General features: G+C 43.7%; 1 protein-coding gene across 2 annotated transcripts; it reads right to left on the reverse strand.

The window, feature by feature from the left end:
* Window positions 1-52,154: 52,154 nt before the first annotated feature.
* Window positions 52,155-58,871, reverse strand: KLF6 (KLF transcription factor 6). 2 transcript variants are annotated; one of them, XM_019627183.1, is made up of 4 exons: window positions 58,546-58,871; window positions 55,251-55,824; window positions 53,713-53,836; window positions 52,155-53,302 (listed from the first exon to the last, which is right to left on the reverse strand). In XM_019627183.1, the coding sequence occupies exons 1-4, from the start codon at window positions 58,645-58,647 to the stop codon at window positions 53,251-53,253; spliced, it is 852 nt and encodes a 283-aa protein (XP_019482728.1). In that variant the 5' UTR covers window positions 58,648-58,871; the 3' UTR covers window positions 52,155-53,250. The 2 variants fall into 2 exon arrangements, with proteins under 2 accessions (XP_019482728.1, XP_019482729.1); XM_019627184.1 differs by lacking the exon at window positions 58,546-58,871 and adding an exon at window positions 56,799-56,875.
* Between the last annotated feature and the right edge of the window lie 4,000 nt (window positions 58,872-62,871).

Genomic DNA, 62,871 nt, shown 5'->3' on the forward strand with positions numbered 1-62,871 from the left:
AAGGGCAGATGTTGGGTTTCAGGTTGGGGCTGAGCTAGAAAGGGGACGTGGGAACATCCAAAATCTGGGATATGGGGGTCATGCTGAGAGAACGACAGACATCACTGGGAAACCGACAGGATACATGGTGAGATGGGGCAGCCTTCCAGCTGGGAGGGAGCCAGTGCAATGTGGCCCATCTAGGACGGCTGGCTCCAGCCACGTACATTGTTGTTGTAGATGGTTCACATGCTGGGGATAGGAGCTCTGGTCTTCCGAGAAAGAAGAAATATTGTCTGTGAGCCTCAGGCAGGGCAAAAATAAACAAACTAAACTGAAGATGAGATCACTTCATGAGAGACTGTCCTTGACGTCCTAAAAAGCACCTGCACTTTTCCTGGTGGACGAAATCATCAGCACATCCCGCTGTCATTTCTGCTGCTTCCATCCATCACACCACCTTCGTGTTACATAGAACGGTCAGTTGCAGAAATCCCCAATGTGGACATTCTGTACCCCAGAAATTCTCCCTCCCTCAGTGTTCAGTGTGCCACTGTCACACGGCTGAGCACGGTCTGAATCTGCACCTACTGGCTCACACTTCCTATCTGGCTAATGGGCTTGGTATGTCTGTGTAGCAGTACTCATTGAATGACTGAAATTAGAGGTCTCTACTTATTGTGATTCACGGAAAGGGACAATGTCTTGATGGTTTAACTGAATATACAGCCACAGTGGTTTGGAAGGTGTATGTATGGACTGAGTGTTTGTGTCCCCCCAAAATTAATGTCAAAACCAGCAATGTGGCCTTTGGGAGGGAACTGGGATTAGATGCGGTCATGGGGTGGAGCCCTCAGGATGGGGTCAGTGCTCTCACAGGAGTCACCAGAGCTTGCTTCCCTATGCTGGTGTCCGCCATGTGTGGACACAGCAAGAAGACGGCCATCTCCAACCTGGAAGAGAGCTCTTGTCAGCACCCCACCATGAAGACACCCAGGTCCTGCGCTTCCAGCCTCCATTACCTGAGAAAGAAGGGCCTACCATGCCAGCCTGCCTGACTATGGTGTTCGTTACAGAAGCCCAAGCTGTCTAACATAATGCCCTAGAACCCTACAGGTCAATCACACTGAAGGCATCAGTTCCATGGCAACAGTGTGCATATCATCGGAGCTGTCAGGCTCGGCTCCAATAGGAAGAGCAGATTACAATCTTTAAATAACAAGTAACTCTAGAGGTTGCGGCTTGACATATGAGCTGTTATGCTAGGAACACATGACTAGACAGATGAACACCAGGAGAATTTCCCCTTATTCAGGTGATAACTCACTTGATCAAAATCACACTGCAGAACCTTACATAGAGATGGGAAGATAGAAAATAAAATGAGCAAATTGGAAAGCACCGATTTTCAACAGTCTATGTCCACCCTTGACTCTTGGAGGGCTTAAAATTTGCTATATGTGGACTTGTTTATGTGGAAAGTAATCACAGTGGCACTAAATTTGGACTACTTGACTAGTTAATAAAAGCAGACATTATATAATGTTTCTAATATGTTAACAGCGTATTTTGCAAAGCATTTGTACATTACTTTAATAAAATATTTGATTAAATGTAGATTTGTTTTAAAATCACACATTTTTAATAAAAACAGGAACAGTAACTAGCCTTGATACTTAAATAAGGTGCATATTTATAATTTCATCAAGTAAGGACTTTGTGCCAGGGTACAGGGAGGGGACTAAGCCTGTGACCTGTGCTTGTGTGAATAACTAAATGTTTGCTATGCCTGGGGATTCACTGGTAATTTACTTTCAGACAAATTAAGAGAGAATTTGACAGTCCCAATTAACCTGATCATCAAGAATCCCCATGCGCCATAAATCTCATGTAAGAGTTGCCTAAATGCGGGCAGCCACTTTAGGCAGAATCTTGAAAAGGTGTTCAGAAACCCAAATTGGTAAAATCAGTGGCAACGCTTCCCACTAGAAACATGTACCATTTTCAAATTTCCATACAGAGTACCTGTACAAGAAACGGTCTATTATTAAAGTATTTTATCAGTATCAGTAAATACAGTAGGTATTTACTGAGCTCCTAGAGCACGTGTTGGGAGAGGTTCTTCACACATGTTAGTTTTCTGGTTTCATCCTCACACACTTTCCCTAAAGTGAGACCTTAGTATTCCCACACCCACTATGGAACCTGACACCCCAAGTGCTCAAGAGATTGTCCAGGATGAGTAGTGAGGCCAGGACTCCCTCTGTCGCCTAGAATCACAGGCTGGCTTCTTCCCTCTGCCTGATCAAAGGGTCCTAAGCAAAAATTCACTGATTTACTTATTCATTCGTTTAACCTCTGTTTTGTACACCAAAGTTATTTTAACATAGTTCCAAATAGATTTAACAGGGTCAACTTTTTTAACAATACCGAGTCAAACTACATTCACAGGTGCTGAAGGAATTCATGTTCAAAATCGGAATGTATTCCAAGCTCTTGGTGTTCTCCCCAAACTCCTTAGATTTAAAATTGTATAGAATACTAAAATTGGCCAATCTGATGACACTGGTTGTCGAGTTGTGAAATATTCTTCCCCGGGTGTGCATAGTCACCACACAGGTAAGTGTCTGGAGTGTGCTGCGTGGACTTGCAGCTCTGGAGGGAAGGAACGGGGTGGAGCTGCTTTCACACCTCCACCTCCACAGGACTCACACAGACCGGAAGTGGTCTGCCCAACTCATCTTCAGCAAATGTCAAACCCATAAGCAGAAACTGTAAATGGACAACTCATTCATTCAAAACTCTGCACCAGCTTGTTTCACACAGATCCCTGCAAAGAATGGGGTTTGGTTAAATTCAGATTAAATAAACAAGAGAAAGAAATTAAAAATATGTTTTAAGTTATTGAGACTTTTAAATTTTTTTACTTAAGGCTAAAATGCCATTTTATCATACATGACATAAGCATTTAATTTTTGTCATGTGCACGATGAACTACCCTGGGGTACAGATTGTTTCCTGTTAGATACACCATTGACTGAATGTTTTCAATCCTTTGACTAAAAGTGTCCACATCTTACAGGTGTATGTCAAACACAAATACCTCACCAGATTTCATTTCAGGATCTCTGAGAGTGCATTCTGAGAGTTGGTGCCAACACTAACATTTCACACAAATCTACTCATGCTTAAGTTAGGATATTGGACATATGGTTTGTGGAAATATTTGATGCATTTGCATAAGACATACAAGTTTTGGAAGAATGGCCATTTTAATCAGGCTGACTAACTGAGATGAGAAGAGGGAGGTGTGACCATCTGTTTAACTTCATCTTGAATTTATTTAGCACCTGCAAAAAAATTAGATTTGAGCCACTTCTGAACCAAGGAAGCATACAGAACCTATCGAGGAATGCCCCCGCGTCCTTCTTCAAGGAAAGGAAAGGTCAAGTTACAAACACAGTATATATATGTACACACACACACACACACACACACACACACACACACACACACACACACACACAACTGTCTACCCTTTGAAATCTAAAGCCTGTAATTCTATAGTTCATTTGATAACTCTGGGTCTTGATTTTAGGATTCTAAGGCAACATTCTCAGATATACTAACATCTGTTGATATCTACAAAGGCAAGTAGAAAAAAGGTGGAGTTATCATGTATAAGAAAGGTAGAGGCTTCTGAACTGAGAGAGGCAGTTATAAAATTTGCCAATTTACAGCAGTTTACATAATGATTATAACTGAGCACACTGTCGTTTCTATGAAGGCATCTACCTCTCTTCATGAATATTAACATGACATGAAAAAATGGATTCGATTTCAAGTCACATGTCTGTGCATAAAGAATGTCTACACCTTAGCAGGTACTCACTAAACATCAAATGGATGAACTGAGGACATCCCTGTCTTCTGAGGAATTTTAAATGATAAACAGATTTGAACTTAAATATATTTTCTTTACCTATGGAGATTTTCCTGAGGTTTTTTTTCCCTTTGTGACTGTAATTTTCCCTTTCTCATTCTGGGCTTTTGTTTGCATTCCCTCTCTCTTTCATTAGCTTTACTGAAGATTTAATTATTAGTAATACTTTCAAAGACTTAGCTTTTGTTTTAGTTCCCTATTTTATTGATTTCTGCTCTTATAATTCCCTTCTTTCTTTTTTGATTTTACTCCGATGCCCATTTTTACCCCTAGCTTTTTTAGTTGAAAATTCAGCTTGTTTTCAGTTTTCTTTGCATTTACAGCTAAATGTATTACTTTCCATCTGAGTATTGCTTAAGCATTGCCCCTGACATTTGGATGCAGAATGCTCTGTTTCATTTAATTTCCAGTATTGTTCTTAAGATTTCCTTTTTAATCCAAGGATTGTTTTGATAATACTATTTTAGTTTCTTTTTAAACAAAGGGTTTTTTTTAACCTTTATATGTTAATTGAGTCAAACTTGATTGTATTTTTAGTAAACGTAGAATGTTCCGTTATTTTTCTCTTATGACTAATATAATGCATCTTAATATGCAGAGTAGCCCACTATATATTTTTTTGTAAATGTTTCATATGGGCTGCAGTAACACAAATTTCTGTTTGTATAAGTTATATACAGTATATACAAATATGTGTGTATGTGCACATACATATACATATGCACACATATATGCACACATGAAACTGCTATATATTGGATTGTTATCCTTTGTACTTTTTTTGTATACTTGAGTTGAAATATCCCAGCAAATGTGTTAAAATCTCTGAATAAAAGCCATTTCCCCTAAAACTTTGTCAATGTTGCTTTCTGGCTTTTTTAGGTTGTATCACTCATAAGGGTTACATCTTCTGATTCATTTTCCAGCATATTACATTTTCTCTGTCTCTGATGATTATTTTTAACTAAATTGCGTTTCCCTTTAAAATTGTTGCTTTTTTGATCATTTGCTTTATTTTCGCATGATTTATCTGTAGCTGTTTCCATACTGTAATTTTCAACCTTTCTGAATATTTTTATGTCAAGTATAGATTACATATTGTTTGATCTTTTTCTCTTAAATCTATACGCCTATACTTTTATTAAATTTGCCCCCAATATATGAGGTCTGACAATTAAATTCAAGAACTTGCCACCATGCACTTACATTGGCAGCACTGTACAAACAGCTCGGTAAGATTTCATAACCTTGGTATATCAGTGTCTCACAGCTGTGTTCCTGTCTATACGTGGCATTCATTATTGTTGCTGCATGTTTTTGTGTGCCATTGTGAGAATGTCTGAGCTTGAATTAAAGCAACAAACAAACATTAAATTTCTTGTTAAATTCGGCAAGCGTGGAAGTGAAATCAGGGACATGTTAGTCCAAGTTTATGGGGATAATGCCATGAAGAAAATGGCAGTGTACAAATAGATTAAACGTTTTTCTGAGGGGAGAGAACACGTCACTGATGAAGAGAGGTCAGGCGGCCAAAAATTTGTTGAATTGTGCATCAAAATTGTAGGCTCACTATGAGGAACATAGCAGACCAAGTAAACATCAATAGAAAGACAGTTAAGAAAATATTAACTGAAAATCTTGGCAAGAGAAAGGTGTGTGCAAAAATGGTCCCGAAGGAGCTCACCGATGAACAAAAGCAAAGGAGAGTCAAAATTTGCCAAGACCTTTTGGAGAAGCAAGATAATGTTTTGGGCCCTGTTATCACTGGTGATGAAATATGGGTGTACCAATACAACCCTGAAACAAGGCACAATGAAAGTCAGCCAATTCTCCATGACCAAAAAAGTTCCATCAGTCCAAATCATGAGTCAAAACGATGTTGCTATACTTTTTTGATATCAGAGGGATTATTCATTATGAATTTATACCAACTGGACAAACAGTTAACAAAGTTTATTATTTGGAAGTGCTGAAAAGACTGTGTGAAAAAGTTAGATGAAAACAACCTGAACTTTTCACCGACAATTCATGGCTCTTGAATCACGACAATGCACCAGCTCAGATGGCACTTTTTGTGAGGAAGTTTTTAGCCAGTAAACAAATAACTGTATTGGAATACTCTCCCCACTCACTTGACCTGGCCCCCAGTGACTTCTTTCTTTACCCAAAGATAGAGGAAATATTGAAAAGAAGACATTTTGATGACATTCACGACATCAAGGGTAATATGACAACAGCTCTGATGGCCATTCCAGAAAAAGAATTCCAAAATTGCTTTGAAGGGTGGACTAGGCACTGGCATCGGTGCACAGCTTCCCAAGGGAGTACTTCAAAGGTGACCATAGTGATATTCAGCAATGAGGTATGGAGCCTTACCTTGTATGTATTATAATCATAATTATATTAAAATTCATCTTTATCATTTTATTTATAGGAATATTGAACATAGGAAATTATGTTCAATATTTCATAATTTTCTCATTTCTTTATTTGGCATAGTAAATTTTCTTATGCTGCTTCAAAATTGATAAATTTGGGGGAGAGGGGAGTTATCACTTTATAAGGGGTGTAAATGTCTAGCTAGTACATTGTTTTGTACACCTGAAACTAATAGAAAAGTTAAACACAGAAAAAAAATTGATAAATTTTATGTCAATTATTCTGTGGCTAACATGATCTCATGTCTGTATTTTTCCATAAGCTAAAATAAAAAAACTCCCTATGACATGCTTCATATCCATATGGTTCACAGAAGAATGGTAAAAGGATACCCAGGTATGCTCCACCCACAGATTACAAGAAAACCTTACCAATGAATTTTACATGCTTCACATTTCCAGTAGTAACCACAACCTTAAACTTGGTGTTTATCATTGTAGTATTTGCACTTAAAATTTTGCCAAACTTGGTATCTACCCCTAAACAATATGTTGCTTCATTTAGATGTTATTGAAATTTATATAAATGGTACACGTCTCTATGTAATTTGCTTTTTTGCTTAATGTGATGTGCTTGAGAATCAACTCGTGTTTCTACATAAACAGGTATTTTATTAATTTTCATTCATGTATATATTTACAGTTTAAATAAACCACAGATTATTTTACAGCTGCCTAAAAGTGGACATTTGGACCCACGTGTTTTTATCTTGTTACTACTGTGAGCAACACACCTATACATATTTGTGCTCACCCTTCCACAGGCAGTGGTTTTTTCTAGGACATATGCTATCAAACTTGTTATTCTTGCCAATCTGGTAGAAGGAAAACCCATTACCCTCTTTTAATTTCTATTTGTACTTTGCCAGTTCCTAACAAGAGTGAACATCTTTTCACATGTTATTTCTTGGCATCCACTTAAAGTGTACATTTAGATGATGTTTAATAGCTATGTGTACCCATGAAACCACTACCGCATCAAGATACAGCACATCTCATCTCCCCCAAAAAGTTTTCACACTCATGAACCATCTATTGTTCCTTTGTCACTAGCCCAAGACAATAATCACTGTAGACTGGTTTGTGTTTTACAGAAATTGAATCAAACACATGTACCTTTTGGTGTCTGGCCTCTGTCACTCAAAATAATATTTTTTTCTCAGCATGTCATCCCTTTGTATTGCTGGGCAGTACAGGCATACATCGCCTTTTTGCAGTGGTCTGGCACCAGGCCTGCAATATCTCTGAGGTATGCTGGCAGCCTCCTCACCTCTCCTACACCATTTTTGTTCAGAGTTGAAGAGAGCTGGGGCCTTGCGCTGGAGTAGGCTTTGGCTTAGGGAATGTTGTGGCTGGTTTGCTCTTCTATACAGGCCATCAAAACAGTCTCCAAAGCCTCATTAAGACTGTTTCACTTTCTTTTCTTCCATGTGTTCACTGGAGCAGCACTCTTAATTTCCTTCAAGAACTTTTCCTTTGCATTCACAACGTGGCTAACTTTTTGGTATAAGAGGCCTAGCTTTCAGCCTATCTCATCCTTCGACATGCCTTCCACACAGCTTAAATCATTTCTAGCTTTTGATTTAATGTGGGAGACATGCAACTCTTCCATTCACTTGAGATCTTAGAGGCCACTTGTAGGGTTATTAATCATCCTGATTTCAATATTGTGTCTCAAGGAATAGGGAGGCCCAAAGAGAGGGAGCGAGATGAGACGGCTAGTTGGTGGAATAGTCAGAGCACACACATTTATCCATAAGCTCACTGTCTTAATAGGAGTGGCTGATGGCACCCCAAAACAATTATAATGGTAACATCCAAGATCACTGATTACAGATAAACATAACATATAATAATCATGAAACAGTTTAAAATATTGAACTGTGAGAATTACCAAAATGTGACACAGAAACAAAGTCAGCAAATGCTGTTGGGAAAAATGGCGCTGATAGACTTCGTTCAGTGCAGGGTTGCCACAAATCTTCAATTTGTAAAAAACACAATTATCTGTGAAGCACAATAAAGCGAAGAGCAATATCCCCCTTATGGATATACCACCTTTTGTTCATCCATATATTGATGAACATTGGTTGTTTCCAGTTTTTGGTTATTGTGGATACGGACATTATGAAGGTAGATATGTAAGTTTTCTATGGCCCTATGTTTTTCTCTCTCTTCAGCAAATACCTAACTGTGGAAAGGCTGGGTTGTATAGTAGATGGACATTTTTTTTTTTTTTTTTTTTTTAGCTGAGCCATCCTGCTACCTGTTGGCAGCTCAGCGGCTGCTCAGCTCGGGCTGGACTTGAACCGCTGTTGCTCAGAGCTCAAACTCTTGAGCGAGCTCTTAACCAACTGAGCCACTCGGCCGGCCCTAGATGGACATATTTTTAATACTGCTAAAAGGAAAATCTATTTCTCCATACTCACAGAATTCTTCTGTACTCCAAGTGTGGGGATGTTTTTCTCACAACAAGCAATTCTGCAGTTCTCTGCTGGGACTGACAGGGTATCCTACAGTCTAGCTATCCTGACACTATTGACCTGGAAATAGGGGCAGATCCCACAGGTAAAAGCTCAGTCTCACAAGACTGCCCCCTACTTCAGATGCCAATGAAAGTCCAGGTTGTTACCTGTGCTTCTGACTGACAAATGGAAGAGATTCAACTTTTAGAAATGATTGGTGCATTGGTGAATGAGTGAATCAGTGAAAAAAAAACATGTACAATCTTTATTTTCCCTCTTTAGGTCAATGAATAGCTACAGCCTACATTATCTAATGGCATATATGTTGCATGTGAAATTGTTCTTGGATTTATAACCCCCATCTACAATGTTCGTAGTGCAGTATTGCCAAAGCATAAGTTCCCTTCAATGAGAAAATAAATGTGACCTAAATGGTTCCAGCTAGTAACCACCATAATGAGCCTCACATTTCTTCTGCTTAAACCCCAGAGTAGGGGTGCATTAAGCACATTTGGGTGTCCTTTGAGATTGCCAGGGTGGCCAATTAGTGAGTCACTGCCTCAAGGCCTATGTATTTTTTTTGTCAGCTGGGGCCCAAAAGAGCTTTATTTAATATTAAAATATAGTTCAATACATTCAATGTAGATTCCACTTTCCTTGCGTTTCTACTAAGGAGATTTTGATCAAGAGATCTGTATCAAACACCCTCATATATCAATACAAGGAAACGCATGCCTACATACAAATAATCTCATAGCACTTACAAGTTATTATTGTATTGTGTAGTATATGCAAACAATTTTGAGGAAACCAGAGAGTTTAAAGGCCAGAGTGATTACACAGGGTGCTCCTGGTTACAACATATCCTCTAGAACTTACTGTACGTTACAAAGTTAGTAACCCAGTTAACAAACTTGGTAGGACTGAACAGCTTACTCATTGACTCACTGTATGTGGGGAAGACTTAGTGGTAATTTTAAATACCTTACTGCTAAGCTCATGTCCTCAACAGTATTTACACAACGCTAATTACTCATGTAACTGAAGACTGTACCTTCTTTTACACTAAATACCCTTGTATGGTTGAATTTGAATGTATGCATAAGCACAGATTTAAGCAAAGATTAGGCCTATTCAAAGAAAATATAGATTTGGATGTGTTATTAATTTTTTAAAGGAAGAAGATAGTGTTTTACACGTATGAGGATCGACTTTTGGGTTAGGCGTTACATTAAAACATATTTCAATAACTATATGCATTACATTTTCTCTAAACAGTCTTTTGAGAGAACATTTCATGTGTGTGTGTGTGTGTGTGTGTGTGTGTGTATGTTCTGGTAGGTTAAATTCCCTTCATGACACTTCTTTTTCAAAATTCAAAGATTCACTTAGCTAGTCTTGCCCAGTTATTTTTAAGGTATATTTTAAAATAAATTTATGAAACTCCAAAAGAAATTCATTGAGATTTTATTTGGAAATACATCAGATTTATAAATTAATATTGAAGAAAATTATATTTTTGTAACATCCTTCCTGAAATTTGTTTTGTCTGTTATTTACTCAAAACATCCTCTGTAAAACATGAATTTTCTTCATCTAGCTTACTTACAATTCTTGTTAAATTATGCATAATTATAGGAAAGCTATGAGCTCAAGGAAAGACAAAACAAGTGTTACTTATATATCACTATATAAGGAGATGGGCTTGGTCCATATAATTTTTCCAAATGTCAGAATGGTTATTTATAAAGAAACCTTCTATATATGCAAAACCACCTCATCATCCAGCAGACGGTAGAGCAGAAGGTCTCATAAATTTCACAGACTGGATATTATCACAATACAATTAATAAAAACAGCATGATCACCACTAGATAAGGGAGATGTGCAGTAAAAATTTTATTTGAAACTAAAATTCAATAATAAAATGAGCGAGGGTTTTCTATAGACACTTTGTATTTTGTATTTCTGAAGAGCGAGTAAACGAAAAAGTGACATTGAAGCATTTCACTTTTTACAAAATAAAACACAAAGAAAGAATCACTGCCCTAGCACAACACAGCTTTGTTTCTTTAATTTTTTGCGAACTAAGGACTCACTGTCATTCCTCTCCTACTACGCATCCAGATTAACCTTTCAGAATAATGACCATCTAGAAATTAGCTGGGTGTTTCCTGGGAAAATATGGAGTTTTATTGAAATAATCTCTTAAACTGCAGAAAATTTTAATGGTCAGTTTTGGACTCTCTAGCATTTCAGTGTTCACCATCTGTATTTTAGGAGCAGGTTATGACCAGCCACCTTGTTATACACTAAATCTGACCATCCATTCACCTTCCAGAGAAACGTACATTTAGAATGACAGGTTTGGGTTTTTTTCTTTACTACTTTATAAAACTAGAAATAACACTTTTCCCTAGATTGTGCTACTAAGAGTTTCAGATAAGAGAATCTGCAAAACATATAGCAATTTTATGTCCTATGAAATGAAAAATTATCTATCATTTTCCAGCTTCATGCACAAAAAAGCATCCCAGCCAACATGCTGAGGATTTTATGACACAGTTAAAAACATTAGAGTTAGATGATACAGAACCTCAAGGTAATTCATTTCACTCCAATGCATGTTTGTCAAAGAAGCCTACCCATCACTACTTTTGTTTACATCTCGCTTAGGGAAGAGAACTTGTACACCCACGCCAGCTTGCCTCCCGGGACTAACTCCTGCTCACAGAGGCTGGTGCTGGGTGGCCCGGCCCTGTGGGGGGGGGGGGGGGAGACAATGAGCAGTAGCAGTGCTGCACCATCTTTAATAAAAACCTACCAAATTCCCGGTCTCACTGAAACATCAGGGTAGCTGACATTTACTGGGCGCTCACAATGGGCCAGGTGCTACATATACTAACCACTTTTGTGAGATGACCCCAATCAATGCTCACAGTAACCTCCTGCGTTAGCCACTGCTAATATATGTATTTTTCAGAGGAGAAGAGAAGGGTTTCCTGGAAGTTTGTTGGTAAGTACCCAGGTTATGCAACTGTCATTACAAAGCCAGTGTCACCCCAGGCGACAGGACCCTGCCACATGGCAGCCCACAGGGGCAGTATAAAAAGTGGCTCCAAAATTCTCTGTCACCTGGCCCATCACGAGGTGGATCTATGTCCCCTCACCTTGACTGCAGGCTTTGTCACTAACAAATAAGACACAGCTGTAGTGATGCAGCCAGCAGGGAGCTGAAGAGTCACAGTTCAGAGTCAGCCTGATCACTGTCAGGACTTTGCCTTCAGAGCCCACGGAGCCGCAGCCGCAGACACTGGCAGATGGGGAGACACACGGCCCAGAACGTGCACGACGCTGATGGTCCACCCCAGCTTGGGGGTGACAGTGAAACCCACAACTGCCGTTGTAGGGAACCACTGAGGAGGCACGTGCCCCATAGGAGCCATCCTCGCTGTTGCCCCACACCCAGCCTACATCTGCCTCACCTGCCTTCTCTGATCTTAGTTCTCACCTTTCAAACATGTGCCTTTCTGTGGTCTCCCCTCACTGGTGGGGCAGCCTCCCCAAGCTGCCCATTCTAGCAAAGGGGTTCCTACCCATCTTCCTGCCCTCCCTCGTGTAATCATCTGCGCTGACTCATCTGCTCCTCTTTTTGGCTTCAATACCTCTTTGAGTACCTAACCTATAGGAGTAGAAGATCAAACTTAAATGCAGTAAGGGACCAACTAGGTAACATTTATGGGAGAAGTAACTGAGCACCAGACAATAAGGAGTAATTGGGTCTTTGGCAAGTTTATTTTCAATCTAAAATATTTAGATTCAGATGTATTAAAACACCATCAAAACAAAACGAGCCTAGAGAAATGGAATTTAATAATGGGCCTCATTTTGACCCATTCATAGACCTTGCAACTCTGGCTCAAATCCATTCCTGGGACTATCAGTGAAGCACCCCTGGTTCTCATTATAATGAGAAAAGGAGGGGACCAAGCCTGCATCAACAATCACTCACATATTTGGACCAACCAGAAGGATCCTTTCTGCCTCGAGGTACCTGATGGCAGAATAAGCTTTAAAATAATTTCATTCATAATACTGATATATTGACATGGAAATTATGACTAAAATCATTCAAAGAACCAGTGAGCTGACAGGCACATACAGAGGTGTTTATCTGACTTTTTTTTATTTAAAAATATTGCAGGAGCATTACATTTTTTTAAATAAATAAGTAAAATAAAACAACTACAGCTGCGGATGTGCCACTTGCCAATGAGATTTTTTTCTTTTTTTGAAAGATCGAAACCAAGTTGCCTTCTCAAGCTGATTTTGAAAGTTGACATCAGAAATGACAACGGACATAAAAATTAAAATCCCAAGATCCCATAAACAATTTAAAAGGCAAATGAAAAGTTGGAGTAAATGTTTCCAACAAAAGCCAGGCTGCAAGGAGTTAGTATTCTTAGAATATAAGTAAGTGACTAATATAATTTGAAAAGAAAGACACACCTCCATAGAATAATGACAAAGATATAAACAAGTAATTTAGAGAAAGAAAATACATATGGCTTTCAACTATGAAATACCAGATACTGTATTTACCTATCAAATTGTCAAGTATTAAAAATCAGTTATAGTATCCAGTGATGTCACAGCCTTATACACTGTTGGTGGAAAAACAAATTGACACAACCTTTGCACAAACTAATTTGCTCATTCCTATCAAAAACCTAAAAAACAGTAAATCCTTTAGTCCAATAATTCCACTTTGAGGGATTTATTATAATAAAATCAATATGGATATACTCAAAGATTTAACTTTAAGTATCTTCATTGTGAGTGTATGATCAAACATTTGACAAGTCTGGTACCAGAAAAGTATATATCATAGTCCCATTTGTGTGAGAAAGATTATATATATGTATATGGTGAAAAACAAAAACACTTGGAAGTATATAAAGCAAAGAAGCTATTCCAAAATGGTGGGGTTTTACATTATTTTTTTTATTTATTTTTTGTCTGATAGCCTAAGGGGTATTTTTTCGTTAATAATGTGTTATGCCATTAGATGTTTTATTAAATGAAAAAAAGTGTTTTCATTCCTTTGTTAGTAAAAATAAATGCTTCTAGGAGAAGAAAGTGATATAATTATTTGGTATGGAAAATTATTCACGGCATATTGACTTGCACCAAAATGATGCCATTAAAGAACATAAATTCATATGCATGGAAAGAATACTAAAGTAATAAAAAAATTTTAATAGTTCTCATGTCTAAGTGATGGAATGATGAGAAGTGTTTATTGTCTTCTTTGTTCTTTTCTTCACTGTCTAATTTCTCTATAAGAATGCTGATTACTTTCTAGGAAAACATATTTTAAATCCAGCTCCTGTGCATTTTACAACTATACTGAATAACTTCCTGAAAGTGCTAAAATAAAAGCAGACTATCCCATGATCTAATGTTAAGAGGAAAAAAAGGACCTAAGTTTATAATCCAAGTATAACAGACATACAAGAGTAGGAAGAAATACAGTAAAACCTTGGATTGCGAGTAACTTGGTTTGAGAGTGTTCTGCAAGATAAGCAAACATTTCTAATACATTTTAACTTGGTAAACAAGTGATGTCTTGCAATACGAGTAGTTTGTTTCTGGAACGAATTATACTCTCAAACCAAAGTATTACTGTACAACAAAATATTAATAGATGCCACCTGTGGATGGTGGTTTTGCCAGTTTTGTTTTCTGTATTTTTTTTCTGTATATCCCAAATTTACTACAATGAATACACTATTTTATAATCAGCAAAAAATTTTAATGTACATCCAAGTGACAAAAAAAGTTTTCAGAGTTGTTCTTATAGTTGGTATGTTACATATAAACACTAAACAGTGCTACAATTGTGTGTCAATTGACTTAATACACACTGTGCTTTGTAGTAATCCTACAGAAAAGGATATCGAATGCATTGGTTAGCTTAGAGTACGTATATCAATGTTTCTTGCCATTTAGATGTCTGACAAATGCTTTTAAGAGCTCCTCCCTAGATAAATATGAACACACCAAAATCCATGATGAAATAAAGACAGGAGTGAATTTGCCTGCACAAAGGCAGGGCGTTGGGAGATAAGGTTTTCACTCCACCCTCACCAACCAACCGTGTGGGAGACAGAGTTCCCAGCAGAACAGGAAGTGCAGGTAAGAAAAGATAAACTGCTGCATTCCCACCTTGCCACTTTGCCACTTTGGAATCCTCCAGGATCCCCTTTTCAGAGATATCAGGTACACTAAAAAGTTATACACATCAGGGAAAGAGAAGGGGCCATCACGCAGCCCTTCCAATGGACTAAATGGAACGGGATTCATAAAACGGGCATCACGCCAAGGCTGCACCCCTGCAGGGGAGGATGGCGCCCAGGCCGAGCCAGGAAGCCTTGTCTCCGAGGCCACGAAGTGAGGCCTCTAGGTGAGGATTCACACCTGACATTATCTCTCCCTAGATGGGGGATCTCAGGCAAATTACACAAGCCCTTGGTGCCTGTTTTCTCACTCTCTTTAATGCTGGATAAGGATAACCTCTGTTTCATAGGGCGGTTGTGAAGACCACACAGGAGAAATGTGTGTCAAATCCAGACTCTGCGCATTCTAAGCATCCACATCAGCTAGCCACCAGTCTCACTGACCGCACACACAGCTGCACATGCAAAGGCAGCCGGCCCCTGCTCTCCACCGCCTGGACTCCTCCTCGCCCTCAGTACGTGGGTACCGCTAGGGCAAATGTGGATCAAATACGCGCTTTGGAAACTCTCGACAATTTTAGCAAAGATTCATCACAGGGCGACGTTCTACTGTGAGCCAGTTTTCACTTGAGAACGCTATGATATTGTAATCGCGTCCCAGCTTCGGTTGCTAAGGCTCTGGTCTCACGCCGTTCGCTCGCCCAGCGCCGAGTGACGTCACAGGGCCGTGCTCCCACGCGAGGCGCCTCCTACACGCGGCGCCTCCCACCCCCGGCGCCTGGCACGCACAGCGTCCGGCCTGGCCTCGGCTCCACGGCTCCCTCCTTGACGGAGGCTTCTACACAGCCCAGTACACACACGTGAGCCACCAGGGCAGCGACCCACGGCCGGGAGTCCCCGCAGGTCACTGGTTGTGAGGACCTGAGGGCTGGGGCTCCCGCCTGTCACCACGTGGATGGCTGGTGCTGGCTGAGCGCACTCAACTCCTGCGCCACTGCCCGGAGGGAGGGCGACGCCTGGGGACCCTGCGCTCACCTCGGGTCATCAGGTCAGGAAACACTGCACCGCCTCGCTCGGAACCACCTCTTCAGAACCCTGTCTGCTGGGACACGGCGGCCACGCAGAGGCAGGTAGGAGACCCGGGGCCTCCAGGTCAACACACCGTGCTGCCTGGGGAGGAGGGCGGAGCCCCACCTGCAGAGAAGGGGACCCCACACTCGAACCCCTGTTTCTAAGGCCTGCACCTGAGGGACAATTCCCCCAAACATCTAGCTTTGAACCACTGGGACGCGTGTTCTGAGACCCACAGGCCCAAGGGCCTGAGACGCACGAGGACTCACCGCCTTGCGCGGCATCGACGCTAGCCTGAGTGGGAGCCACCTGCTGGTCGCAGCGTCGCCTGAGGGGCCCTGTCTGGCCACAGGGGGCGGCCCGGTGCTCCGGATGGGGCACTGGCCATGGCCTTCGCTTCCGGAACCCGCGCCTCTGGCAGGAGCTCTGTCTGAGGCCGTTACACCTGGACCGGGTTTTGAACGTGAGGCGGCATTGTCGTCTTTAAACCTGGGCCCAGTTTTACATCTGCACCTGGGGCTGGCTTTACACCTGGGCCAGGTTTGGGGTCTGAGGCAGCATTGCAGGCTTTACACTTGGGTCTGGTGTTACGTCTGCTCCTGGTTTTACGTCTGTAGCCAGTTTTACGTCTGGGACCGGTTGTAGGTCTGGGTCCCCGGTTTTGTGGTTACCACCAGCGGCCACATCTCCATGGCCTGGCTCTGGTGGCCAGCGTGACTGCTGCTCGTGGTCCCCAGGACTGTATGTATTTGCACACTTTTAAAGCTCTCCCTGGAGGGTCTGGCTTCCGGTCAGCCTGCATATAGATGCTGACAATCCTCCCCTTTGGGACCCTGACAGGTCTTGGCATACCCCCCAGCTCCTGGGAGCCACGAAAAATAAAGCAGGCTGCTGGGACAATCACAAAGACTTGAGAGCAAGCCAAGAGCTGGGGCAGGGTTGAATGATAAGGTCTCCCCCAGGAGGCCACTCCTTCAAGACTGGGAGAGGGGCTGTTTCATCAAATGCATAGAAACAAGCACAGTAGGGAAAACGAAAACCAAACAAACAAACAAAAAAACACGGAGCTATGCTGAGGTGCAGGAAACCCTAGTCATCCCACATGTCCTGTGTTTAAGCCCAGACTCAAAAGGCCCAATCGCCTGTGCTAGCTTCCCTGCCCACACACATTTTAGACTTCAGAATTTTGCAACACATGTATACAAAAGTAGCATATTCTTCATTCCAGAAAGAATTAAGGAGAAAGGAAGGTACATATAGGGTAAAATGTTTCCTCCTAATAAAGTGATTTATACTCCTGTATCAATCCATCCCCTGGGTTCTTTTCCTGGGAAGAGAAGGGAGGAGGAAGGCCTGCTGGCTGAAACTCCCCTCTAGGGCGTATAGTGTGCATAGCCAACACACTCCTAGAATTGGTTTCCTTCTGTGAACCCAGAGACCCAGATCTGCCCCCCTCCCCCAGGGGTTCTGGTGCTCCTTTCTAGGTAGGAGATTCATAGAATATCATTAAATTTGAGTTCCATCTCACACAAGGTAGTGTGGACCCTTCTCTTCCCACTCACTCCCCCCAAGGACAACTATAAAATCTGGAGATAAGCAAGAAACAATCAAAGTGAAGTGTGGGAGGAGAAAGGTGGGCTTCTTAGGGATGCCAGGACTAAGAAAACAACACAGGCAAGTTGTCAATACTCCAAGAGCTAGAGCCCCACTCTCCACCTGAAGACCTGGGCTTCCTGGGGGCCTTGGCAAGGTTATTGTGGGGGGTCCCCACACAAGCACCAGCCCCAGAAGGCAGCCCCTTTCCCCACCTCTGGGTGCTCCTTCCACCCCTTCAGGGGCCCCGGGAGGATCAGTGGGAGCTTCAGAGGCACCACACATGTCAAGCAGACAACAATGGTTGAGAATTAAATAGCCATTGGAACCACAGCCCACAAAAGTAGGCCAGGACCTGTGTGTTGAACTGAAACAGGGCAACTACATGCAAAAATGCAAGATCAAAATGGGGTTTATGTAGGCAAAATTCCAGGAAGAAATAAAAAATATCACCTGTCATACCAAGAACCAGGAAAATCACAACTTACATGACTAAAGACTGATGCCAACACAGATAGGATTCAGACACTGGAATTACTGACAAGAATTTGAAAACAGACATAAAAGTACTCCAGCAATCAATTACAAATTATCTCGACATGAATGAAAAATAAAAAAATTTAGTAAAGAAATAAATGTTGTAGAAAAGAACCAAGTGGAAATTATAGAACTGAAAAATGCAATAACTGAAATAAAAAACTGGGTGGGCTTAATTAGAGTGTCTTTGCACATTCAGCCCAAAGCCTTTGGCACAGTCAATGCCACTGGCAAACCAGATCCACACTCAATGCCAATCAAAGGTCAGCACTCGGGAGCCTAAAAAAAATCATCAGAGACCTGTCAGAAAAATCCAGCCTTGCATCTAGTAATGTAATAAGCACATGCTCAAGAATCTCCCTCAAACTCCAAGTGCATTTTCCCTTTAAATGTGTGCATTCATTTATTCCACAATTATGCTCATTTCATGTCATAAGAATTGTGCTAGGCATTGTGAAGACTGCAGTGAGCAAAACAGCCTTTGCGCTTGTGGAACTTTGAGGTGTTTCTTATTCCTAAGCTGAGTGCTTCTTCACATTTTTCAAACCAAATTTCTTAACATTTAGAAGCACAACTCCTTCTAACCTTCCTATGGGGGTTCAGCGACCTGAGACATTACCGGACAGAGATATAAATGTGTGCATGGGAGCAGGAAGTACTCTAAACCATTTGAGAAGCAACCTCCCATTAGCCAAAAAACTTCTCTTTCACATTTCCTATATTCCTGGAATTACCCAGTTTCTAAAATTCAGTTTTCAAGTGGACAGAGAAAGGGTGCAGTGTCTGGGTTCCCAGTGAAGGCAGAAGTATAAGCACGTTCACATTTCTGGGCACATACACAATTTGGGTGGCAAAACAGCGTCCTATGGTCAAGAATGGGCTGATAACTGACCATATTTTCATATCTACTTTATATTTAACCTTTTTGTGAATAACACGGGTGCTGTGGTCCTGAGCTCCATGATACATTTAACCCAGGCATAGGAGACCAATGAGCTCTGGCACACTGGTCTTCTGGAATTCCCCCTCTTTTCATATCTTTTCATGATGAGAAGGAGGGTGGTGAGGGGTCATCTAATAGGTCAAAGATGCCAAGGTGACATCTAAGGAGCAGAGATTCCCATGTCCATATCATGGTGTAAAGGCCCCTTCTTTTCGGCATGGCAGAGCGTTTTGAGGTTCACTCTTTTAGGAGTCTCTCTTTCTCCTTGATGCTGATACTGTATTACTGACTGTTAACACCTCATGCTTGGGAGAGGCTTCCTTTCCTTAGAAAACCAAGTCAATTCAGTAACCCAGAGGAAGATAGTAGGCAGCAAGCCATTTAGGCCTACCTAGTCTCTCCCAAAACAGAGTAGTCCCCTCTCATCCACAGTTTCAGTTACCTACGGTTAACCTCAGTCCAAAAATACTAAATGGAAAATTCCAGAAAGGAACAATTCATAAGTTTAAATGATATGCCATTCTGAGAAGCATGATGAAATCTCTCACCATCCCACTCAGTCCCTGCTCCATTCTGCTTAGGAGGGGACTCACCCCTGTGTCCAGCATCTCCATACAGTACACATTCCCTGCCTGTTAGTCACTTAGCAGCCTGCTCTGTGATCAAATCAACTGTCCCGGTATCACAGTGCTTGTGTTCAAGTCACCCTTATTTTACTTAATAGCAGCCCCAAAGCCGTTCACATAACTTTTGTTATATTGTTATAATCATTGTAAGTTTTTATTAGATATTGTTGTTAATCTTTTACTGAGCCTAATTTATAAAGTAAACTTTCTCATACGTCTGTATGTATAGAAAAAAAACAGTTTGTGTAGTGTTCAGTACTATCTGGTTTCAGGCATCCACTGGGGGTCTTGGAATGTATCCCCCACGGATAAGGAGGAATGACTATGGTCTTGTCTCAAATGGGATTGAAGCCTGATCTCCAAGAAAACACATCAGATTTCAAGGTCAGAACACGAGCTGGCAATGAAAGTGTGTATTTCTAGAGAGTATCTTCCAGTTGAGTCAGCCTCCCTTTGGACCCAACCACTGTGGTCAAGCCTATGGTAGAAGCAATTTGGGTTTTGGGAACTGTGGATCCTGCTCAAATGATATTCCATCTCACCACAATGAGTGAGGTTTAATATTCGTGTGCACAACAAGACTGAATTACATAATTTATCCTGTTGTCCCAAGAACTCATTCCTAATGAAAGGAAGCTGGTGTGTGTGTGTGTGTGTGTGTGTGTGTGTGTGTGTGTGTGTGTAGCAATTTTGTGCTAAATTTTATAAAGTTTGCTTATTATCTCATAAGTTGTATTATTTGTTCCATTAAATTGTGATAACCCCATATCATTCTTTAATATCATTCCCTCCTTAGGGTCTATCAGATTGCAAAGCACATGGTAAACACTCAGTAAATACCTGATGAAGGTGAGCCCTGTTATTGAGAACTGCTTCCTTCAGGGCTCATTATCGCGACCTTTACACCCAGGAAGTTTGAAGCTGATAAAATGAAGAGATGTATGAGGTGTGATTAAACAATATAGTGAATGTTTAAATATAAAAAATTATTACAGTAAAAGATACATTGCCATTAATCCCCTCTCAGAATACTCCCCTTGGCTTCAGACACACTTATCTCATCACTCTGGCCACTTTCTGAAGCAGTTCTAGAAGTCCTCTTTTGTGAGTGTCTCTAGTTGCACTGTCATGGCTGCCTTGATGTCCTGAATCATTTTGACTTTGGGGAAGAGCCAGAAGTTGCATGGTGCCAGATCCAGTGAATAAGGTGAATGAGGACACACCGTAATATTTTTATACAACAAAAATTGCTGTAGCAGAAGCGATGTGTGACACGGAGCATTGTCATGATGGAGGATGATTTACAGCACACTTTATGAGACTGATTTACAGCACACTTTAAAACACACTTTCTCTCAATCAAAGCTCACACCTGACAGACTGCATTGAACAAGTTGTAACTTGTCACACACTGTTACTAAGGTTCAACGCACCACTTCCCATATTGAAGATTCATGCCTTCCTGTTGGATGGCACTCAGCAGCAGCTTTCACTGTATTTTGTGATCACTATGGAAAGGCTCCATGTCACACATAGCTTCTGGTGTATGGCAATTTCTGGCAAATAAAAACATTATGGTGTGTCCTCATCCACCTTATTCACCGGATCTGGTACCATGCGACTTCTGGCTCTTCCCCAAAGTCAAAATGACTACGAGAGGTAAACGTTTTGAATCGATTCAGAACATCGAGGAAGCCACAACAGCACAACTAAAGACACTCACAAAAGAGAAACTCCAAAACTGCTTCAGAAAGTGGCCAGAATGATGGGATAAGTGTGTATGAAGTGAGGGGAAGTATTTTGAGGGGGATTAATGGCAATGTGTCTTTTACTGAAATAATTTTTTTTATTTAAACATTCATCGTGTTTCTTGATCATACCTCATATGCTAAAAAGACAGAACAAATTTGGAGGGCATAGAATAAATTGAGAAGAATCTCAAAAATTCACTAACTCAGTAATGGGATTGTAAAGAGTAAGATGTCTGAAAAAAAATGAAGATAAAGAAAGAAGGAAGGAGGAGGAGAAATAGAAGGAGGAAAGAAGGAAAGAAGGCTGGGAAGGAGAGAAGGAGAGAGGAAGGCCAAATGAGCAACAAAGTAAAAATTCAAGTAAAATGATTATATTTTTTATCACAGTAAGTGGCTGGGAATAGTAGAACATAGATAATTGGAAAAAGGTAAGAAAAAGAACTCAGTACAATAAAAGAGTTTAAAAAAATAGAAAGAAAGAGAGAAAGAGAAAGAATGAAAGAAAGAAAGAAAGAAAGAAAGAAAGAAAGAAAGAAAGAAAGAAAGAAAGAAAGAAAGAAAGAAAGAGAAAGAAAGAAAAGGCAGTGCCTTGGCTATGGGCCAGAGAAGGATCAGATGAAACACAGACATTAGGATGTTTTCTAATATGGAAATGGAGTGAGCACAGGGGTTGCAATGACAGTCTCTGCTTCAGCATCTCCTTAGGAGAGGTTTTGTACAATTGTGTGAGGCCAGGACACACACCAAATAGTGGACATGGAACAGTATCTGCCTCTCCTTCCCATGGGAGGAAAAACGTGGAAATGTGCAGTAATATTGTCATTCACTTTTCTAGACAGAGTCCATCACCATATTTCAAAAGTACAAGATTGACAAAGGCTATACCTTAAAATCTTTTACAACGTGTTTTCAAACATAGTTATTTATAGCTACTGTATCTTATTTTTGCTATTGTCATCAGTAATTTCTTTGTTGTGAAATACAAAACAAAAACATTCTATCATTACCTTTACTGGTTTTCTCTGCAAAATTAGATGTTGCTAACCAGTCTCTCCTTTCTGAAACTCTCTATATTCAGTGCCCATTATATTCATTTTCTCTTGAATTTTATCCCTGCTATCTGGTATTCCACAGTTTCATTCATTCTCGGAATCCCTTTCCCCTGCCTGCCGCTTAAGTGTCAAATTTCCCTGGGTGATCTCCTCCCAGGTTTTCCCTGGGTGACCCTGTCCCTGGACTAGATGTGCTAGATTAGATGTCAATATTTTTACCTTTTCCTATCCTTTTTACATCTTTGTATTTTTCTCAATTAGCTTATAAGCTAATGTAAATAACTATTTGACATTGTGAAACTCTACCACCAATGTCATATCGGATGTAGGACTTATGCGAGAAGGAAGAGGATTGAAACAATGACAGGGCCTTGTATAATATCTTTATCAATAATGCTGATTGAATTAACTGTGTGCTCGGAGAGCCATAAAGTAGCTTCAGTGAATGGAGAGGAAGGACAATTTGCCCGTTCAAGGAACATGGGGAAACACGAATTGGGCAGCCACCAGATCTGCGCTAGGTGTTGCTAATACATGATGAATGGGGCTTTGTCCTTAACCTCCAGCACTGAAAGTGTAACATTTGTTTTATTCTGCCACCCTTTGTCATGTTAAAACAATTCCAGTCTTTGAATAAAGCTCTTCATTAAATTATGATGTAAAAACATTAAGCTTTACTCCTAAAAATATTGCAATCACTACCCGTCTTTATAATCCATCAGAATATTACAAGGGAGTCAGGACCTGTGCTCTCTCATTTACCCTCATTCACAGAAACATAAGTGCATTCATTATCCACGTGCCTGAGGGCTAGCTGCATTCCATCTTTCTCTTCATATATTTAAAGTTGTGTCCTTTTCCCATTTGTCACTCATTCACTCATTAGAACCAATATTTTCAGTTGACTAGTAGAATTGCATGAGCTGGAAAATTCTTAACCTTTAAAGAAAAGTTACATGATTTTCCAGAATTCTTCATGACAATTCTTGTCAGTGTATTACACATTTTTTTACTCTAGTTGTATCAGAAAACAGGTGATGGGGTGAGAGACAAGGCAACATGCCTCCTCCCTCTCTCAGAAGCAAGGTTCCTTGTGTCAGTTACCACGAAACAGAGCAGGAACACTGGGCAAAGAGACAAGCACCTATGCAACCAAAGAGTACAGAAGTATCAGCTTTAAGTAAGACCTTAATACCAACCTGTTAAAGGTGTTCTGCATCCCTCCCAAAAGCAGCCTCTTGCTTAAAAGACTGTTAGAATCAGAAACTCACCTATGAAATACTACAGCATCACCACTGCTCTCAGCATGATACTCACACACACAAAAAAAGTCTCAGGAAATCATTCACAAGTGAAAGCAACGCCAATATAAAGTTGATGAGGAAAATATTTATCTTCAAAGCATAATGGCAATTGGAAACAGTCTACATGCCCATCAACACTGAGACGATAAAGCAGATTAGATGATATCTATTTGGTCACAATTCCAATGCGTGTGTTGAGGGGCTCCCCCACACTAACAAGCAACTCTCTGACGCCATCCAAGTGTCCTGTAATTCAACTCAATCCTGACATGACCTACCTGGTGACAGCATCAGTCCCACAAGACTGCCCCCACTTCAGGTTCCATCCATATTGTTGCAAATGGTACTATTTCCTTCTTCTTTATAGCTGAGTAATACTCCATTGTGTAAATGTACCAAAGTTTCTTAATCCAGTCGTCTACCAATGGGCATTTCGGTTGTTTCCAAGTCTTAGCTATTGTAAATAGCGCTGCAATGAACATAGGGGTGCATAAATTTTTTTGGATTAATGTCTTGGGTTTTTTTGGATAAATACCTAAGAGTGGGATTGCTGGGTCATAAGGTAGTTCCATTTCCAGATTTTTGAGATACCACCATACTGATTTCCATAGTGGCTGCACCAGTCTGCAATCCCACCAGCAGTGCACCAGGTTTCCCTTTTCCCCACAACTTCACCAGCATTTGTTGTTTGTTGATTTATTGATGATAGCCATTCTGACTGGGGTGAGGTAGTATCTCATTGCGGTTTTTATTTGCATTTCCCTAATGATTAGTGAGGTTGAACATTTTTTCATATGCCTGTTGGCCATCTGTATGTCCTCTTTAGAGAAATGTCTCTTCATATCCTCTGCCCATTTATTAATTGGGTTGTTTGTTTTTTTGGTGTTGAGTTGCATGAGCATTTTATGTATTTTGGATATTAATCCCTTATCAGATATATCATTGACAAATATCTTCTCCCATTCAGTAGGCTTCCTTTTTGTTTTATTGATGGTTTCTTTTGTTGTGAAAAAACTTTTAAGTTTGATGTAGTCCTGTATGTTCATTTTTTCTTTTACTTCCCTAGCCTGCGGGGCTGTATCAGTAAAAACATTGCTCAGGGTAATGTCTGCAAATTTAGACCCTATATTTTCTTCTATGAGTTTTATGGTTTCAGGTCTTATATTTAAGTCTTTAATCCATTTTGAGTTTGTTCTTGTATATGGTGTAAGGAGGTGGCCCAGTTTCATTTTTTTGCATGTGTCAGTCCAATTTTCCCAGCACCAATTATTAAATAGACTATCTTTACCCCAATGTAAATTTTTGCTTCTCTTGTCATAGACTAACTGCCTGTATATGCCTGGATTTAATTCTGGGCTCGAAAACAATTCCGTTTACAATCACTTCAAGAACTATAAAATACTTAGGAATAAATTTAACCAAAGAAGTAAAAGACCTGTACTCTGAAAACTATAAGACACTGAAGAAAGAAATAAAAGAAGATACAAACAAGTGGAAAAACATTCCATGCTCATGGATAGGAAGAATTAATATAGTTAAAATGTCCATATTGCCTAAAGCAATATATAGATTCAATGCAATTCCTATCAAACTACCTAGGGCATTTTTCACAGAAATAGAAAATATAATCCTAAAATTTATATGGAACCAAAAAAGACCCCAAATAGCCACGGCAATCCTGAGAAATAAGAACAAAGTCGGGGGGATCATGCTTCCAGACATTAGAACGTACTACAAGTAATCAAAACAGTATGGTACTGGCATAAAAACAGGCATATGGATCAATGGAACAGAATAAAGACTGCCCCCACTTCAGAGCCAGTGCAGGTACAGGTTGTCACCTGTGCTTCTGGCTGACTGGTTATAGACTGGAGGTTCCCAAAATCCCCTTCCTTGGGCTCAATTAATTTGCTCACACAACTCAGAGAAATATTTTACTTACTGGAGTACTGGTTTGTTATACAAGGATACAACTTAAGAACAGCCAGATGGAAGAGAGGCGCAGGGCAAGGTATGCGGGAAAGGGGTGGGGAGCGCCCATGCTGTCTCCCAGGTAAGCCATTCTCCCCTGATCTCCACGTGTTTCCCAACCCAGGAGCTCTCCAAACCCCGTCCTTTTGAGTTTGTATGGATGTTTATTATGCAGGCTTGACTGATTAAAGCATTGGCCACTGGCAACTGATCCAACCACCAGCCCCTCTCCCCTCCCCAGAGGTCAGGGGGTGGGACAGAAAGTTCCAACCCTCTGATCACACATTGGCTCCACAGGTGACCACCCTTAGGTGCTTTCCAAAAGTCACCTCATTCCCATAACAAAGACACCTTTATAGCTCTCCTCACTTAGGAAATTCCAAGGGTTTTAGGAGCTCTGTGCCAGAAAAGAGGACAAAGACCAAATATATGTTTCTTCTTATAAATCATAATGCCCATTTAGTAGCATACGTGTCAGTCCTAAAAGACTGTCATGAAGACTCATAGCCATTGATTTGAAAAGATGTTCATGATATTTTATCAGAAAGAGTCAAACTCCATACTCACTTATCTTATTAAGTAAAACAAGATTCTGTTGTAAAACCATGAGGAAAAGGAGAAAGGAAGGGGAGTGAAAACGGTAGGATCTATAAATATGGTTAATGCTGGGTGGTGAGTCATTTTCTGTTTTGCCCTTTAGTGTTTCTATTGTCTAATATTTAAAGTAAGTATATATATTGTGTAACTAGTTAAAACATTTATAATGTACACAATGAAATGCAGAGGCATCGAGGGTGGGGGCCCACTTCTGGTTCTGCTGCCAGGACGTTTGGGAAGGCCATTTAGCCACCTGATCCTGAGTCTCCCACCTTAGAAATGAAGAGCCTTTTACGTTCATGAATGGCTGTAAAATTTGGATTGGTAGATTTCTTATACCTCTATATTTTAATATATTATCTGTCCACACAGTACACACTGTCCAAACACATTGGCAAATGCTCAGGTGCACCTTACACAGTAGAGCCAACGTGACCCATGTTTCTGCCAGGCCACAGCACTCTTGACAGCCTCTGGTGGCCCTCCGTGTTCAGAGGCCACACAAGACCTCCCTTGTGATATGATGCTAGTCATTTGGAATCTCTCAGTCTTCACTGACCTTGACTTAAAATAAAGGGAGATATTTTTATTTGGGCATGGATATCTTTTTTTTTTTTTCCAGGAAGGGACTTCTGATGACTCTGTCAACTCCTAACAGTACTTACAGTAAAAAGGCATGGCTGACTCTCTCAGTATGGTCTAAGAACCCTATGCGACCCACCGGGGTGACTACAGCACATGTTACACAGGTGCAGAAACGCAGTCAGGCTCATGGAGTCCGCAGGGGCGGAACCTTTTCTTGCTGAGGCAAAGGCATGGGTGCCGAAGTCTGCAGGCCCGCAGTGGGGACCTGGAGCCCAGCTTCTCTGAGAACAGCAGTCAGGACCCGAGGCTGCCTTCAGGTTCCTTGACGGTGAAGCCTGATCAAGCGGGCAAAGGGGATGCTTTGTTTCTCAAGCTGGAGCGTGGCGGGGTGAAAGGGGCACCTGGTAGTCATGGGTGGGTAGGAGGAATGGATGCAGAGAGTGTTGGTTGGGACTCAGCCAGGAGCCCATGAGAGTAAACTGGGCACGAAGGCCTGAGCACAGGGTGAGGCTGCCATTCTAGGCGGATGAGTCACCCCCCTCCCTGTGTGCAGTGTGTGGGCGGTGTCCAAAAGCAGGTTCTAACCCCCAAGGGACAAAGGGGTTACTTTGTTTTTCCCTCCAAATTCCCCTCATTTTTGCTTCCCATATCATTTTTCACTGTGTGGGAGAGGAAGAAACTTTGCCTTTCAAGGTTCTTCAATCTGATGTAATTTGGTGTACGCAAGACAGATTAACGAGAGAAAATAACCACATTTTATCACATACGGACACATGGGAACCCCACATACGTGAGAATCAGAGATCCCGAGACAGAAGGGAAAATGAGGTACACGTGACACGCTGAGCTAGGGCTGAGGTGAGGCGCCTGGGGCTCCAGAGGGGAAGGCCATGCAGGAGGATAAGAAGAGCGGATGCTCGGTGATTAGAAGTGTGCCCTGCCCTATATAAGACAGGCCATAAAAAGTTGGTTGTGGTCGTAACTCGTATTATGGGCAAGGCCCCTATTTTAAATTCTTTAAGGGAGAGGTGAAAGTTTCTCGTGAACCTTCAGGGTCTCAACTGCCTTCAGCTCAAAATAATCCAGATACCGAAGTGACAGGTCTTAGGGGGGCCCATTCTGAACCCCTTCAACTGACATCTCCACTGGGGAGGGCATTGGTGACACCCAGGCTCTCGGGGAATGGAGTGTTACCATGGTACCCTGTACGCTGTCCTTGATCGTGACACTGCTGTTGCACAATGAAAACCCAGAGGAAGGATGACTGAGCAAAGATGGGCGGAAAGTAAGAGTGTTCAGCTAGAAATATGATTTGAGTCAAGTTTGATTTTCAGGAGTGACACTTTACTATATAAACTCAAAGCTCTTTTACATTTACTCTGAGGGAGTCATCAAAAGTATTCTGTTTGACTGGGAACCCTGGTAATCCATGGAAACAGGAGCTCCTAACAAGGCGGAGCCAGTCCGCAAACCCTGACATATAAGCAGCATGCATGCCAGGGAGAGCTGAGAGCAGGATCTCTTCCTGGGTACTGTTCCATGGACTTGGTTATAGTTTCACAATTTCTGTGTCTCATTATTAGCACAGTGTTCTACATTTACACCCTAGTAAATATTTTTGCAAGATAATATTTAATGATAACTGCATTTTGCTCACTAGCTTTTTCCCCTGCCAACAACTGGAAGTTGACCTCTAACTTGCCCAAAGCTGAACAAACAGTAGTGGTGGATGTTTGCATCTGTCACTTGTAAAACGCCTTCCTTTTAAAAATGTGGAATGAAAGAACGTTTCCTCAAACTCCACCCCTGCCATCAAAGTGTACCAAAATGAAACCTTATTATTATTATTATTCTTTTTCCTTCCTTTCCCCCCCCCTCCCTTATTTGAAATGCTCCTCAAAGCAGCAGAAAGCCAAGCCTTTTATGGAAAGCAGTGTAATTGGCATAGCTGGATAAAATGCCGTTTGTAATCATTCTTCTCCCGCCTACACAAATGAAGACGAGTTTCATGACCATGTAGAATTATGCCATCATAGAGAATTTGAATTTTCAGACGTCCCTCTCTAACTCATTTAATTTCCTCCCCTAGAAACTTCTATGGAAGTGATGCTATGCTATATGAATATTTCTGTGTTGTGCTGAACGACGCAGAAAACAGCCCACCTGTCACCGTCAGGCCGTTACTGGGTCTAAACAGCATTCACCTGGGAGGCAGGGCACCTCAGATGTTGTCATGATTTGGCCGCAGCTTTGCTAAGTCTCTTCTTTTCTCCAGGCCTCAGTTTTCTTTCTGGAAAATGAGGAGTCCGGAATGACACGATTTTGACATTTGCAGATTTTATGAAATATAGGCGGGAGCAACTGTCGCTAGACATTTTACAGCAGACCCCGCTTCTGTATGTAGATCGAGAGCCTTCAGGCTCATTCTAAGATTTGTGGTTCTGTCCTCATTTGATATCGACCTTATGGGGGAAAACAATTTGAAGCAAAAAGGACAACATAGAATCAAAGTAGAGGAGGCACTTTGTGATGGGCACGGCCATCCTCTGTTGTGTGTTCAGTGCTGAGAGAAGAACCCGCGAGGGGCATGTGGCCGTCCCTGAAGCAGGTGGCTGGGCACTGAACATGGCGAGGCCCCAGGGAGCAGTGCCGTAGCTGTGACTCAGCCAGCACCATCAGCTGTGGGAGCACTTGTGTGGGTTTCATTCTATTTATGGGGATTGGACTGTAAAGGTGGGATGTAAATTCAAGTCCATATGCTGTGGAGAAAGACATTTCCCAAAGTGGCCCGATGGCTATTTTTAAAGCCACAGCTAATAATTTACCGTCTGACGCCCTGGGGCTTGCCTGGGTCTAAAAATAGTTGTTCCTGAGCTTTCGGACAACACTTGAGAACAGTGTTGTCCACTGGAGTAAAACCTGGACCATCAGGAAGTACACGACCAAATCAAATCCAGCCACCGAGATTTGATTTTTAAAAGATGAATGTGACCGTTGCTTCCCATTAATTAAATTTGTAAAGGTATTTTAAGGATAGAAATAAAATGATAGCCAACCAGACATATCCTTTGGGGTTAAGACTGAGTCTAAAATTGTAATACATCACCTCTTTAGTGGTCGTTTCACGACATCAGAGAAACAATTAAACCAAATGGCCCACTTAGGGCTGTTGTCTGACCCTCAGCCCAGCTGGCAGCACCTAGATGGGGTCAGGGTCCCCCAGGGAAGAGGGACCAGCTCAACCACAAGCAGCTCTTTAAATATGGGCTTCTTGGGGGGCTGGGAACCTCACACAGATCAAATTAACGCTAGAAGAAACACAAAGGCTGTCCTTTCTCTCTCCCCAATCATAATGGCCCTTGTCCAGAATCTGAAAACAACTCTGTCCAAGTACTTTTTCTGATAGGTGATATTTATTTAACAAAGGAACTGACATTTCTTTGTGTGTTTGGACTTGAATGTTTAAAGAATATTGGATTAACATATGTATGCTGAGAGCTTCTTATGATTACTTAAACACTGGGAAAGGTAGCGCAAATAGGGTAATTGAAGCCATTTCATTGTTTATTGGTTTTTACTTTTGCTATTCTGCTTCTTTCTGGCCATGTGCTACTTACATGATTGTGCTTCTCTATCTGTCTGTCTGTCTGTCTATCGGTCTATCTAGCCATCCATCCATCTAGCTATCTATTTATTTATCCATCTGTGTGTTGATCTACCATGTAGCTATCCATGTATCTATCTTGGGATAGAAGAATTAAAAGGGGAGTTTTCAAGTTTCAAGTGTATTGCTTCATTCACATTTCTACTAATATATTTAAAATTCTCAACTAACTGGACTAGAGTATTTAGCCTAAACATACAGTCAGTGTTTAGTGCTTTTGGCAAGATATTGAAAGGGGGTTGGGGTTGGGGGCAGGGAGAGAGAGAGAGGCCACGATGGTTTAATTGACAGATAGGTTGTCTTTATTCCTAAACATAAGAGAGAATGCTTTATATGCATCTATTATTTTTCTGCTTCAAACTGAGTTGAGATTACAGATAAATATAAAAATCACATTTGAACATAGGAAATGGTTTCTGACAGAGAAAACACATTCCTCCCCCTCTCTCTCTCACACAGGGACCTCCTACCCACAGCTCAGGGTGAGTCAGAGGCTGGCTGGGACCACGTGTTGCAGGCACCAGTGCCCTGGAAGGGAGGGGAGGCTGCCTGCAAGAGTGGGGCCCACAGGCTGGCATGGCCTGTTTTGCTTCGTCTTTTGAGGTCTAATTCATGGAGTTGAGTCTCTTTCAATATCTGGGATCAGTCGTAACAGCCAGGCTATGGAGGGGAAATTCATAGGGTGCCAGTGTAGTTCCAAGCAATTCAGTTTATTTCCATTCAAACAGAGAAATATGGGGAAACAAACTAGGTTTGTATCATCAGATTGTATTGGAGCAAAGAACATGATGACATATTGTTTGAATTTGTAAGAAAACTCTGAAAGAGTCAAACATTGAATCTGAGCTAGGTACCAAGTGCTTTACTAGGTCTGTCCTAAGGCTACAAATATCACATTTTACTGTGTAAACATCATGTGGGTGACTAAGGAAAAATACAGACTGTGAGTTGTATAATATTTCAAATAGTTTTGAGTGGTATAGCTTGAAAAGATATGACAGTAATCAGCTATGATTGTAGAGGAAGACATCTGGGATGGATTCTTATTCAAGTTTTCCATTGTAGTGTAATCCAGTGGCATTACTCCTTGATTTTTATTAATCAGTAGTAAATTTGGTACAGAATGTTAAGATAATTTTAGGACTTATTTTAGAATATACTTCCCCCATTTACTTTACTCATTGTCTTTTCCATAAAAAGAAATCTTTTCCATTGTAAAAAAATTATATATCTAGTAGTAGGACTTTATCCTCATTTAAAAATAACACAAAATATCTTACTTCAGACTAGTTCTCATTCTAAAAGATTTTAGAAACCTTAGAAATATGTAAATCTTTTAGAAATATGTCTAATTGTATGTGATGAGACCTAATCATCCTCTTTAATTCGATCTTTTTACCCTTAATATGAATAGAGCCCCATTCTAACAAAACAAGAGAAACAGCCAGAGCACTTAGGCTGTATTTACATGTCAGAAATTTGAGTCTGCCAGCTTTCTCAAGAATATATCAATGTGGTCTCAGACATACTTGCAACTGGAAGGAGATAGGAATCGGCCCAAAAAGCTGTATGCTGTAAGACAGGCTGCAAGAGAGAAATCCCTGTGCTGTGACAATGTGTCATATAGGAACCAGGGCTGGAGGCGACAGAGAAATTGTGGCAGAAGAGGAACAGGTGCCTGGAGACCTGGAGAAATTCCTGTCACTCCAGGGCCTTAGAAAGGACTGTGGGGGGCAAGGCGGGGGTGTGCTCTGCTCCCCAAGGGGCCGAGTGTTGTCAGCTCAGTACCTACCCTGGGTGGCTGCCCGCTGGCCAGTGTATTGAACAGGACCATCTCCCACCAGACACAGTGGCAAGCCTGTGCTGTGCCATCCTTTCATACTGCCCATAGTCATTTATCCAGGCGGTCTCACGACAGGCGGTCTGCATATAAAAACCATTTTGGAGTCAAGAAAACCTTGCTATTTGGAAGTCAGTTTCTTGGGAGGATTCTCTTCCAGATATTTTGAGGAAGAAAGCTGCTGATACATTCCAGGGATGACTGGCAAGCCCACAGTGATGCTCAGGATTGTTTTCCAAAGAGAAGAAGAGAATCTAATTAGAGAGCAGTTAGAAGACGTAGAACAAAAGGTCATGTAGGATTGTCAGCAACTGTGTAGGGCCTGACCTTTGATGGGCAGAATTCTGAAAGAGATGGCAGAGGTGTGAGAGCTGGAGCCTGACGGGGAGTGGCAGAATCTCCTGTACAGTCTCGGGAGAAGGAAAGAAAACTTGCTGAGACCTAAGAAGGCTGCTCAGCCAAACGGTGGTGGAGAGCGAAGACCAAAAAAAGGCTGCTTGGGATGTTGTCCACCTGCACATTTCACGTGTCAGACAAAGAAATGGAATCTGGAGTATAAGACTGTCTTCAAACACCCAAACCAGCAGTTCTCAGCTGGGGTGATCTGGGCCCTGCCTCTGGCCACCCCACCATGGGCCACTGGGCAACATCTGGAGACATTTCATTTGTCACTTCTGGGGGTGAAGGTGCTACTGGCAGCTAGTGGGTGGGGGCAGGAATGGAACTGTACATGCCCTAGCCTCAGGACAGCCCCCACCACAGAGAATTTTCTGGGCAGAAATGTCAATAGCATTGAAGTTGAGAAAACACAGTCTGAACTATTTGGAAGAAAATGGGTCTGATATCTTAAATTTACTTATAGTTTTCTGTGTACATAAGAAATATATAATATTATGTATGTGTAATCTATAATTGTATATGTTATATTTGTATATAATATGTGAATATATACATAAATTTATATTTATATTAAATATATTTTATATAATCATGTATAAGTTTATACAGCTTATATATGTATAAGTTTATATGTATGTACACATATATATGTATACATAACAAGGAAGGGCAACATGGGATTAAAAGCTAAATGTGTTGATTTGCAGGGAAAGATAGTAGCAATGTCACCAGTGTGTCTAGCTCTTTAGGGCCTCAGACACCCCGCTAAACCTCAGTTTCTTCATCTGTAACAGAGTGATAAAAATATATCTACTTCACAGTATCCTAGAGTATTAAATAATATAAAACATTCATCTTAGTGTTTTGTGCATAATAAACCCTGAATAAATATTTGCTATTATTTTGCAGTTTTCAGCATTGTACCTGGGTCATCACATGGAAATGAACCTAAACTTGGAGTTAGTCACAAAAATAATATATTAACATGGGATCTTTTGAGTTGATTAAAATAAAATAAAGTAAAATAAAATAAAATTCTCAGCAAGAATTCTTGCTTTAAGTCCTCATCAAAATGCAGACTGAGCCAGGTCAGTGTCTGTTGACAGAATCCCTCCTGGAGGAGGCAGGAAAGGCCGAGGCAGCCTGTGCTGTGCGGAAGAGCCCACTTCACAGGGTGACAGGCTCACATCTTCGGGATAGCCTGTGGCCCGGCTGAATGACTAGGAAACCCGTGTTCACCATTGAGTCACACTTCCAAGTTCATGTTCACCACTCTGTAAGTCACTTCTCGAGCACCTCCCAAGACAGGGCACTTAACCTGCATGAGAAGTCTGATTTCTCACCAGTTCTCCTAGCAGAGTTTAAAATTTTTAAATGGACTTGCCAAGCTTTCTGGGCTGTGACTTATGCAAGATGTTCTGAGAACCAAACTAATTGTCCTGGCCAGTTGAGGCATTGGCTATGCTGTCAGGTGGCATCTTCCTGCAAACAGAAGAAAAAGGATGGATGCACGAGGAGTCACAAACCTTCCGGTCACCATCTGTCTGGAACGGAACCTACTGTAGCTGACTCAGCTGAGCTTTGCCCAACCTGTGACATGTGAGCTCAGATACCTGGCTGCCAGGTGACTCAGGGGAGCCACTGCCGAATATTCACATGGAGGGGCCTCCAGTGTCTGATGTGTGACAAGGGTCATGATGCTGCACATGCAGTGGGATCGTCTCTCTGTATTCACTGTGTGGAAAAACTCAGGAATATTTGTATCTTCCCCAGGACCCTAGGTGACTTTCCTCTGGGGGTGCTCCCAAACCAATGGCCACGTGATGCTGTCACCAACTGGTCAGAAATGACATGTCTCACAGAGGTCCCCGTCTGCCGATGGAGCTGAAGTCACAGATCACACAATGAAACTGAGCTTTGAAGTTCCTCCAGAGAGCCTCCAAATGCCTCGCCACAGAGGGCCTTCAGGTTCTGTTTCCTGGACAGCCTCAAAGTGCTGGTCCTTCGATAGACAGACAGATAGATGGATGGATGGGTTGACTCAGGCTGCAGTCCCAGGGCCCCTGCCTAAGGCTGTTGTCAGCAACTCTCCGGGGTCTGGAACAAGGTGGCGTGTGGAACAGCCACATTTCTTTCAGTAGCAATGGTCCTGCAGAGTTCCGGAATTTTGTTTCTAAACTGCCAATGCTGTCTTTGGGAAAGCAGGTATCGAAGAAAAACTTTGACCTCAGGTTTTTATAAAGGAGCATGTTGTGTGGGGTTTCCATATCCATAGCGGAGCAAAGGGCCCGTGGAACAGCAGAGCGGGACTCCCCAGCAAAGCATTAAAATCAAAATAGACAAGAGTGACACACAGCACATGTTACGTGCTGCCTGGGGGGGCTCGCCAGTTTTCTTACCAGGAACTGTCACTTTCCTGAAAGGAACTGTCCTGGGTCAGGGGCCCTGCAGCCTATGTCCTAGTTTCTGCCTTGAGAAAGTCCCATTCTGCATAGAATAGGACGCATCCATCTTCTTTTTTCCTTTTATTATGAAGTAGAAGTCCCAGAGTGAATGAACATTTTTTTTTCTATGAGAGAGATTTCTTCTAAAAAGGAGAACAGTTCTCTAATACCTTGTGTGAATAAAAGAACACCACTGACAGAGAGAAACATCACACCCTGCAGGGGGCCACATGCCTTCCCTCAGGTGGTTCAACTCTGAAGGTGTGGGAGGGGCTGGCTGGGCACCCACTCAGATCTCTGGGGTCTGGCACAGCTAGCTGGTACTGGTCTTGCCCCCAACACTCCCTCCATCACAGCAGAGCTGTTCCCAACAGCAAGGCATGGTCAGGAAACAGGGGACTGAGCTGGTCACCCCAGGAGGACGGTTAAAGAGAAACCAGCTGCTCCTTGTCACTCACTCAGTTCCGCCTTTGCTGGAGCTGTTTTCATTATTTCTGTCAATGGCTTCATTGCGTGTATTCTCTGGAAACTTAAGCAAACAGGCCATGTAGAAAATCCTATAAGCCTTTAAAAGGGGATGAACAGAGAACGCCGTGTCTTACAGGCATAGGAACAATAGCAGTGACATTGGTGAGGACATCCGACTCCGCGGGCCCTCACTAGCTTCTGCTGTGGGAGTACCTGGCCAGTTCGCCGGGCGTGATCACCTGAGACAGGGGTCACATCAGCACCGGTGTCCATCCTCCCTGCACAGCCAGCTTCTGGGCTGTGGAAATGGCAGAAGTGAACAGCCTGTTGCGAGCAGAATGCCTCAGGTCAGCTTCCTTCCTTCTCTACAACTCGGTCTCCTTATGTGTCAACGTGAATAAAACTGCCTGTCTTCGAGAAGACTTCCATGTGGGATAAGTTTGGTTTTCTTTCCATCCCTGGGTTTACCTTTACATCACAGAGTGACAGACATTTGTAAAGCACCTATTTTGTCATCTTGTTTTCCTGCTCTAAACCATCAAGGCCCCCAGATGGGATTGGGAAGCAAAGGAGACAGTCCATGCAAACATGGCGTTCCTCCTGCCCTCACTCCTCGCTCTTCCTGGAGCTGTGGAGTTCTGTCTCACTCCAGCCATCTGAGGAAAAGAAGGTGCCACCATGGTGGGCTGCACCCCAGTCCTCTGTGCTGGGCCACCATGCACCCCTGTTCCTTCTGTGGCCCTTTGCCAGGCATCAGGCCCACGACACACGCATAGCCTTGAGATGGTTCCTAGATGCAAATCTCAGGCAGAACATACCTCAGTGCCTGGGTGACAGAGCTGACATTTCAAGAATTTTCCTCCTGATTCCTCTCCAAAATGAGATAATTGAGACAATGGGTCAATTAAAAAAACAACAACAGGGGCTTTTTGTTTTCTTTTTCAAATATGTTCTAGATCATTCTCGGAGTGATAACAGTGTTCTCACACCAGGGGATGTGGGCAATCCTGACAAGAGCACGTGACCAGCAGCAGGGGATGGGGGTGGGGCGTGAGCTCTTCATCTCCACCCCTGAACTCACATCACGTTTCCAAAAACAGGTCTATGCTTAACCACAGAATCCAACCTTGATTCTTAGCATTAAGGATTGTACTGAAGGCTGGCAATAGTGGGTTTCTTCCTTTTCAAAGTGCGCTGAATATCCACATTTGTTTCTTTGCTTTTGGGTGCATATTTAGTAGTCAGGACCTGTATAATATTTTGGATGAAGAGAAGTTGAATTTTGAATCTCTGAGCCAAAGGCCCCGGTTAACTTTCGAGTTCCCCTGAATCTTCTGATTTTTGCTCCGGGGTTGAAAACCACAGGTCCATGCGCAGTGGAAATGGCATTTTCTGCCATTTGCAACTTCTGCATTTAGTGTCAAATCTTTAGTTACATGGGTATCGGTGGGAATGGGTACGACCCTCTCTCCACGTGTCCCAGCTTTAGAGGGCTCGCCTGTGCCTTGGGAAGAGCTTCCCCCAAAGGAACTGGAGTCCTCCATCCAAGCAGAAGCCGAGGGCGAGGCCCCACTCCTCGGAGTGTCAACCCAGACTACCTAGAGATGCCGAAAAGCTGGTCTTGGTGATACGCTTGATGCAGGAAATGAAAGACGGAACCAATGGTTTCAACCAAGTTAGAGCAGAACTGAAAGTCTGCAAATAAAAACTGTAGATCCTTAATCACAACTTTCCCTCCGCACAGCCTGCATAAAAACACGCCACTTTATTAGAGGCCTGCCTATTTTTTGCAAGACCTCTTGAGTCATTTTGGTTTCTGCCTCTTGATTTAGATTTGACTCCAAGAGCACTGAAATAGTAATGGTCCCACATTCTCCTTCTCTACATGTAAAGCACTAGGAAAATATTTTCTCCCCAAAGAGCCTGATCTGGGGACTTTACATTGGACCTAACTAGTAGTGTTCAGCTTAATCTCTCCTGGCATATTGGAGAAAACAGAGAAGTACCTCCAACCCTAACCTTTTGTTTCATTTCTAGGCCAAACATTTTGGGGCTTTCTTAATAAGTGTATTGAGATAAGGCCATCATTGTCTCTGTGGAAAAGAATGGTAGGCAGGACAGTAAGTTGGATGAACAAAATACGTTGGATGGATTTATTAAAAATTGAAAACTATGAGCTGCACAGAAGATTAAGCCAAGGTCATCTACCCCCCCGCCAGCTGCAAAAGCCTCGTCTCCACTTGGGCCTTGCTGTTGACTCGCTGGGTCAGCAGTTAAAACACAGAAGACATGCACACCAACGACTGCTGCAGTTCCTTGAGAGCCTAGTTTTTATCCATACCCACATGGGTATGTTTTTCTGTTCTTTGGGAAAAAGTGAACTGACCATTACCAGCCTTCAGAATTCTTTTTAATGCTAATAATTGAGCTCAGACTCCTTCCAAGTTACACTGGGCTCCAGCATTAGTTCTTGGGAACCATTGGAGAGTTCTTACCTACAACGTACATGCAACCTTCCCACCGACCTGCTCATTGGAGCTGACTGTTGAGCCAAAATTTTCTTTTCTGCTCATTTGTTTTTCTCTCCATTCAGAACACCGCAAGTAGAAGGACTACAACTGAGAAGAAACTTGCAAACCCAGGCTATGATACGATGAACACACCATCCATGTCAAATACTACCATGCCAATATATTTTAATGAGCATGCATTACTTATTGGACTTGCGCCTACTTATGCAATACTACCTTTAAGTTTGTATGTAGATTTTATTGTTTTTAGTGGGAGGCACTTGAAGGCAAGTGCATTCCTTCAAGCCCGTAAGTGTCACTCATGCCTCAGCAGAAGCATGCATGGCAGGCGGCTGGATTGAAGCCTGAGAATTTTTAGGCACATCACAAACTGGAAAATAAGGATAACAATAGTTTCTTCATTGCATTAACTATGAGGATAAAATGACACTTGTGAATGCTATGGAAACAAATATAAAATTACCCAAAAAAACCAAATTATTCTGAAAATAAATTATTCTAGCCAATAGCCATGAGTAAGGTTCACACACCATCAGTGTCACTTCTGCATCTACAGTGCACTGGCCCACATGGTTCTCAACTGGTGAATTGAACCTTCAATAGCAAGGCGCGTGAGTGACACTGATTTTGCTTATAATTTAAGCAAACTTGCTCCTGTCACTTACGCACCTCCTAAACAGCCTTTCCCTACCATTCCTTTGCCCTTAGAAAAATAAAATTCCATACATTTGAATGGAAAATTTAATGGTTGCCAAATACCTATTTCATATAATTCCAAAAAAGTTTTGCATGGAAGGTAGCATTCTTTTTCACAGATGTTCAGGAAAAGCTTAGAGAGGGTGAGTGACTGGCCCACAGCCACACAGCTCAGATGTGGCAGTCAGGACTCCAACGTCGTTCTCTCAAACCCACGTCATCCTGTCACCCCACACCTTCTCCCACAGGATAAGTCATCACCAAACCATCCAGTTTTACAAGGACACACCTCACTTGTCTTCAGGGAGTGTCGCCTGGGTCCTTCCTTTTACTATAGGGTTCAGGGAGTGGCTCCTTTTGTGCCTGTGCCCATGAGATTAAGTCCTGGTGAAATGTGTCAGGCTGCCATTCTAGGGCTTGACAGACTTTCCCAGAACAGGTATGAATGGTTCAGGGGAGTGCAGATTCCTGCTCAGCCACCCCACCCCAGGTGTCCACCTTCTGGCTCCCAGGCCACCTGTGGGTACAAGCCCTGAAGAACTGAGTCACTGCAGGCTTCCTGCGCTGTCCGACAGAGAGAGGCTTCCCAGTGAAAACCTGCTCCCCGTGAGCCTGACCAACACCCCAGTGGTTCTATCATCCTTCAGGGTCATGAGCAGTTCAGCCAAATAAAGATCTGGACGATGGTATGGGTGGTAGCTCAGTGATATTGGCATGTTTGGGCGTTAGGGACGGCCATTCTATGCCAGGGACAATAATTCCCATTCTCACAAGATTTGAGGGGGATAAAAGGAGACCCTATGCAATATGAATTGGGGGAGAACAACATGCAGCTCATAGCGGTATAAAACATAAAGAGTAGCAATGAGGGTGGCAAATGCAGGCTGCAGGGGGTGACGGCTGACGCCACTGGCTGCATTCCACTCTCCATCCCCCGTGCACGGCTGGCCCATGGTTTTCAAGGTCACAGATGCTGTGATGACTGGGATTGGGTAGGAAGCAAACAGAGCTGGGAACCAGGAGGCCTGGCTTCTTCTCTCTGCTCTACAACTAACATTATGGCCTTATTTACTAAGATTAGGTGACATTCATATTTCAGACACAGGGTCTGGTACATGAGGGAAAGAAAGCTGCCCTGCTGAAATTGATCCAGGGCTGAAAGCAAGCCGTGGGGCTGGATCGCTTCATGTGTCTAAGTCCTGTGGGAGTTATATACAATGTTGGCAGAGCCTCAGGCCCCATCTGTAAGACATCATGACACATGATTGAGCCAGAAATGGAAGGAGACTGCCCTGTCCACTGGGGGTTGAGCACTTGCCAAGAGGCAAGTTCCTCCCCTCCAGGCTCTGCCAGGAACCTGAGAGGTCGGTGTCCCAATCCCCATTTTCATGTCAGAAGGTGGATGCTCCCATGGTTTAAGTGACTTCAAAAGGTCTCGTGGTTAGAAACCTCCAGGGATGGCATTTGACCCCAGGCCTCTTGGATTCGAAAGCACAGCCACCTCTAATACAATGCCAGTACAGAGACTTATCCCCAAAAACACTGGACTTCGTCTGTCACTCATATCACTGCAGTTGTAGAAACAGGATGGCGAGATGGGCCACAGGCTGGGCCACTGGCTGGGAGGGGATGCAGAAAGCATGTTTAGCACACAAAGGGACATTTCACAAAGTAATGACCTGCTTGTTTGTTTTATAGGTGTAAGTATTGTTTGTGATCTGCACACGCCATAAATGATTATCTTTTGCCATTGTTGTTACCTGTGAGGGTGGGGGCCATGAAGGAGTCTGGTAGCTGTCCTGTTACCTTTGTGTCTGAGGCCACTTTGCATCCAACGTTTCCTCCATCCTTGAAGCACCGCCAACGCAATGGCATCTCCCAGTGTGGGCAATGCACTGCACTCCTGAGTTTAGGCAAATAAGGAGCTGGCCATTCCACAGCGAGGCCACCAGCCGATCAGGTAAGGTTTAGCAATGTCATTGGCCTTGGTAAGTCTTCCTCCTCCAGCAATACCTGTCCCCTTTAGAAAGAAGTCTCCGTAGTGGACCAGTAATACAAACCATGACTGATCATTAAGCAGTGATGAATACTATCTTCATGACATGCATATCCGATGAAGGAAACTGTGACAGCTTCTCCTGTGAGGTGGGAAACAGGGGGCCACTTTCATGGCCAATGCTACAATCCTCATTTCTGATGTTTCTCAGGGAGACTTGCTGGAGCGGGGATGGCCAAGTACAAATGTGCATAAAACAGCCAAGGGCTCTCTGGTCACACTGAGCGCCATAACAGTGTCTGAAAGTGCTGTCTTTGACTTTCTCAAATTGTTTCTCTAAGTCCTCTGCACCCACCTAACAATTTTACAAGGGCATTTTTAAATTAAGCCTCCTGTTTTACAAAGAAGTCACAATGATAATACGAATCCGAGTGATATACATTACCCTCCTTGGCACCACGCCCCTAACAACAGCTCCACACCAAGGTGACGATGGATGACAAGCTGAAGCAGATGGAGGTAGACAGTCAGCATAACGGTGGCGCATGGCTCTCGCAGCCAAAGGTGTTTTCCTGTGCCTTAGCTACAGAGACCTGCACACCAGTCTCGGGGACGTCGGGTGACAGGCGTTTCTACTGCAGAGGGGTAGAGCCTGTTGGCCTGGAGTGGCTGGGCCAGTGATGGACACAGCCCGGGGACAGGCCTGCAGGCACTGGCACCTTTTATTTGTTGCTGTGATCTCCTGAAAGGACATTTCCCTGTGACTGGTCACAAAAAATCGATTGAATGGAAAACACTTGCTAAAAGTAATAATGATGGCATGTGAGAAAAGCTTCTATCCAAGGGACTTGAGACCAAAACAAGCTGCCTCTAAGATTTGGAGAGAAGTGGACTGAGGCCTCCTCTCCTATGTGTCTCCTGGTACCAGGGGCTGCACTGGGGACGGTCACAGAAGTCTCATACTTAATATTTGCAGCAGCGTCCCAGGGGATCCTGTCGCATAGAGAAATGGCTCAGAGCTCCAGCAGCTGACCCGGTTATGCGGTTGCATGAGTGGGGCGAGGGGCGGGGGGGGCGGACTCAGTTTTTGTCTCAAACACTCACCTAATTGTGTTTAACTGGAAAAACACTATATGCACTTTGCAGTATCCTGCCTACAAGAAGTACGTGATAAGCAGTGACAGCTTCATCATCCATTTGACCTTGAAGGAAAAGACGCCACCCTGAACGTAGTAAAATCTACATCAGATGGCTTTGAGTAAAAAGCAGGAAAAGGCAGCAAGCAGGTTGTGAGAAAGAAGGTTTGGGATTTGCAGACATTTTAACTAGTCCCCTGGGAACACCCAGTGCATTCCTCATGGGGAAAAGAATCATATCCAGAATTTAAAAGGCTTTGCATTTGTTTTGGAAGCACTATATCAACAGACTTGATTATTTAACCGTAAAAACAAACACAGGACATGCTCTCATCAAGTTTCACTTTCGTTTCCCCAGTAGCTCCAGTGGAGGCATGTGGCTCTTCCTGGAGCAGTCAGTGGTTTCCAGGAGGGAAAGGCCTTTTAATTCACACACAGTTGAAAGAAAGACACCTCGCGTGGGAGTTGCTAGCCCGATGATGGGGACAGGTTTTGCCAGTAATGTACGATTCAGAGCCCAGCTGACGGGCGTGTCGATTTCCCTGTTCGTTTCCCTCCCATCGCCAACTACTTTATCTTCTTCAATAACTTTTCTGCCTGAGCTGAAAGGGAAGGAGGAAGGGATAAAATACAAAACGGACATTGGCCTTTCTCAACCCCACCAGATGAAGGATGTCCCCACAAGGTCTAAAATTTTGGATCAGATGAGCTGATGGGTTTTGTGTAGAGATCATCCTTAGAATCAAGAGACCCGTGCAGTGGGCGACAGGATGAAGTAGTGACGAGCAGGCATTTGCTCATTCGCTCACTGAGCAGGCCGTTTCCAGAACTCCCAAGCTGGGAGCAGAGCAGTCTGAGAGGTGAAACCACATATGCATGATTCTTGGCCCAAAGGGACGCCTCCTCCAGGAAGCCAGAGAGAAAGCTAAGGAAGCCCAGAGAAAAGGCTGGTGACCCAGACAGAGGGGAGCAGAGAGGGATACCCCGGGAGAGACCGCAGCCCTGCCTCACAGGCGCGATCATCGATTTCTGAAATGCATTACCCCTGGGGGAGGGGGGGGGGTGCCAGAGATTCCACCACCACATAGCAGAGATGAAAACAAGTTCCTGTGTATATGGTTCAGACCTTTCCTGGGGACTCGGTGCTGGAAACTCCAGCTCTGGTGCAGAGGTGAGGGCCGCGTCTGCCAGTTACTCCGCAGGTGGAATATCTGACAGCAAGGACAAGCCCTGTAGCCAGAATGGAGGCCCTGGTGACCTGTTATGGGACCTAAGGGAACATAAGTCAGAGGGGCTGCGAGGGTGGAGGTAAAGGAGCTGTGGGTACACATGGCACGTGCACTTATGTCCTCATCCTTGTCAAAACCAGGGAGCAGTTACGAGCACCAACGACAGTGTGATTCGTGTGCAGTGGCCACATGCACACAAGCTGTGCTGTAACAGGACTCGCTCTTTGGCCACGTGTTACAAGTGAGAAATAAAAGCATAACATCTTGCACTGAATATCAAATAAGGCAAATAGCAAGCAAAGGTCAGCGCCCAGGGCAGGAGACTCGCGTGGCGTGGCATGACGTGGCTGGGGAGGCTGGCAGTGGAGGTCAGTATATAAACTGAGGCTTGAAGACAAGTGTCCTGATTCAGGTATTGTGTGCTGCTCTGGTGGCCACCTGGGCTCCTAGCAGGGGGCCCATCACCTCATCAACACTCGCTAACTATTGAGTGAATGAGTGAATGAAGGAATGATCTTGGCCCTCAGATCCTCTACCACTGGCTCACAGAGTTCCACTGTGGGCAGGTTGAGAAGGTGAATGTGAGCCTGACTAGAAGGCAGTGGAATACAGATGTGGCTCTGCTATGCTGTAGACGGGCATACTTGCTACCTCTGTAGCATGTAATTCAAAAAATAAATGAGATGGCTAATCCTGACCTACCATGATAATGGAGGGTCAGGCTGGCTTGCATTTCTGGCTCTGCGTTGCACTGACTGTTCGTTCCTTGAGTGCTCATCAGGTTTGCTCCCTGCAAAACGAGATGACAGTGGCTGTTCCGCTAACCACAGGTGGTCACTCCTCCATCAGCTTTGTCACTCAGAGTGGTCGCCTGCATCAGAATCAACTTGAGTGCTTACTTGTTGGAAAAAAGAATGTACAGTGAGACCATTTTACAAACAAACAACACCCAAACAGCAACACCACCACAAAACAAACAGGAAACCTCTGAAAATACATGCCATTGTATTTCTGTTAAGGATAATCAAGGCATAGGATGAATGCATGTTCATAGGAGTTACACACATAGCAACACGGGTGGTGAAAATCATAAACAAGCAAACAAATATTAGTTAACTAAAGATTAAACAGAGTAAAGGAAATAAACCAATACATGTATCTGAATGTAAGCATAGAAATTTTAATTGGGTACACATGCGCCAAATTGAAGTGGCATGCAGGGTGGCCCTTTGTGATGTCTGAGGTATTCCAGGCACATGATCCATTTCATCAGAAAGAGCACTCTAAGTTAAATAATGAAGTCCTTCCAGGGGACCATCGTGAGACATCTGTCCAGCAGTAGCTTCAGCCCCATCTCCCTGATTCAGGAGAACTGTACCAGTCTTGGGATGTATAGCCACTCATGAAAACAGCAGTAAATTGGGACTTACGAGTTCTTTGTCATTTGTCAAAAACACTGTGAATTCAGCCCTTTGAATCTGTTGGTCAGCTCAGCCCTGCCATGTTCACAGCTTTTGACAGGAAAGAGTTTTACTCAAAGACTTGCGGAACTTCCTTCCTGTGAGATTTCAGCAGCATACCAAGTATTGCAAGAGGAAACAACTTCATTGATCATAAACATACAGTGTAAAATCTAAGCTTGTGCTTCACTCAATGTACTGGAAAATTATGTTGTGGAAACTAAACATGAGTGAACTTTTCCTAATGCTAATTTTTAAAAATTCTATTTTTAAATAAATTTAATGAAAAGAACAAGAATCCTTTTCCTGATGGAGAAATATCCAGCACACAATGACAATAATGACCAACTACAGTGATCCCTGCATAGCTTCTCTCTCATCTTCCAACATCCCCAAAGGATCCCCATTGTTTCTGTTTCGGAGATGAGAAAAACAAAGTTCAAAGGGTTGAAGTCACCACCACAAACCCAGGAATTAGTGATTCTTCCACTTGTAAGTTCCCTGTGGGAAGGCTGCTCAGGACATAATAGGTAAATGCCCAGATTTGGCAAATAAAACTCTTGGAATTCCCTTAAAAAGGCAGTAACTATGAGCTCGTGTTCCCATTAAAAGCTTCCAAGTGAAGTCACAGCTTAAAGAAAGGGCTCCAGGTGTCTGGGCGACAGCGTCCCCACATCCTTCTACAGTTGTCTGACTTCCGGGCGCCGGTGCAGCTGGTCAGCCACGAGAACATGTGCATCCTCAAAAGGAACATTCTGGATCACCAAAGTGCCGGAAGCTCAGGGGGAGGGTCATGGTTGATTCAGGGTAAACCCAGAAGCTGCTGGCATACCTTCCTCTCTTAAACCCCATCAGCATTTCTCGTCAGAAGGGGACTGGGGCCTGTTCCCCTGGTTCCCTCCTGTCGACATACTGGAAGCTCAAGTGTGTGGCATCACAGGGTGGAGAGAAAAAATAGGCCTGTCCCCTGGGACCCGCCTCATGTGATGGGAGTCCACTCAGCAAAGGTCCCCGTCATCCTCCTTACTGCGCCTCAGTTCAGACCATTCAGATCCAAGGGGCACCGCAGGGGCAACCTCAGAACCACTGGCCTTTCCGTGGCCTCTTGCCCATGAGCCCTCCAGTCTTCTGAGAGGGCGTGAGGACAGAGCAATATTTAAAATCAGGTCATCACGGCTCAGTATTTTAAATCTGTAGTGAACATAATGTTTTCTTAAGTTTACCTTACTTAAATAACTTATATATATATATGAATTTTGCCCAAAGGCAATTTTACCACGAAGAGTTAAATTTTTACAGTTAAAATACACACATACACATACACTCACACGTCTCATGGTAGGCAGGCTTGCTCTGGTTTTTGAGCTTGTAAATAAATGACCGATTTTGGGGAGGATGGTAAGTTGTACAAGTGAAGATGGGGGCGATAGAGACAAATTTTTCACATTCCCATCTGAAACGGAAGCTGGGCACATTGCCGTCACTGCCATCTTACCTGTCCCAAGCGCCAACACGCGCTCATGTACTCACCAACACAAACAAAAAAAGGACACCCAACAAGGCCGCCCGCTTCTACAGTGAGTGAGGTGGCAATGCCAGTGCATGTCACTGCCTATTGTGTATATCTGCAAAGAAGCCTTGCACGGCCCAAGTGACATGTGGTAATGTGAACTTCAGCAATGGAGCGGGCAGAGTCCTGCTCGGCTGCCACATGCCAGTCACAGCTTAATGTACTCAGGCACCGACACATACAAAGCTTCAGAAAGAGCTGGTCTATGGCACGGGCAGTTACCCATTATCTAATAGCTAAACCTTTTAAAACGTTAGTAATTGTTCAAGGCAGCTTTGAATCGGGGGCTCTTCATTTAAGGGACAATCCCAGGCTGTGTGGTGTCTTTTTTTTTTTTTGGCACAGGTTACATAAAGGGAAGTCAGTGAAAGGCTTAGCCAGCCATTTGGAGGGACTCGGTGACAGTGGGCATTCTGGTTAAATCTGTTATTGAAAATTCTTCGGTGACTGCTCAGCCCAGCATGGCTCCTATCAGGACATGTGGTACCCAGAGTCCTTGTTCTCTTTGTCTCCTTTCATTCATAGACATTTAGAGAATTCTCATTAAAATTACTTAGAGTGAAACAGGGAACATGTTATAAAATAAATCTAGTTAAATACACTTTATTGTATTGCCTCATTTGTGTGATGCATGGACCTAATTTTCCTCTCTTTGTGTCTTAACTACATACATTAGGTGATGCTTGCCAATTAATGCAGGATGTCACATCCCCAATTGCTTTCTCTATCTTCTTAAACATTAAAAATAAATACATGCCATCTGTCTCATATCTTGAAAGCAATTCAAAATGGTTACTTTGTTTGCTCAGGATTACAGCACAGTTTATAGCTTTAGTGCTTCTGAATTTTAAGAAAGACCTGTCTCCATTTAATAAATGTAACTTCATTTTTTTTTTTAAATTGGGCAATTGGGGGTGGGAACAGTGCTGGGGAATTAGGGGAAGGGGAACAGACAAGTTGCTGTCGTTTTGTTCTTCAGTCTAGTTGTGGAAGACGTTGCTTCACTGGCCCAAGTTGGCACCATCATTGCACTCTTCCCAGGCGAGGCAGATCAGTCGCCGGCTTCTGGACGGCCGCTCACTGAGGCTGCTGGCTGCTCACGCCGGCTGCTGGCTACATACGTTAGCCCATGGCAACCCACTGCCACAGGGGCTGCAGCCTACGCCGTCGCCGGCGACTCACGGCAGGCCCAGCTCCAGGTTGAGCTGTTGTTCAGCATCTTAGCTGTAGAGGGCAGTGTCACTGGCCCTCATATGTGGGATCCGAACCGGGGCCCTCTGGCGTCCCAAGCCAGCTCTTAACCACTGTGCCACTCGGCCGGCCCAAACATAACTTCATTTTAAGGTGAATCTGATGCAAGGAGCAGAAGCCTTTCATAGGAACTTGGGCAAGACAGAAAGCAGTGTAGGGTGGTGATTAAACCCTTGGTCTTTTCCTTGGATTTGACCTGGATACTTGGCCTGCAGCTTCCTAGCTGAGTGTTCCTGGGGAAGCTGCTGAAGTTCTGAAGCTTCAGTATTCCTCATCTGGGAAATGGGGCTGGTGCCTACCATGTGAAGTACTACAGGACACACACACACACACACACACACACACACACACGTGACATGTTGCCTACCCAATTCCTGCTGAAGGCACAAGAAGTAGTAGGTACCATCTTTGTCATCACCCAGTTTTGGGAGAGGGTAATTCAGTTGGGGAAGGTTGTTAAAAAATATCTCATGGAGGCATAAGGTTAGAACCCTAGAAAGGAGTCACATATGAAAGCTATGTTGCTTCTCCATAGCAACCACAATACAAAGGTAAACAACTTGAGGGCAGTCACCTCCTCCGCTGTCTGAGCACACAGATCAGCCTGGGCATATGGAATAAGATCGGTGAACTGGGGGAGTTTGAGAGGCTTGGGTCTGCAGTGGCTACAGTGACACTTCTCAAAGAGGCTTGTTTTTGACATTTAAAAAAATGATGTGCTATCAAGCACCAAATGCCTGAATAACTTAACTATAATTAAAGGAGCAAAGAGCAATTTGAGAACATTCTGTTTTCCACTCTTAAGTCAGAGCAATTTTCTCAACAATACTTTCCACTATTGCACGAGAAAGCTTTCTAGATCTGAGCCGAGCGTTCTGCAGATGGTGAATCTGTAATTTGAAGTCCACCCAGTACTCACAGACCACAGAATTGCAGTGCTCTATAAAATGCTACTGCATGTGACCTAGCCCAAAATACTTCAGCAATAAGAAAATGGAGGTCCAGCGTAGCTCAGCGAATCGTCCAAGAGCACACAGCTAGCTAGGACGGGAATATTTCCTTTCTTTGAGCTAGGTCTCAAAAAATTTGTGAAGCAGACTGAAATTTTTTTATACTTCTATAAATATGCTAGGTTTACAGCTGATTCCTTGCACAACAGTTCTCCTAACAGCCTTATTTGAACATAACTGAGCTGTTCAGCATAGTCTTCACATGACAAAGTGGTCAAGTCTTACCAGTAGCCGAGAATGCATTATCAAGCCTTTATTTAGCCATACAGTCGGGGCGATCCAACTGTTAGTCATCTTGACAGCACACCCGTGAGTCCTGGCCAAAACCTCATCTGCTTCCCGCATCCTCCCACACCACGAGTCCTCCCAAATGGCCGATATTTTTACTACAGTTCTAGAAAGAAAATTATTGAACATTTCTAATCTGGGGATGCATTTGAAATTCCCCTGCCTAATTAAAAAATTAAAAGCAACTAGCGTAAACCCCATATCTAGCAAAACAAAGATCCGCAATGAAGTCATGAGCACTGAAGTTCAAGAACTCCCTTAGTTAAACTAAGAACAATGTTAAGATCTTTCCCATGGAGATTTCCAGTCCTATAGCCCCTTCTAGAAAGCACACATTGGTTTTACCGTCACTACTGATTAGCTTAATATGGCCTAAAAATGGACTCACAGATGGACCAATTTCTACAAATCATGCAATAAAACTGAGAACGAATCTAATGCTACTCACATGAAACACTTTTCAAAAACCAAAAGTGGACTATTTACTTTCAAACTTGACACTGAGTGTATCCCATTGGAAATAAACAAACAAATCAATCATGTGATCACATAAGCAATCTCTTACTTTCTGCCCTATTTTCCTGAGCTAACAAGAGGTGTATGGGGAGGTGGGGGTGCAAAAGGGTGAGTTGAGGGCTAAGGGGATGGCTTTCCTGTCATTTTCACTTTCCTCAGTGACAGTTCAGCCAGGTATGTGGGCCAGGTCAGAGAAGGCTGGCCCTGCTCCACGGTAACAAGGCTGCAGCAGCGAGGGGGAGGGAAAGGAGGCATTTGAGTCTGTCACTGTGCAGATGTCTCTGCAGTGTACCCCCTGGCAGGAGTGACAGGAAGATAAAACACAGCATGTGTTTTCCTACTGTGCCCGAAGCCTGGCGCTTGCTTTCATTGGTATCCAGAGAATGGGGTTCACTGCATTTCAGGGGGGCAACATCAGCCTCCTCTCTGCACATTAGCTCCCAGGACAGGCTGTGAAGCTGAAAGGAAGAGATGAGGCAGGCAAGCAGCTTTTGGGGTTGCCCAAGGAGGAGCTGGGGTGAATAATAGAGTAGGAATTTGTTTCAACCACCCCCCCCAAAGAAAACAACCAGAGTCAAGGTGCTGATAAGAATTCTTTTATGTTATTCCAATAAAAAATACATTCATACAGAAATATAACAATCTTGCAAAAAACAATTTCAAATAAAATCTTGTAAAACAAAATTTTACAAAAATCTTACAAAGATTCTTTAGATAACAGGGTGCTTCAAAAAAAAGAAATTTCACTAATAGAAATTGTTTTTAATGTCAAGCAAAAAGTTTCTGCTTGATTGAGGCTCAGTTATCACCTGAACAGAATGTAATTCTTTGTGTACTTGCTTATTATGAAAATTACAGGCATTGACATACATGGCACCCAGCCCCACCCAAACAACTCCATGGTGTTTCAGAAGAGACAAGCCAGTGCAAGTGTTTTTTTTTGTTTTTTTTTTCTCCTTTGTCTTTTGTTTACCTTCTTGCTTAATGGAATTGTTATGGCTAAGCACACAGCAGGGCCAAAAAAGGAGTTTTCCAAAATCCTGCAAATCAAGTGCCTGGATTTTGAATTGCCAAAAGTGCATTTTACCCCTTAGCAAAACGAAATGAGTTCTTTAGGTAAGTGTATTCATCAGCCCAGATAAAAAACCAGTTATGCGAGCTTTCATCACTGCTCATTTCCAGGAAGATCAAACAAAATACCAGCTCAGCCAGATTCGTGTATGTGTGTGTGTATGTGTGTGTGTGTGTATACACACACATACATACATACATTATATATACATATATATGTATGTATATATGTGTGTATGTATGTGTGTGTGTGTGTGTATATATATATACACACACACACACACACATACACACACACACACATATATATATATATATATATATAAAGAAAAAGCACACCCACAAGCCAGCAGCTGGATGGAATATCAGCTGTCCACACTGTGGTGTGCCAATTCGGGGAAATTACTCATTGGAAAAACTGGAAAAATCTATGTGCTGGAAAAAATATCTTCATCTGCATAAAAAGTGTTCTAAAAAAAAAAATCCCTGTGATTAGCTGACTCTTAGGTTAGATCTTCTAACAAGGCTGAAAGTCAAAATCGAAGCCTTAGTGTGTCTGAGCCCAACTAGTGGGCTAGCATTCTGTTCGTGCCACTTTTAAATGGCCGACGGTGCTCTGTCCAGACCTGCCGAGAACGGTGAGCAACGTCAGCAGTCTGGATGAGTCCTGCCAAGAGTCTGTAGCAGATCATTAAATTAAGGATAAAGCCTTTATAAAAGTTAGATAATAGTTTTCATTTTTACCTCCTTTATGGCCATTTTGCAATATCTCTTCACAGGCTGTGGAATTTTCTAGCTAGACATCTAATTTCTCCTTAAAAAAATATTTATATATTATATATATATGTGTGTATATATATATATATATATACACACACACACACACACACACATACTATACACACAAATATACATACACAAGAATTCTGCCCACTTTTTTTAAAAAGTAATATACTTTCTGTGTGACCAACAGATAGCTAGATATGTGAAACTCGTGCCTTTTAAGCAAATACATTAACATTGTTTTGTATACTTCTGTATCTTTAATATGTGTAAGAACAGTACATATTAAATACAGCCGGTGTGTGGTCTATACAGTTGTTGTGCAAAGTCTATAAGAAAGTCTCACGGTGGCAGAAATGGTCAGTTTCCAATTATCATGTGGTTTCTACTTTAACACTGACAGTAAAGTTGTCTAAAGTATTGAGTCAATACTAACTCGTGTGGGGAGTTTTCATCCATTTGTCTTTGTGAGGGAGGACCTTGAAGAGATTTTTGTTTGTCTTTTACATTGATACAGTACAACGCCAGGTGAAAAAAGAGCCTTAATGAAGCATGCATCACCCAAACCCCTGTATGAGACCCCGTGTAAGGGGTCACTCGCATAAGGCACCATTATTAAGATCTACAGTGCATTAACAGCTAGAAAACCAGAAATTAGTCCTCAAGGCATAAATAAGAGAAACTTAGCTGCATGAGAAAACAGTTTCTAAGCTTTAGTGGTTTCGCCCACCCAACTGAGAAAAATTTTAGGTCCTCAGTCTATCGTAACATTAGACAGCCATTCCCAGCCCTTGCGTTCTTGACACTCAATGTCTCGAACGGCATCATGAAATTCTCCAAAGGTCATTCAAATTCAGCATCATTTGAAAAATAACCCTATGCTGCACTCCACCTTTCTGGAAGGGGAGTGTTATAAAATTGAAGGAGAGAGAAGGATTGTATATTGCCAGGCCCAGATGGCTAGGGATCACTGAATTCGACAAATTGTATCTTAGCTGCTTAGTAACTGGAATCAAAGTTGTAGTCCTGATTTAAAAATGGAAAAGCAGAAAGTTCCCTAGACCATGCATTACTTTTGTCTTATAAGGAAAGGTTACCATTGTGTTCTATTTGTAAATACACAGCTTATACAACGGGTAACAAACGAGCTCTGTTGTAGCCAGTCAAACAAGCTACTCAACACATTGCACATTTCATAGCTGCACCAGACACCAAAGTTCCTCTCACACAGGAGAGGGCTTCCCCTCCCCACACCCACTCGCCACGCAGGGTCCTGACCGCCCACTCCTGCCTCCATTTTTCCCTTCTTTTTTTCTTTTTTTTTTGTTTTTTTTTCCTAAGGTGCGGACACCCCCCCACCCCCCACCCCAGGAAATGATTGGTGGTCATCTCATCTCATGGTATACTCGTCACACACAAAACATTCAAACTACATGTCTTCTGTCTCGTGCAGTCTGGCCCCTGCACAGGAAATATGCCTCATCACACAGTCTGCATCAGACCCTCCACATACAGCCAACCCACCATTAACATTCTCAGTGCACATGCTCACGGCAGGCTTACGGACCACTCAGAAGATAGGTACTGGTGGCAAGCCCAGGGCCACCCAAACACCACACACCACGGGCACTCTGCCGCTTCTGACATGACTTTTTTTGCCCTCAAAAGACCTTCCAAGGAGAGGTCCTGGAGGCAACTGGGTGGGGTGCAAAGTGGCATGCTTCGGCTGGAACACGCACCCTCCTTCCACGGCCGTCTCTCAGCCTGGAAGCCGTTTTAGCCGCAGGATTCGCACTCTGCTCCCTCAGAGGTGCCTTTTCATGTGCAGGGCCAGGTGGTCGGACCTGGAGAAACACCTGCAGAGCGAATGGCCAGCAGAGAATTAGGTGTCCAGGCCTGCTGGCTGGGTTACAGACCTCCCGCCCTGCGTGTCCCACCCAGCCCCTCTGGAAGGGAAGCTGGCAATCCACTAAGTCATCACAACTCATTTTCAGGGGCAGGAAATGACAACAAATAGGAATATAAAGTAAGGAGGTCTGCATTCAGCTCTTTGAAGCATCGGGCAGGACCTTATTGCCCAGTGTTCAGATTTAGAAACTAATGAAGGTCTATCTTTGGAAAATAGGAACAAAGTCCCTCTAGTTTCATGCACACGTAACACAGAGCTTCCTAATGTGGACAGTTAGCAAGGCCCAGGCTAAACAAAGCCAACACGGACAGGAAACTGCGTGCCCACTCCATGGTGGGATGGCATTCAACCACGTACCTGTCACAGTGAGAACATTTAAAAGGCTTGGCACCCGTGTGCTTTCTGAAGTGTCTGGTTAACTCATCGCTTCTTGCAAAACGCCACTCACACCCTTCCCAGGAGCATCTGTAAGGTTTTTCTCCTGGGGAGAGAGCACACGACAAGCACGCCATGATTTTACGGAACAGGGAGGAAAGGGGCCCTGCTCCAATAATAACACATGGTAAATGTCAACTCATTAGCAAGCTAGGGGCCTGGCCTGGCAGTCTCAGGAGTCCCGCACACACACCTAAACCAGGGACAGCAGCGGGCACTCAGAGGGGACATCCAGGGGCTCTTTCCTGACCTAGCCTCGGGCCCCCAGGGGCTGTGGAAGGGCCCAGAGCCCACATAGCCATCACCAGTTAACAGGCAGGAAGCACAATTCCTCAGACTGGCAAAATACTTGGGAGGTGATGTGTCCGCCCGCTCGACCCACAGCCTCCCGAGGGCAGGGTTTTACTGCTTTCTCCATGGAAACGGTTTCTCCCAAGCACTTATTTTGTTCCTTACTCACTCCCTGTGGAACAAGCTTTGTCGTTTCCTCCGAGAAACTACATTTCTCCAGAACTGAAGTCATGAGTTTCTGGGAAACCCCATCCAGGGCCTTCAAAGAACTTTCTAAATGGCAATCAAATAACCAAGTCAGCTTTGTTCCTTGGTCAGATTATAAATACAAATTCAGTAAAAGTGCTACCCGAGGCTATTAAACATTTTGTCAAAGGCAGTCCTAGAACACGCTGTTGGGAAGGAGGGCTGGGACCTGGTCCCCGCTCTGCCGTAAGCATTTTGGGGACCCCAGTCAAGAGCTCAGCCATCTCCTCTCATTGTTGGCAAGATGCAAGTTTGAACGACTTGATCTCTAAAATCATTCCAGTTCTAAAATTTCTGGGACCTTTCACCCATTACCCTAAGACTATCAAGGTAATTTTAAATGAAACTTGCATCAAGGTTGGGGTGTTTCATGAAGAAGTTTGTTTTGTCTGTGGATTCTTAAAATTGGTATCAGGAATCAAAGGCAGCGTGATCCACGGAGAAATTCCCAGTAAGTACCCACTGGTCAATACCGCTTCATTTGGAGCCTATGGTCAAGCTCAGTCCTCACGCCACCTGCGCCACCAGCATGCCCCATGCTGCCCAGCCACCCTCTCCCCTGATAGCCTTGAGTTTAAAAAATGAGAAGTGATTCCACGTCACATTGTCATGGACACCGCAGACCGCGCACAATGGGCCCTGACACCCGGGGTGGTAGGAGTGGGTGGGAGGGAAGGTGGGTGGAGATGGAGAAGTGATTTACCTGTCTGTTTATTCTGAAAGTGTCAACCATTCATCGGGCACATGTCCAGTCTTTCACCTCCTACTCTGTCTTCCCCAGAGACCCAACTCTTTGGGGAAAGAATGAGGTGAGGATGTGTCTGCTCTGACAGCCTTCTGCGGAGCCCGGCCCCCTCCCAGGGCTGGTGCAATTCAGTGGCGCCCACCAGCGGCCCACCTCCCGGGTCGCAGGAGGGACTGACCTGTGTGAGTGCGCTGATGTGCTTTCAAGTGGGAACTTTTGGTGTAAACTTTTCTGCAGCCGTTAAAGTGGCACCGATGCACCCTCCTCCTGCCGTCTGGGGAGGCGTCCCCACTGCCCTTGTCACTGGGCTTCCCAGAAGTCCCACTGCGTATCTTCCCAGGAGGGTGTGGCTCACTGGGTGTGCAGCCCCACAGGTGAGAGGGGTCTCTGCTGAGTTCTGGAGAAGAAGGGGGCGTGGAGGTGACAGAGGAGCTCAGGTTTCCCGAGGTGACCATCACTTCGCTGATGGGGTCGGAGGTGAACTTGGAAGTGGGCGAGAGCTCCTCAGAGCTGTCAGAGGACTCGCTGCTCAGGTCAGAGTTCAAGCTGTTGGTCTCCAGGTTGTAACCAAAGCCGGGGCTATTGAGAGAGTCTTCTGGGGGACTGGAGGAAACCTGCACCTCGGGGTCCTCCTTTTTCTCCCGAGCCAGGATGATTTTGGTCCACAGATCTTCCTGGCTGTCGAATTTGATTTCGGAGGCTGACACATAGCAGGGTTCACTCTGGAGGTAACGTTCCAACTCCAGGCAGGTCTGTGCAAAAAGAACAACAAGAAGGTGCATGATTATGACAACCAAAAACAGAACCAAAAGCACATATCCAAAAACATGCAGGGATGGAGGACAGACAGACTGTGGCCGTGTCACTCTAGGAACCGTGTCTTCAGGAGAGCAAGAGGAAAGCTGTTTCTAGGAATGGCTATGAATTCAGAAGAAACATCGAAGGTAAAACCTCTTCTGGCTGCCCCGCGTTGGGCCAAAGGCCACGATGACTGATGGCCATTATGCCAGTTTCTGTTATAGTTACCAGTGTTGACGTTCCTCACAAGTTTCTGTAAACCACAGACAACTGGCCTCAAACACACCTCTGACAGGTCTAGCCAGGTGATCTGACAGTCTGGAGAACCATGTGCATTAAGAAAAGCCCCAGCCTTCCTCCTTTCACAAGCACAGGCAGGAAGGCTGCACCACACGCAATGCAAGGTCTTCTGACATTGCACGTGTCCCCCTTTGCAGACACAGCTGACAGCACAGGGCCACAATCAGGGAGCAGACGCAGCTAGCTGACAGGCTATATTCAGTGACATCAATGGAGCTGCAGAGAAACCACCCATTTCCTGTGTAGCCCAGACCTAGTAGGCTTTCAAAGAATGCCATTCCCAAGTGCAGGGCCATGCGCGCACACAACTTTAATGACTTCCACAGCGGTCAGAGAAAAACAAGAGCTTCAACAGCAGAGTGGAGACATCATTCCACAATGGCCATCTGCTATTGAAAAGGATGCAGGACGGGAAATTCCTCCGGGCCCTGCTGGGAGTGCCACAATGGACAAGAACTTTATCTACTGGCCAAGAGTACAACTGTATGAGTCATCACTCTATTTCTTTCACGCAATGCCAGAGGAGACTTCCTTTTGCAATTCTGACCAGCAGCCAAAAAGGACCCAGTTCAAATATACATGCGATGTGTCATGGGCAGAGTGCCCCCTCCCCAGACCCACAACCAACCTTTCCAGAAGCTACCGCTGCCGAGAGACCAGCATCCCCTCTCCCCACCATCTCAAACTTTCTAGCCACTGGAAAAGAAAAATGGTAGGAAACGTTTTAGGATTAAACTAGACCTGCCCTTATCTTCATTAGGATCAAGTGCCTATATGGCCATCTAAGGTTGTCTATACGACTGCAATTCTACAGATTTCAATTTCGACAGCACACTGCTCTTTGTAGCAAATCCTCAGGACAAGCAAAGCCTGCCCAAAGGGCTCATACTTGCTTACTTAGCAACGGGCCTTGCTACCATAATATACCACATACCCTTCCCCCTCCCCACAGACTCCTCACAGAGCAAGCTCGAGCAAGCAAAGGGGGAAAACAACCATTGTTTTCTCTTTGCCCCTAAAATTAGACGTCTGGGTTATCACGCACACTGGAGTGTTCTGAGGAGGGACAGCCAAATATTTTATTGATGTTCCAAAGGAAAACGAAAGCACATTTATTGAGATCTTGTTAAACTTTAATAATCTTGCTGATTTAAAATCTCCATTATGCTGATGAGCAATGGGGACCAAAAGGAAGCTGAGACTTTAAAAGCCTCTGAAGGCAAAGGGGAGCTGGGCCTGGCTTGGGGCCCAAATCCCCAAAGCCCGACGGAAACTACTTAGATCAATTTCAATCACGTCCTAGGGAGCAGCTTCTTAAGGAGGAAAAGGGGGAGGGGAAAGGCAGGCAGGACAGGGCTGCGAACAATTAAGCAGCATGTGAAGGTGGCTACACTTCACATTTCATCCCTCTTAAAAGCTTTCTCGGCTTTGAAACACACAGAATATATCTGATCAGCTAATTCACTTTGTGACAAAAAGCAAACAGTCTAGCAGGGCAGACAGGCAGACCCAAAACCTTCTATTTTTTTAAACACAACGGGACAAGTGTCAGAATCTCTCTACCTTCAGGCGAGCCTAAGGAATTAGAAGGGGGAAAACAATTAACTTTCATAATTGTCCAATGCCAAAAATTTCAGTTTCACTAAAATATGCCAGAAACCGAGGCGCAGACTTGAACCAATTCGGAAAGGCTCATTGTCATATGACTGATAAGTCACTGGTTGTGCAAACATTGTTGGGTTGTTTTTTTTTTCCTGTTGTTTTCTGGTCAACAGAAGAAGCAGGTAAGAAAAACAGGGCAGATGAAGTCAAACGTTAAGGATTCCTAAGAAGCAACTGGAAATGGGCTGGTAGAGAAAGGGAGCTGGTGGATGTTTTACTGGTAAAAATTTAATTTAGAAAAAAACTATTTAGAAACGCCAAAAAGGAAAACAAAAACAAATCCCTTAAAAAAAAATACCCTTGGCATCCACGCAAGTTCATATGACACGTTCCAGCTGTGGAGTCTGGAGCTGGTACAAGCACCAAACTTCTGCCAACGGCTCGGGCCGGGATCAGGCCGCGGAGCTGGGTCTGCCCTACGGTTCAGAAGCCCCAGAAACGGGCAAAAACACTGGGAGCGACGAAGCGCTGCTGCGCCCCACGCAAATGACAACGCCGCTGCATGCTGGAAAAGACCCTTTTAAAGTGCCTCCCGCACCGGAAGCAGCAGAAGTACGTTTTGAGATGAATTATTTTAAATTTAAAAAAATTTACCCAAACCGTAAAAAAAAGAAAAGGAAATGCGCCTCCAACCACACACCGTCCTGTCCGTGCGTGCATGCACTCCCTCCGCGGCGCACTGGGGCACCTGGCACACGACAATTCCTATTTACCTGTTGCCAGTATTCCTCCAGGGAGGGCAGCGCCGAGAAGTACCCGGTCTCGTGCACAATCTGGAGTTCCTGGAAGATGCTGCACATTGGGAGTACATCCATGTCGGGTTGGAAAAGACAGTCCCCGCTGTTGTACCAACAGGGAGGTGTGCGGTCTGGAGTCAGGAGCGCTGCAGCGCCGGGAAAGTTTCATGCAAACTCAGTGCACAGCAATTAGGAGCCGCGGGTTCGGATCCTACCGGAGTCCAGAGACGCGCTCGCGAGCCCACACAATATTTGCAAACACCGGACTGACTGCTAACGTAACCCCTGCAAAACTTCCTATTCAAACCTCCGCTGCCAGCTCCCCTCCTCCCCGCCTGGCTCCCCCCACTCCCTCCCCCCCACGTGACTCTTAACGGACCGCCCCGCGCACCGCCCAATCACGCCGCGCCCGGCCCGGGGGCTGCGCGCCGATGATGTCAGCTGCGGCCAATGGCGGGCGGCGGCTCACCGCGGCCCCGCCTGGCGTGACCGAGCCTCTCCATCACGGCCCTCTCCATTGGCCCAATTCGAACTTCGGGCCGCTCTGATTGGAAGGATGCCTCGCAGGCTATTTTTAGCAGGGTATTTAAGGCGCGGGCCGCCTCGCGCCGGAGGAGTTGGTGCTGGGAGGTGCGCGGTTGAGCGGCTCAGTGCGCCCGGGGCCGGTCCGAGGGAGCTGGTCCCCTCGTCGTTTCAGTTCTGTCCCCGTCACCCGGGCCGGTCACTGATCACCCTGGCCCTCGTCACTCAAACCCGTCCTGGTCACCCGGGCCGCATCCCGTCACCTCGGTCCCCGACCCCTAACCCAGGCCAAGCAGCTCAGTGCACCGTGGCAGGGCTGAGGAGAGCCGGGCGGGTCCTTGTGACGGCTCGTCCCTGTCCCCCTCTTCCCAGTCTCCCTCGGTCTACCCTCCTCCAACCTCGGGGCAGCTCTGCTTTCCTTCGTCCCCGCTGTGCTCCGCCCTCTGTCCCTCCCCCTCCGACCTCGGGACGCCCGGCGGCCCCCTATCTTCCTCCCATCCCCGTCTGTCCCCCTTTGTCTTTTCTTTGCCCCCCTTTGCCTTCCCCTTCATCCCCTCTCTATTCCCCTTTTTCCCTTCCCATCCCTCTCTGTCTCCCATCTTTCCCTGTGCCCCTCTATCTCCCTCAGTCCTCAGACCCAAAACTGTGACTTGGGGACAGAGCAGCCACACTGGAGTGGTAAGGGGCAGTAAGGCCTGCAGGGAGGGGACTGTGCAAGGAGTCACTGGGGTGCTCTCTGAATCCCAGGTCCCTCAGCGCCCCTCACGGGCCAGAGACACACCTGGAGGATATACCTGTGAGGTTGGTACCTGCCTAACCTGCAGGAAAAGGGTCAGAAGGGCTTGGAAGACCCATGTTGGATCTGCTGGCTATTGAGGGGGGATACTTCAGGGTAAAGTGTAGATTGCTGTGGGAATGAATCCTGCCTTTCAAAAAGAGGGCCCCACAACTGGTTCTCAGTAGAGTCTGGGACTATAATAGCATCCGCACCAGCTGTGAACTTGTTAGAAATGTAATTTCCAGGGCTAGGGGTCCCAAAACCTACAGAATCAGAAGCTGGAGGCTAGGAGGCTGTCCTAGCCTTTGTGTTTGAACAAGCCCTCCAGGGGAATCTGTTGCCCTCTCAAGTTTGCGAACCATAACTTAAAATATCTTTTGACTTGCCTACCAAGCAACAGCCCACATTGTAAGAAGATGCAGTCTACTTCTAATTGGGAGCTGCAATCAAAGAATCCACCAAGGTTAACAGCTAGGCTTTCCACCTGTGAATGTGGAAACAATTTAAATTAGCTTGAAGTTGACATTCAATGTGTGTGTGTTTCATAGAAATTATCTCTTAAAAATATACCATAGTGTTCATTTTCAAGAAAACTGTTAAGACCACGAAGAATGTGCATTTTAAATTCAAAATGGAAAACTGAATTATAGCGCTACTTTCATTTTTAATTCAAATTAGACTTTAACGAACATTCTTTTAAATTTTGTTTTTGTTTTTTTTAAATGGAATATGTAAAAGAATTGTGAAAGGATTTTGTATGTTAAATTTTAGCAGGCTGGAGCAAAGTAGACTATACCAACATCAGGACCTTGTAAGACTAGGCAGGGGCCTTTGTGAATCATAAATTAGGAAAGGGTATTATCTTATTGTACCTACTACATAGAGTCTATGAACATGATCCAAAATGAATTGATAAAAATGATCATTGGCCTGTGTTTGTCTTACTTTACCCAGAAACAAAGAGCATGACTGACCTTCCATAGGTGAGACATGCACCTTGAGTCTGTTTCCAAAACAGAAATGGTTTGGCCTTGAACCATCCATAGATTGGGCCAAACCTGGTGACAAGCAGCTGGTTTTATTTGGGATATGGTTCCGAGAGTGTGGTTACCTTGGGGATAGGGTTTTCTCGGTAACTAGCAGCAAATACGGAAGGAAACAAGAATCCGTAGACTATGCAAGTGAAAGCCAACCTGGACCATTTGGAGGAGAGAGAGGTGAAGGGGTAGAAGATGTTCCCCAAGTCGAGAAGCCATGATGGTTCTCTGTGCCATGCATGTGGGTGTCAAGATCAGGGTATCCTTACTTACCTTTTGGACAATTAATTTTTCATTGTCTTAATAATTTTCTTTATCTAAATTCCTATAAAATGTGAATTTGTCCTGTCTCTTACATGCACTGACCAGTACTTAGAAGACTGTGTCATTTATTTTTAGACTAGTAAACCTGGTGCAAACTCCAGGTTATAGGATAACTAAGTACTAGGGATGTGATGCGCAGCACGGTGACTAGCGCTAACACTGCTGTTCGGTAAATAGGAAAGTTAAGACAGTAATTCCTACGAGTTCTCATCACAAGATTTTTTTTTTCCCCTTTATTCTTTCCCTTCTTTTTTTTTAAAAAAATTGTACCTATATGAGGAGGTGGATGTTAGCTGAATCTATTATGGTAATCATCTCATAAAAATATGTAATTCAAACCACCGCGCTGGGTGCCTTAAATTTACATAGTGATTTATGGCAATTATTTCTCACTAAAACTGGGGAAAAAAATAGTGAACCTAATTGGACATGATACAGACACACTCAAAATGTTACAAACAGTTGCAAGTTCCAGTAGTGGGAGAGGCAGGCGATTGTAGAAGTCTTAAAACAAGGAAACAAGGGCATTGCCCCTCCTGGTATATGTCACTATTTGGTGGGGATATGGTATCAGCTTCCTATGTAAAATACACACACACACACACACACACACACACACACACACACACACACACATATATGCTGGGATCTGAGCAATACTTGTTGCACCTGATTGTTAAAAAGGTCAACAAAGACAAATCACAGAAGGAGAGAGTCACTTGGGGGCAGGATGTGGCATGCTCTAGAAAGGCCACACAGTTAGTGTGTAGTCCTTTGCGTAGAAGATAAAAATGCCTATTATAGTCAGCTTGGTAGATTTAAAAGAGATGCATTAAAACCCCTGGTTCATGGCAAATAGTAGTCAAGAAATTGAGGGCAATATTCACTTATTCAACATTCATCCATCTATAAGTGTGCTGTTGATATTTATTTTATAATTTCCTTTTTAAAAAATAGATGAGCAAATGCAGACAGCAAAATGAAATCACCTTGGCAGGTCACGTAACCAATCAGGGGAAAAGTTGGGTCCATAATCAGGTCTAATAACTCCAAAAGAGCCTCTGTGTCCTACCCCACACGGCTGATTCTTGCTGTCTCCATCCCTCCTTACTCTCCCAGTCCTGGAGAGAAAACAGTAAACTCTAGGTGGTGAGTGCAGCCCTTGCTCTCCCCTCATCTCCATCTGCTCATCTCTTCTCAAGTGTCATGCTGCCAGCCTATCCCACCATCTTCAGAAGATCAGGACCTATTCAGCATGACTGCCCCCGGCTCCTTTCACATTCCTGGATGATGGAAGTGTCCGGACCCCTTTGCAACCAACCCTGTGTCATTTCCTCAGTTCCCCCAACCTACTTCTACTCCCTCCTCCACTTGTTTTTCTTCTCTCACACTTACACTCATTTATGCTACTAAGCTCTCTTTGCCATATTTATAAAAAAAAAAGTCTATTGTTTAAAATAAAGTTTGCATTCTAAACCTAAGTTTGAACTTAATTTGAAGTTTTATGGAATGATGTGTTCTTTTGGAGTACTTTTTTTTTTTTAATTGGGGAATTGGGGGATGGGAACAGTGCTGGGGAATTGGGGGAAGGGGAACAGACAAGTTGTTGTCCTTTTGTTCTTCAGTCTAGTTGTGGAGGAT

Source organism: Hipposideros armiger, unplaced genomic scaffold (assembly GCF_001890085.2).
Source record: "Hipposideros armiger isolate ML-2016 unplaced genomic scaffold, ASM189008v1 scaffold_719, whole genome shotgun sequence".
NCBI classification, from domain to species: Eukaryota; Metazoa; Chordata; class Mammalia; order Chiroptera; family Hipposideridae; genus Hipposideros; species Hipposideros armiger.

Coding starts and splice junctions, on each gene's coding strand:
- KLF6 (XM_019627183.1), bottom strand. CDS start 58,647: ATGGATGTACTCCCAATGTGCAGCATCTTCCAGGAACTCCAGATTGTG. Junction 55,825..58,545: donor TGGAGGAATACTGGCAACAG/GTAAATAGGAAT, acceptor CTTTTTGCACAG/ACCTGCCTGGAGTTGGAACG. Junction 53,837..55,250: donor ACATCAGCGCACTCACACAG/GTCAGTCCCTCC, acceptor CTCTCTCCCCAG/GAGAAAAACCTTACAGATGC.